Genomic DNA, 72,089 nt, shown 5'->3' with positions numbered 1-72,089 from the left:
GGGACACGAGTTCCATCCGGAGGTTTTGTTACACCAACTGCACCTTTTGAAGTCTTGCAAATGGACTATATTCAACTTGAGTGGTGTAATAATTTAAAATATGTCCTAGTGGTGGTTTGTGCCTTCAGTAAATGGATTGAGGCATACCCTACGAAAGATAATACGGCTATTACTACTGCTAAGATGCTACTGAAGGAGTTCTTCCCGAGGTTTGGTGTTTGCAGACTTTTATGGAATGATAACGGACCTTATTTTGTCGGGGAAGTTATCAAGTATGTCCTGAAGGGATTAGGAATTAAGCAGAAGTTCCATGCTGTGTTCCATCCACAATCTGCAGGATTGGTGGAAAGGTATAATGGTACTCACAAGCTCAAAATCGCGAAAATTCAAGCCTCCACGAAGTTGACGTGGACAGATGCGTTGCCATTGGCATTGTTGTCCATTAGATCGGTACCACATTCTAGGACGGGTCTTACCCCGTACGAGGTGGTATTTGGACGGCCAATGAATATTTGGGGAGTTCCGAAGCCAAGTTCTGTGTATGATGTACCTTGTGTTTTAATGAATGACTATTTGGCACAATTAACTGACAGCTTGGTTTCTATTCATCAACAGGTTCGAGAAGCGCTCCCGGATAAATCCCAAGGTGAAGGCCATGAACTCCGTCCTGGTGATCATGTCATGATAAAACAATTCGAGAGGTCAAGCAGCTTGGAACCGAGGTGGCGTGGACCAGAGCAAGTACTCCTCGCCACGAGAACGGCAGTCAGAGTTACCAACAAGAAGAACTGGGTTCATAGTACCCACTGTCGCAAGGTACTGCCGCCCTTGGTGGCACCTGCTGTTTTGACCGATCATCGGGGTATTTTGGCTACGGAGAAAGGCCCTGCTTTATCACCTGACGGATCTGCGGAGTTCTTCCCGGACCAGACGACTCCTGGAGTAGCACGCTACGATTTGAGATCAAAGAGAGTGCTTTGAGGTTTTTGGTTGCAAGACTGGATGAGCAACCTCTCTGGGTAGTGGAAAAGGAGAGCCGATATGACAAGGGAGGGGGATCAGCCCTGCGTAGTGTAGTGACACCTGTCTTGGTCTGTGGTGAAGAAACCAACGTCTGCCCAGAGTAAAGAGCTCATTGACTATTTTGTTTTTTCTATTTTTTAGTTTGAAGAAGACTTTGTGACTATGAATACTACTAAGAAAAAGATTTTAGGAGTATTAGGTGTTTTTGTTGTTCTAACAGTTATAGCAGTAATCACTTGGTCAGTCGAAATGGTGAGTCCTGCTTGAAAATTCCTTATGGTTCCTACTACTCTGATTCCAGAAGAGCATCAGCGTTTTACTCTTCCCTATCATGAGCATAAGCATCGAGAATCTTACCTGAATAATACTTTTGTTCAAATGCTCCACCACACTCACGATGCCACAAATACTACGAACTGCTGGATTTGTGGTATGCTTCCAGCTCATCAAAAGAAAGGTGGAACGCCGTTTATTCCACTTCCCTTTTCGCATAATGGTTCTTGTCGTGCCTGGTACACTCTTCTCTTTTCTAACAGAAAACCTGCAGTAGGTGGACTTCTCTTCCGTTTGAATAAAGAGTGTTATCAAGATGAAAATGGTTATCCTCAAGCGAATGGAACTATATGGGAGTGGGAAGAATATCGACCAGACAATGCTTCTACACCTTATGTTTTTACCCATACAAGAGACTCTATCACAAGCAATGAATCTGTAATTACTGTAACACAAACTAAAGCTAATCTTTGTGTACAAAGTACTGGACGAATTCCAGTGGGAGTTAGCGAATGTGTTGTTGTGTTAAATATAGATGGAATAAATGATGGTACTTTCCTGGCCTCACATAACACATATCTAGTATGTGGAAGTCATGGGTATCATAGATTACCTATAGGGTGGTCTGGTATTTGTTATGTGTCTTTCCTATTACCCCCTGTTTTCCTTGCACCTGCTTCTTATCACCGAGATTTTAAACTGTTTAAAAATATTTCCATGAACCGTTATAAACGAACAATTCGGATTGATGATATCGATCAGACAGACACTAGTCTGCAGCAGTATGTTGATTTTAATTTGGGCCTGTTTCCGTTTGTAGGTGCTGCTTTAAACAGCAGGAAAATACAACAACTTACTAGAGTTGTGGAAGCTGTCACTAATGAAACTGATGTTGCACTTGGTAACATTACTGAGGAACTGCAAATTGCTAGAATTGTAACTCTTCAGAACCAAATGGTTCTGGATGTTATGTTAGCAGATAGAGGAGGAGCATGTAAAGTCATCGGAAGTAGTTGTTGCGTGTTCATCCCTGATAATTCGCCCTCTGTATATGAAGCAATTCTTAAACTGCACAAGATAGCCTCTGATATTCATGAGAAAAATGGTACCTGGACATTTGCTGGATGGTTCTGGGCTTTAATTTCTGCTTGGGGTTGGAAACTACTGACTATTTTGTGTATTGCAGCTGCGCTAATTTTCACTTGTTGTATGTGTATACACTGTGACCCAATGCTATGTTCTATGTGCATAACTGCCTGCATACCGTCCAAACGAAATGCCGTAAAAGCGCAACAATCGTTGGATAAAGAAGTGACCAATATAATGTGCATAGATATACGAGATGAATGCACAGATTATCCAAAAAGAGCATATGTTTTTAGCTAACGCTAAAAGGGTCGTCTGTTGTATTATGACGGCGATTGAGTTGAGCGTTAGCAAAAGACATCTGAGTTTTTAGCCATTATCTTGACGTTTAGCGGCATCCATTTTGGATTCATGGCAGCCATTTTGTCTGCCATACGCTGCCACGTGTCGACCATGTGCGTTGTCCTATCTTTCTGCTCATGGCCTTTGAATCTGCCCGGCAACAGGCTAATAGTAGCATCTCTGTGTTTTGCCGCTGACCGTTGGGGTCTGCATCTGCTAATGGTTAGCACTAGATTGGTATGTGTTAGCCGAGACCCCAAGACTGTTAACTCCTCCCACTGATCGATTTTGCCTCTCGATATTACCTTGTATGGACATAAAATGTGCTCTTATGCTTTGTACCACCTTCTCTTGAGCCCCTGTGTGGGTATAAATAAACTATGTGTCCAGTAGCCCTTTGTGCTACTTCTCACAGTGCCGAAGGGTACTGTCCGAACTTTAGCACCACCTCATGAGGTGTAATAAACTATGTGTTTGTCATTTCCAATTTCCATGCCAACTTTTTCCTTTGGGTCGGAGAACTTCGTGCGCAGAAGGGCAAACCCCTTGCACTAGCGGGTCTGGCCGAGGCCTGCACGACAGATGGACTTTGTGCAGAAGTTGGTCAGACTCAAGGTATTTGGTGAGCTGCTTGTTCACCATGGCCTCAGTTAGTTTGGTGAACATCAGGAACAGAGAGACAGGCACATCCTTAGAGTTAGAACTGCTGTGACTACTGAAGCGGAAAACAATGGAAGTAATGTTAGCTAAAACTCTCTGATTGGCTGTATGCTGAGGTGTCACGGAGGGCAAGAATAAGAAGGTTGGGCTTGGATGTGTCCCAGAGTAATTACCAGTGGCAGAGATGAACTCAAACGTTCCACCCATCATTTTGCTTATTCATAAATACGCCAGGTGTGCCCATGTGTGGGTCCCGTGCTCACTGCACCACTGGAATGAAGTCTCACCCTGCAGTCAGTGCCCAGATATGGGTCCCGTGCTCGCTGCACCACTGATATGAACCCGCACCCTACAGTCAACGCCCAGATAGGCTGAAACCGGTCCTGGGCTGCTTCTGTTCCGATTCAGAAAGGATCTGGATTGGCTCTTCAGGCTGGACTGCCCTATTGGAAGAAGTCTAAAGCTGATTTGCATAAGTCTGCTTCCTGTTTGAGGTGGCATTGTGGGCCAACAACCAATTGATCTCCCTCTTCTGCTTGGCCTGGGGAGGACCGGGACGTAAGCCGGAGTCTAGTGAGGATGAGGATGTGATAAGTGCCTGTTGAGGACTAGGACGTGAGTCATGGGCTTGTGAGGACCAGGAAGTAAACTGTGGCCTTGTGAGGACCAGGACGTGAGCTGGGGCCTTGTGAGGACCAGGACGTGAGCTAGGGCCTTGTGAGGACCAGGAAGTAAACTGTGGCCTTGTGAGGACCAGGACGTGAGCTGGGGCCTTGTGAGGACCTGGACGTGAGCTGAGGCCTTGTGAGGACCAGGACGTGAGCCGGGGCCTTGTGAGGACCAGGAAGTGAGCTAGGGCCTGGTGTGGACCAGGACATGAGACGGTGCCTTGTGAGGACCAGGTCGTGAGCCGGGGCCTTGTGAGGACCAGGACATGAGTCGGGGCCTTGTGAGGACCAGGAAGTGAGCTAGGGCCTGGCGAGGACCAGACCGTGAGCCGGGGCCTTGTGTGGACCAGGACGTGAGCTGGTGCATTATGAGGACCAGGCCGTGAGCCGGGGCCTTGTGTGGACCAGGACATGAGACGGGGCCTTGTGAGGACCAGGTCGTGACCCAGGGCCTTGTGTGGACCAGGACATGTGCCGGGGCCTGGTGGAACAGGATGTGAGCTGGAACCTGGTGGACCAGGACGTGAGCTGGAACCTGGTGGACCAGGACGTGTGCCGGGCCTTGTGAGGACCAGGACATAAGCGTGGGCCTGGTAGACCCGGACGTGAGCCAGGGTATGGTGGACCAAGACATGACCCAGTGCCTTGTGGGGACTGGGGCGCGAGCCAGGGCCTTGTGAGGACCAGGACATGAGCTGGAGCCTTGTGAGGACCAGGATGGGAGACGGGACTTGGACCAGGATACTGAGCCTGCTCTCGCTCCCTTAGAGAGGCCAGACTAAACACCTGGTTTGTCCTCTCTTGCAGGACCAGGGAAGCGTCAGTCCAGAGATCCAAGGACACTAGAAACTCTGGCGCTGGACTTGCAGCCCCTGTTTTTGATTGTATTTCTCCCTGAAACAGATAAAACTGTGTGAAATCTCCTTGAGAGAGATTCATATTATCACAGATCTCACTGAACTCACAATCTGCAGAAAGAGCCTGAGAATGAACGTCCTTGCACATGAACTGTTCTACTCTTATCTGCCACGAAGCCCTGGGAAGTACCAAATATTTCCATAGAGTGATCCCCCGAATATTCATGCCTGTAATACTGGGGGTTGTAGTCTTGGTTACTTTACTAAAGACAGTGGTTTAAAAAATAAACTCCATGCTTGGAGGAGATGTGTGCCTTTGTCAGGAGCATTAATTGTGCTTCCAATTAGTAATTGGGTGCACCATTTTTTTAACCACACGCTTGTTGTTCACTCATAGAGCGTTCTTCACTTACTGTGCTGAATTACACACCTCGTTTAAATCACGTCTCACTTCACGTTTTATTGAGCATGGGGACACTGTTGCAGGCTGATACAATTGTTTATATACATTTTTTGTGATGTCTATGTAATCTAAAACTTAGCTATGTTACTTTTACTTTAGACACGCTCCCAGATGAAGGGCACAGCGCCCGAAATGCATTGGAACTAACAACTGAACTCGATATGATAATATAAAAGTTTTTCGGTTTATTGAGCATGAAAGAAATTAAAAGAAATGAATATAATTTCTGAACGATTGGAATAAACATTATTCTTTTGGAACAATTTTTGCAAAATTAATTTAATTTTGAACATTAATGGAATCCTATACTGGAACCATGTAAGTGTGCCCTATGGGATGCACCCAATTACTAATTGGAAGCACAATTAAAGCTTTTAGACATTCTGCGTCACCAGGACAGGATGCGTTACCAAAGGAGCCCCTAAACTAGCAGAATTCAACACATAAACATCTTAAAGCAAGGCAGGGCACTCACGAAAGAGAAATTAGCCAGTTTGCCTTTGTCAGGAGCCATCTGAGCCTCTAAGGTAACTCCAGATACTTTTCAAAAACTCGGATTATGAGCTCTTAAAATAAAATGATATGTCAGGAAAGGAGCATCTCTGGGCGGTGAGAGCAGCGGCTGAGGCGGTCCACATTCTTCATACCAAGAGAACAGGACAGGCCTCACCTCCTACCCCTACAGGGCAGGTTTCATCCCAGCAGACGACACACCTCCACTCCTCTGCATCCTCTGCATCCTCCTGGACAGGCCTCAACCACTCTGCACCCCTCCCGGATACGCCTCACCTCCTCTGCCCCCCCAGCCAGGAACAGGTACCACCTCCTCTGCACCCCTGGACAGGCCTCACCTGCGCTTAACCCCCTGGACAGGACATGCTTCACCTCCTCTACACCCCGGACAGTCCTCGCCTCCTCTGCTCCCCATGGACAGGCATCTCCTCTGCACCCCTGGACAGGCCTCTCCTCCTCTGCACCCCTGGACAGGCCTCTCCTCCTCTGCACCCCTGGACAGGCCTCTCCTCCTCTGCACCCCTGGACAGGCCTCTCGGTGCTTATCTCAGGAGCTTTCGGTGAAGGATTCTCATTAAGGTCAGAGGAGCCCAGACTTCATTCCACAACATACAGTGCCTTTCACTCCGCTCTGAGCCTCGAGGCGCTATGCCCAGTCCCCCGAAGAGAGACACTGCTCCCCTAGATAGGCCTCACCTACTCTGCACCACTGGACAGGCCTCACCTCCTCTGCACCCCAGACAGGCCTCTCCTCCTCTGCCCCCTGGACAGGCCTCTCCTCCTCTGCACCCCTGGACAGGCCTCTCCTCCTCTGCACTCCTGGACAGGCCTCGCCTCCTCTGCACCCCTGGACTGGCATCACATCCACTGCACCCCTGGACAGGCCTCACCTCCTCTGCACCCATGGACTGGCCTCGCCTCCTCTACACTCCTCTGGACAGGCCTCTCCTCCTCTGCACCCCTGGACAGGCCTCACCTCCTCTGCGCTCCCTGGACAGGCCTCACCTCCTCTGCATCCCTGGAGAGGCCTCACCTCCTCTACACCCCTGGACAGGCCTCTCCTCCTCTGCACCCCTGGACAGGCCTCTCCTCCTCTGCACCCCTGGACAGGCCTCACCTCCTTTGCTCCCCTGGACAGGCCTCTCCTCCTCTGCACCCCTGGACAGGCCTCAGCTCCACTGCACCTCTGGACAGGCCTCACCTCCTCTGCACCCCTGGACAGGCCTCACCTCCTCTGCACCCCCTGGACAGGCCTCTCCTCCTCTGCACCCCTGGACAGGCCTCTCCTCCTCTGCACCCAGGACAGGCCCCACCTCCTCTGCCCCTGGACTGGCCTCTCCTCCTCTGCCCCTCCTCTGTACAGACCTCTCCTCTTCTGCCCCTGGACAGGCCTCTCCTCCTCTGCACCCCTGGACAGGCCTCTCCTCCTCTGCACCCCTGGACAGGCCTCTCCTCCTCTGTACCCCTGGGCAGGCCTCCCCACTGCTTCACCCCTGGACAGGCCTCACTTCCTATGCACCCCTGGACAGACCTCACCCCTTCTGCACCACTGGACAGGCCTCACCTCCTCTGCTCCCCTGGACAGGCCTCACCTCTTCTGCACCCCTGGACAGGCCTCACCTCCTCCGCTCCCCTGGACAGGCCTCACCTCTTCTGCACCACTGGATAGGCCTCACCTACTCTGCCCCTCCTATGGACATGCCTATCCTCCTCTGCACCCCTGGACAGGCCTCTAATCCTCTGCACCCCTGGACAGGCCTCACCTCCTCTGCTCCCCGGGACAGGCCTCTCCTCTGCTGCACCCCGGGACAGGCCTCACCTCCTCTGCACCCTTGGACAGGCCTCACCTCCTCTGCACCCCTGGACAGGCCTCACCTCTTCTGCCCACTGGACAGGCCTCACTTCCTCTGCACCCCTGGACAGGCCTCACCTCCTCTGCCCCTCCTATGGACAGGCCTCTCCTCCTCTGCAACCCTGGACAGGCCTCACCTCCCCCGCACCTCTGAACAGGCCTCTCCTCCTCTGCACCCCATGACAGGCCTCACCTCTGCTGCACTCCTGGACAGGCCTCACCTCCTCTGCACCCGTGAACAGGCCTCACCTCCTCTGCACCCCTGGGCAGGCCTCACCTCTTCTGCACCACTGGACAGGCCTCACTTCCTCTGCACTCCTGGACAGGCCTCACTTCCTATGCACCCCTGGACAGGCCTCACCTCTTCTGCACCACTGGAAAGGCCTCACCTCCTCTGCTCCCCTGGACAGGCCTCACCTCTTCTGCACCCCTGGATAGGCCTCACCTCTTCTGCACCACTGGACAGGCCTCACCTCCTCTGCCCCTCCTATGGACAGGCCTCTCCTCCACTGCACCCCTGGACAGGCCTCTCCTCCTTTGCACCCCTGGACAGGCCTCACCTCCTCCGCTCCCCGGGACAGGCCTCCCCTCTGCTTCACCCCTGGACAGGCCTCACTTTCTATGCACCCCTGGACAGACCTCACCTCTTCTGCACCACTGTACAGGCCTCACCTCCTCTGCTCCCTTGGACAGGCCTCACCTCTTCTGCACCTCTGGACAGGCCTCACCTCCTCCCCTCCCCTGGACAGGCCTCACCTCTTCTGCACCACTGAATAGGCCTCACCTCCTCTGTACCTCCTATGGACAGGCCTCTCCTCCTCTGCACCCCTGGACAGGCCTCACCTCCTCCGCTCCCCGGGACAGGCCTCCCCTCTGCTGCACCCCTGGACAGGCCTCACCTCCTCTGCACCCCTGGATAGGCCTCACCTCCTCTGCACCCCTGGACAGGCCTCACCTCTTCTGCACCACTGGACAGGCCTCACTTCCTCTGCACTCCTGGACAGGCCTCACCTCCTCTGCCCCTCCTATGGACAGGCCTCCCCTCCTCTGCACCCCTGGACAGGCCTCCCTCCTCTGCACCCCTGGACAGGCCTCTCCTCCTCTGCACCCCTGGACAGGCCTCTCCTCATCTGCACCCCTGGACAGGCCTCACCTCCTCTGTACCCCTGGACAGGCCTCTCCTCCTCTGCACCCCTGGACAGGCCTCTCCTCATCTGCACCCCTGGACAGGCCTCACCTCCTCTGCATCCCTGGACAGGCCTCTCCTCCTCTGCACCCCTGGACAGGCCTCTCCTCCTCTGCACCCCTGGACAGGCCTCTCCTCATCTGCACCCCTGGACAGGCCTCCCTCCTCTGCACCCCTGGACAGGCCTCTCCTCCTCTGCACCCCTGGACAGGCCTCACCTCCTCTGAACCCCTGGACAGGCCTCTCCTCCTCTGCACCCCTGGACAGGCCTCTCCTCATCTGCACCCCTGGACAGGCCTCACCTCCTCTGCACCCCTGGACAGGCCTCTCCTCCTCTGCACCCCTGGACAGGCCTCTCCTCATCTGCACCCCTGGACAGGCCTCACCTCCTCTGCACTCCTGGACAGGCCTCTCCTCATCTGCACCCCTCTCTTCCTCTGCACCCCCATGGACAGGCCTTACCTCCTCTGTAACCCCTGGACAGGCCTCTCTTCCTCTACACCCCTGGACATGCCTCTCCTCCTCTGCACCCCTGGACAGGCCTCACCTCCTCTGCACCCCTGGACAGGCCTCTCCTCCTCTGCCCGATGGACAGGCCTCACCTCCTCTGACCCCTGGACAGGCCTCTCCTCCTCTGCACCCCTGGACAGGCCTCTCCTCCTCTGCACCCCTGGACAGGCCTCGCCTCCTCTGTACCCCTGGACAGGCCTCACCTCCTCTGCACCCCTGGACAGGCCTCTCCTCCTCTGCCCGATGGACAGGCCTCACCTCCTCTGACATCTGGACAGGCCTCTCCTCCTCTGCACCCCTGGACAGGCCTCTCCTCCTCTACACCCCTGGACAGGCCTATCCTCCTCTACACCCCTGGACAGGCCTCTCCTCCTCTGCACCCCCGGACAGGCCTCTCCTCCTCTACACCCCTGGACAGGCCTCTCCTCCTCTACACCCCTGGACAGGCCTCTACTCCTCTGCACCCCTGGACAGGCCTCTCCTCCTCTGCACCCCTGGACAGGCCTCGCCTCCTCTGCACCCCTGGGCAGGCCTCACCTCTTCTGCACCACTGGACAGGCCTCACTTCCTCTGCACTCCTGGACAGGCCTCACTTCCTATGCACCCCTGGACAGGCCTCACCTCTTCTGCACCACTGGAAAGGCCTCACCTCCTCTGCTCCCCCGGACAGGCCTCACCGCTTCTGCACCCCTGGACAGGCCTCACCTCTTCTGCACCACTGGACAGGCCTCACCTCCTCTGCCCCTCCTATGGACAGGCCTCTCCTCCACTGCACCCCTGGACAGGCCTCTCCTCCTTTGCACCCCTGCACAGGCCTCACCTCCTCCGCTCCCCGGGACAGGCCTCCCCTCTGCTTCACCCCTGGACAGGCCTCACTTTCTATGCACCCCTGGACAGACCTCACCTCTTCTGCACCACTGGACAGGCCTCACCTCCTCTGCTCCCTTGGACAGGCCTCACCTCTTCTGCACCTCTGGACAGGCCTCACCTCCTCCGCTCCCCTGGACAGGCCTCACCTCTTCTGCACCACTGGACAGGCCTCTCCTCCTCTACACCCCTGGACATGCCTCTCCTCCTCTGCACCCCTGGACAGGCCTCTCCTCCTCTGCACCCCTGGACAGGCCTCTCCTCCTCTGCCCGATTGACAGGCCTCAACTCCTCTGCACCCCTGGACAGGCCTGACCTCCTCTACACCCCTGGACAAGCCTCTCCTCCTCTGCCCCCCTGGACATCCCTCACCTCCTCTGCACCCCTGGACAGGCCTCTCCTCCTCTACACCCCTTGACAGGCTTCTCCTCCCCTGCACCCCTGGACAGGCCTGACCTCCTCTACACCCCTGGACAGGCCTCGCCTCCTCTGTACCCCTGGACAAGCCTCACTTCCTATGCACTCCTGGACAGGCCTCTCCTCCTCTGCACCACTGGACAGGCCTCACCTCCTCTGCACCCTGGACAGGCCTCTCCTCCTCTGCCCCTCCTATGGACAGGCCTCTCCTCCTCTGCACCCCTGGACAGGCCTCACCTCCTCTGCACCCTGGACAGGCCTCTCCTCCTCTGCACCCCTGGGCAGGCCTCATCTCCTCTGCACCCCTGGACAGGCCTCACCTCCTCTGCACCCCTGGACAGGCCTCACCTCCTCCGCTCCCCTGGACAGGCCTCACCTCCTCCGCTCCCCTGGACAGGCCTCTCCTCCTCTGACCCTGGACAGGCCTCTCCTCCTCTGACCCCTGGACAGGCCTCTCCTCCTCTGCACCCCTGGACAGGCCTCACCTCCTCTGCACCCCTGGACAGGCCTCTCCTCCTCTGCACCCCTGGACAGGCCTCTCCTCCTCTGCACCCCTGGACAGGCCTCACCTCCTCTGCACCCCTGGACAGGCCTCTCCTCCTCTGACCCTGGACAGGCCTCTCCTCCTCTGACCCCTGGACAGGCCTCTCCTCCTCTGCACCCCTGGACAGGCCTCACCTCCTCCGCTCCCCTGGACAGGCCTCTCCTCCTCTGCACCACTGGACAGGCCTCACCTCCTCTGCACCCTGGACAGGCCTCTCCTCCTCTGCCCCTCCTATGGACAGGCCTCTCCTCCTCTGCACCCCTGGACAGGCCTCACCTCCTCTGCACCCTGGACAGGCCTCTCCTCCTCTGCACCCCTGGGCAGGCCTCATCTCCTCTGCACCCCTGGACAGGCCTCACCTCCTCTGCACCCCTGGACAGGCCTCACCTCCTCCGCTCCCCTGGACAGGCCTCACCTCCTCCGCTCCCCTGGACAGGCCTCTCCTCCTCTGACCCTGGACAGGCCTCTCCTCCTCTGACCCCTGGACAGGCCTCTCCTCCTCTGCACCCCTGGACAGGCCTCACCTCCTCTGCACCCCTGGACAGGCCTCTCCTCCTCTGACCCTGGACAGGCCTCTCCTCCTCTGAGCCCTGGACAGGCCTCTCCTCCTCTGCACCCCTGGACAGGCCTCTCCTCCTCTACACCCCTTGACAGGCTTCTCCTCCCCTGCACCCCTGGACAGGCCTGACCTCCTCTACACCCCTGGACAGGCCTCGCCTCCTCTGTACCCCTGGACAAGCCTCACTTCCTATGCACTCCTGGACAGGCCTCACCTCCTCTGCACCCCTGGACAGGCCTCACCTCCTCCGCTCCCCTGGACAGGCCTCTCCTCCTCTGCACCACTGGACAGGCCTCACCTCCTCTGCACCCTGGACAGGCCTCTCCTCCTCTGCCCCTCCTATGGACAGGCCTCTCCTCCTCTGCACCCCTGGACAGGCCTCACCTCCTCTGCACCCTGGACAGGCCTCTCCTCCTCTGCACCCCTGGGCAGGCCTCATCTCCTCTGCACCCCTGGACAGGCCTCACCTCCTCTGCACCCCTGGACAGGCCTCACCTCCTCCGCTCCCCTGGACAGGCCTCACCTCCTCCGCTCCCCTGGACAGGCCTCTCCTCCTCTGACCCTGGACAGGCCTCACCTCCTCTGCACCCCTGGACAGGCCTCACCTCCTCTGCACCCCTGGACAGGCCTCTCCTCCTCTGCACCCCTGGACAGGCCTCACCTCCTCTGACCCCTGGACAGGCCTCTCCTCCTCTGCACCCCTGGACAGGCCTCACCTCTTCCGCTCCCACTCAGCCTCAGCAGCTCTCCTGATGTCACCGTCGGAGGGAATCTGATCCATGGATTAATAAATTGCAGCCAAGTGAGTTGGCAGCTCTCCTACCTGAGCAGAAACTTGTCCAGGGTCTCTCCTCCTCCTGGGGGGCAGATCTGGGGTCTGAGGGGAGGCAGGGGGGGGGGGGGTCTGTGAGGGTCTGAAGATGAAGGTCGCTGCATAGACAGACAGGGCTCCTTCCTCCTCGGTTGCTGGCTGCAAACACCAGGAGAGGCCGGAAGTGATGTCACCACCGCTGCTGATGCTGTCTCTGCCGCCGCTGACCCGGAAGAGGAAACCCTTATCCCCTTCATCCAATGTGCAGCTCAGTGAGTTTCATCTGCAGGCGAGGACCGCCCTCTGATGGCCGCAGACGGAACCGCCGCCTCCAGGCTCCAGCGGTGAATACATTTCACAGAAACAAGCCTTTATACCTGTAAAGACCTGGGATTTCAGATGTCACAGACGTGAATGTTTTTAAGGGTCAGACAGTTCAAGTACAGGGCCTCACACTTGGTTGCTGCTGTAAAAAAGCATTTATAGCTTCACTTCTGATGAGCATCTTCCAAACACTGACGTAAAGGATTAAAGAGTATTTACAGAAAGGTGACAACTGGAAGCGACAGTCTGTATTTCAATGACAATATCTGTATTTCAATTAATATATCTGTATTTCAATTAATATATCTGTATTTAAATGAATATATGAGTATATCGGTCAGTTTTGCAATTAAACTGCACAGCTTATTTATTTATTTAAATAATTTATCTGCAGATTTTTCAAATTCACAGCGTGGTACATAGGAAAGTAAACAGAGGAAAATACCACGGAGTTTTAAACACCAGATCAGTGACAATGCGGCACAGGTCATGTGTCAAAGCAACAATTAAAGGAACAGCTTATTTCTAATTTTCCTGTGTCTGTGGCATATTGCTGATATTTGATATGGTTTTATATCCTCGAACAAGACTGAAATGTAGGCCCCAATTAGGTTTTGAGTTTCTGGTTTAAGAGCACAACTGTCTCCTAAAATATTAAGATAGCGGCCTCTTCCAGGCTTTGTTGTCTTTAGAGTAACCACCTCCATCTTTCAACGGAGATTCACTCACAAAAAAATAAAGCAATATGTCTTTGAAACAATTAACTCCTAAGATCATAGAGCAATCAATAATGATCCAAAGATTTCTCACAGCGTGCGTTGAATCATAAAAATGTGTGGGTGTTTCTGGTCTGAAGAACAGGGGAGGAGCATTTCACTACTCGAAAATATTGTTCTCCTTCACATAGGCCCCTATATCATAGTACGCTCGTCATCAATACACCGTTTATTAGTGAGTGCATCAACTCTTTGCAGCATTGTCGTGCAAGCTGCCTTGGGTGACACAACAATGACATTAGTTCAGACGTGCATACATCAGAGCCCTCAAGCTTCACTCATCACGAGTGACACTCACACATTTAGAGGTTGTGCTGAAGTCTGACTCAAACCTGGCTCATTCTTCAAAACTATGGAGATGAACTAGAATTTCACACATGACATCTGCTGTGTGCTGAGTAGCATCGCCCTAACTTTCGGCACAGAGCAGACTCCCCGTCCACATTTTGGTGGCAAAACCTTTCTCATATTTCACCTTGAGCACTGCACATGTTACAGTTCAATAGAATGCTGATGTGAATGTCTATTTTAGTGAGACTTGGTTGTTACTTGTATCATTTTACACGTGTTCTCATCATATCTATAAATTCAGTAATGTCTTTTCCTTTTGCATAGTCAAAGTCAAATGTTAGGTGACATCCCTCCCCGTAAGGTCATCAGTATGCCAATTAGTTTTCAAAAACTTGAGTGGCCTTTTTTAAATATCTGAATTCTTAATTCATTTTCCATATACAATCAACAGGTATGAAAGATCATCTATGAAGCAGAGTCCAAGATACTGTGTAAATTGAAACTTGTGAGAATGCATTGAGAACAGAAAAAACAAATAGCATAACCCTTCGAGATAGAGGTGATACGGCCCAGAAGATCCCGCAGATGATTAGGGAAGGAGGACGAGGGGGAACACGAGGAGTAGGGACATGGGAACAGGAGTGAAAAGTCAGAGTGCCAGGCCACCTGGCAGCCCCTCAAGAAGCCACTCCCACCCCCAAAGTAATCAAGGGGCACGCACAGAAGACGGAACCAGGCCGATTGGTGTCAGCGTATACTGCTACCGATGTAGGAAGAATCCCCAAACTTTCTCAGTTGGTCTTTCAGCTTACACATAGGTCTTTTGTAAGTGGCCATGCTGTGCATGTCAAAGAGCCATGTACTATGAGACGGTAGTGTGGTGGATGACCAATGGCATGAAATTCCACCTTTGCCTCTACGAAGGCCGTAGCCAGCCAACTCTTACAATGGTGGGTTAAATCTGGGAATATTGACATTTTGTGAAGCAAGGTCAGACGGGTCGTTAATTGTGGTGTCACCCCTAGGTTGGTCATCAAGGTTTCCCAAACTGAGCCCCAGTAGCACAAAAGTACTATACAGTCCCACAGGAAATGCAAAATGTCACAGGCCAGTGAACCACACCTTCAGCACCTCCAGGACTTGGAATCCTCTGTCATATGTGCTTTATAGACCCACTCCGGCATCCAGTGCCAGTGGTGTAGGACCTTGAAATAACTGAATTTCAACCTTTTTGATTCAGTCCTTGGTGCAATTATATCGCACCAATCGGACTCTTAGATCTAACAATAAACAACTTCTTGCAGTCCCTAGGATTAAACAGTCACGGGCGGGAGGTCGACGGTTCCCCTACAACGCGGCCAAGTTTTGGAACCAGCTTCCGGACCATATTCATCTTGAACATAACTATCTTAAGTTCAGGAAGCAGTTGAAGACGTTTCTCTTTCCTTGAGCAGTGGTGAATGATAAGGTGTCACAAGAAGCGCTGGGATGCCCTTGGGTAGCCATGCGCAATACAAGTGCGTATTCATTCATTCATTCAACCTGGCCTCTTGGAGGGAACTGCCATGGTCTTTCCAAAGTTCATGGGAGTCCTCCTCAGAGAGTGAGAGGCACAGCCTCTGCTCCAACAAACACCATAAATTGTGGATGGTGACACTTGAAAAAAGGCTGTCTGCAGCGGTGTAGCAAAGTAGGATCTGCTTCTAAGGCTCCCTTCCCTTTTTGCCCGGTGTTATAATGTTTCTGATTAGTCTGGCTGGGATTCTGCTAACCAGTACCCTAGCCTCTGTTATTTCTTCCCTAAATTGGCTATGGCAAGTACCTTGGTACATTCCTGTTTGGCTACTGGTGCACCCTTGTAAGTCCCTAGTATATGGTACTGAAGTACCTGGGGCATAGGTGCGCCAGGGTTCCTCCCTGGGCTGAAGCATGTATTATGCCACCCATGAGGGTCCCTCCAAATCCTGCCTACAGGCCTGCCATTGCAGACTGTGTGAGTTGGTGCTTGCACCTCTCACCAGAGATATAAGCTCCTTATATCTCTCTCCACTGCACTTAGACCCTATAGGTCACCACTCTGGCAGGTCTTTTCATAGGCAGGGTGCTCGATTTTAAGTGTGAGGGTGCCCCTGCATGACCGGGACACCCCTACAAACCCTGGAGTCCATTCTCCAGGCTTTGTAAGTGGAACGGCCATCCTGAAATAAAGAGGCCAAGAGTCATCACACGATGACCATCTCGAAACTGACTGGAACAAACCTGGGCATGTTTGGTATCAAACCTGTTGGAATCATACCCCAACACCATATCCGGTGTTGAAGGTATGATTCCAATCACAGGAGAGCTCTTCCGGGGAACCCTCCCTGCTCCCGGGACCGACGTTACAGAGCCTAACAGCAACCTAGGTCTGCTGCCGATGCCAGACACAATTCTGCCCACCTGCTGCTGGGCCATGGCCGAGCAGGGGAAGGTAGTACAATAGGTTTCCTGTCACAGGGAGTTCGCTCCCCACACTGCAACAGCACCACCTGTCTGCCCGTGTCTCCCAGCTCGCTGCTGTTGCCTCGGACACGCGTTCAAGGCCCTCCTCCACCCGCAGGCTACCACCTGTGCCTCATCCCTGGTGGCCAGTGGTAGGTTGCTGTGTGTAATTGTATTCCTTGTTGAATTGTTTATTTTGTTTGCTTCATTCCCCCTGTTGTCTCTTGCGCTACTTCTGTGCCCGGAGCCCTTCTGCCTTCTCGCCGTTCCTCCTGTGGTTTCATCGCCGGTGCGACCCCTGCTGCCCTGCCCCCCACTCGCTACACATCGCCTTAGTGTATTTTGTATTGCATTTTGTTGGATTGTTAGTTGTTTTCCTTTCCATTCCTCCTTTTCCTCTTGTGCCATTTCTGTGCACTTTTTGCCTTCTGTACCCTTGCCGTTCCTAGTTTTTCCAGCGCTGTGCCCCCTGCGGCCCAAACCCTCCGCTCGCCCATTCATGCGTCCCCACCTCCCAGATGCTCCTCCCTCCCATCTTCCCTTCTTATGGTGGCTGCTGCACGGTGAGGAGAACGACCTTTGACCCTTGCACAGGCAGGTGGCTCCCCACGCCGCAACAGCACCACCTCTCTGCCCGTGTCTCCCAGCTCGCTGCCGCTGCCTTGGACGCGAGATCAGGTGCGAGATCGGGCCCTCCTCCACCTACAGGCTACCACCTGTGCCCCATCCCTTGTGACCAGTGGTAGTTTGCTTTGTGTAATTGTATTGCTTGTTGCATTGTTTATTTTGTTTGTTTCCTTACCACGGTTGCCTCTTGCGCTACTTCTGTGCCCAGTGCCCTTCTGCCTTCTTGCCGTTCCTCCCATGGTTTCTCCGCCGCTGCGTCCCCTCCGGCCCCGCCCCTCCACTTGCTACACTCCGCCTTAGTGTATTTTGTATTGCATTTTGTTGGATTGTTAGTTGTTTTCCTTCCCATTCCTCCTTTTCCTCTTGTGCAATTTCTGTGCCTTTTCTGCCTTCTGTACCCTTGCCGTTTCTCCCCCGTTTTCTGGCCGCTGCGACCCCGCCCTCTGCTCGCCCATTCGTCTGCTCCCACCACCCAGCTGCTCCTCCCTTCCACCTCCCCTTCTTATGGCGTCCGCGCCTGGACCGCGCCCAGAGTCAGAACACCTGGCCACCGCGAACGCCACGACGCCCGTCTCCGGTACTACTTCAGCTCCCTCCACGCACTCAACGCCGGACGATCATGCACCTGCTGCCTTGCTGCCCTTCAACGCACCCAAGGACCCTTCTCCTGCCGGAACTGCAGCTTCACCAGCATCCGGCCCACCAACCCTCCTACCAGGAAAGATCCCAACTACCTTAGATGTATTCATCTCAACACTCGCAACACTAGAAAGCATGTAAAGACTCACTTACCAGCCGGGATGAGATGAAAACTGTGGATCAATGTTTTGTCCACGGGGCAAAGTAACATAATTAGGAAAATTAGTTAAATTAGGATTCCTGTATAAGATACAGTGCCAAAGTTCATAATGCCATCTTTGATGTAATCTTTCCTATTTTATCAGTGCAGGGCAGTAGAAAAACGAATTTGCAGGAAGTTGCGCTGAGTGTGGCACTTCTTTACGATCCCAAAGGGATTCTATAAGGACATTATCCATTTGTCCTAGCTCAAATTTACATTTTGTTACAATCAGTCAGGGAACTTAGAGTCAAAGAACTTAAAGTATAAGTAAAAGATTCATATATTCATTTGAAATGTAAATGCTCCACGTTCGATTTCTGAAGAACGAATACATTATTGTGGCTTCTCTCCGCGCTTCTGGTTAATGAAACACGGCAGAGAAGACCTACAACATAAACGGGATGCAGCTGGCAGCCGCAGCGTGTGCATGCAGTGTTCAAAGGCCTCATGTAAGATGGCCGATCAGTTGAGTGGCGGTTTAGCTGCCGCTTGCTGTATGGTACAAGTGGGATTATACGAAGTATGCATCTGAGACTACCCAAGGTTACAGTCCTGTTTTTCTATTACAAACTTACTTCAAATGTTTTGTTTGATTTAAGTTATTCCTGTAACTGTTCAAAACGAAGAGATTGATCTTGAGAACACAATTTGTCACAAGGGTAGGCTGAGAATTAAGAAAAACAACAAATCTCCTGGTTTTATAGATGCCATCTTGTTTTTTAGTGGATGTCACTGTCTGTGATGGTGAGACCGGGACTGTTCTTATCATGGAAATGCCACTGAGTGCAAGCTGCCCAGACCTTGAATAGAGAGTTCTCAACCACAATACTTTGGCAAAGAGGTGAAGCCACAAATAAATGAGTGAGGTTTGCAGCTGCCCAAATCAGTGAACACCTTGTTGGGGGGGGGGGATTCACAAGAATTTTTTTAAAGCACTCGCTACTTTAACAGAGCCAGTTTCCAAGCACTCAAAGTGTTGACCGATAAGAGACTAAGGGCCAGATGTAGGTAGCTAAATACCAGTCGGTAACAGCCAAAAATCTGTAAATTTTCCATTACAGCCTGGTATTTAGCCCTTTCCAAGGTAGGAGGCTGTAAATAAGGATTCAGTAATTTACCGATTCGTTATTTTAAGGAATCGGTAAAATACCGATTCGTTATTTTAAGGAATCAGTAAATTGCCAAATCCTTAAAACATGTGTAGGTAGCACTTAAGTTGTAGTGTAGTTCCTATATTCCCAATAGGCTCTGCGCATTGGAATAATATATCCTGCAGTTTAGACATAGGACTGAGGTCTACTAGGTCTCTACCGGCTATATTAGACTTAATTGTGAGTGCCAGCTAGTTCAGAGGTCACTAGAAACTTTCTCGAATAAACAAGAAGGGATTAGTTTCTGACAACCGCATAAAACATGACAACTTTGTTTCCCAAGAATAAGAAATCAAATCTCTAGAGTCGCGGAAACAATAGATAACTATTTCACTCAGTCAATCGTGCATGCTTAGTTTCACCAGAGGTGCAAGAGAAATAGAGAGACAGGCGTTTTCAATAAAAAGGGATTTATTGAACAGTCTTCTTTCTCAAGCATTGAAAATGAACTGCTACAATAGCAAAGCTTACTATGAAGTACAATGCATATATTACGAACAGTATTATAAAGTAGTACTGTAAAAGCATGATATGGTTTCTAAGCCATAAAGTGAATAACATGTATAAAATACATAAAAAACATACATTGATAAAAGGAGGACTAAAATACTCAACTGGTGCTTCTAGAATACGCCTACCCCGGTGTACCTAACCTAAGTCTGGTAAGAGGGAGGGAGTATTAGAGGAGGAGTTTAAGTCTAGGAGTTCTCTGCCAGGAATCTGATTCCAATAATTCTCTAGGAGGTCTAATCAGCTCTGTACCTTTGTTCTAGAATGAAGGAGGTCTTGTTTCTCATTCTCGGGACTCGATTTCCCAGATACCCGCAAGGGTAGCCCGGAAACACTGGAGCTGGATTTCTCGGCAAGAGAAATGACAGCGTCTCGCAGTGCGTCTGCTTAAGGGTCGGCTTCCTTCGGCACTTGCTGATGCAGGGTGTCGGGCAAGTAGATAGTCGATCTGCTCCAAACCACCGTGTGTTTGTTTAGGCAATCAAGGCATATTTATACTTTGAAGGTGCCGAGTTTGACGCATGTTTGGACTTAATAACGTCACTCAAAGGCTCATTTCTTGGAAAACGCCAGGAGTTCTAGGAGAACTTAATATTCAAGCAGGGGGAAGTCCCGGGCTGCTGAAGGCGGGTTTTTCCAAGAAAACTTTGTTAATTCTTGGAGCTTAGTGGAAGTATCCATGCCGTATTTAGGCTGTTTGGGCCAAATATGGTAATTATTTCTATGCCTATATAAGGGAATGATAAAGTATACCTATATAAGGGCATGAATCGGGAAATTTATACTAGGGTCCGAGATTCAACATCCACTCCACGGATATTAAGTTAAAAAAAGCTAGTATAGCAAGCACTGAACATATCTGAAGCTAGTTGAAACACAATCCTATGCACACACAAAAGTTCAATATACAGATACATAGATGATTAAAACATGCAACAATATCAAAAAACTCGGTCCCAATCTTCTTGTTTGTGAAGTTTTTTCTTTTTAATACTCGAGTTACACCGCGCCAGGAACACGCATTCCTCTCCGCAAAGCAGGCATCGTAGAACAGGTAAGATGCAATCTTGCCAGATTGGTCTGAATGATAGAAGCCATGTCGTATTCAGATCTCTTAAACGAGCCAAGCCGAGAATCTGTGTTATCCTCTCACAATACCTCTGGACACGGACCGTCTGTTCCATGAGGTTCTGGGTATCGCCGGTTACTGGACTTGCTATATCGGAGCAGAAGAAATAAAAATAGTATTCCTGCTACGAGTCCCAAGATGAGAGGCAGGCCGCCGAACACAGAGTGCATGAAATTTGGGAAAATGCAGAGGACTGCTTCAAATGGTGCTAACAGTCCCGAAAAAATCATTTTAAATACATGTGCGATGCCACTGGTATCAGACATGTTTAAGATTTGACTTAACATTTCTGCGAAATGTACAGGGCAGTTTGTTGATAATAATGCATGTATCTCTGCAGATGTCCTTGCAACTTGCAGATCATACCTTTTTTTTATGATGTCAGTGGCACAGATTTTTGCAAAAGAATGGACTTTAGTCTGCTTAAAGTATCAATTCGTATAGAAGAGATATTCCATGAAGGCCATATTGCCGTCTGACGGTCTGACTTGAGAGTTGGATACAATACTTGCATACAACAAGTGACCATGGATGACGCACTAACCAGATAAGCTTTTCCTGGCACCATTCCACAGCAGCTGTGATCATTTAACATAACGTAACTGCCATTGGATAGCTGCCTGAAAACGGGTTCTATCAGAGTGGAGGGAGTACCGTGCAGGTGGCATGAAAGGTCATTCGCAGAACCATCGCAGGCTCCGTGTAAATTAATACCCTGGCACAGAAGTGTACCACTTAGTGAATTTTTACAATTTTTCCCACTAAGGAATACTTCTTTCCCCTTATTCCAACAGCTGAGTGTATACGGTAAAGTCCATTTTGACTTAATGTATTCTTTACCCAACCTTTCATACAGACCTTCTGGTATATGCTGTAGATAATACTGAAACTGGAAAATCGTCACTGGAATCATGATGGTGCCATGAATTATCCATTCTATTACAGGTTTCTCAGAAACTGTCAATGGTAATCTTTCCAGTTTTTCAATGCTCAGCACCGTATAGTCTGCTCCTCTTTGTGCCAAAGAGATTTGTTTATCTGTAAGGTTAAACCAAGTAAACAATGATGTTGTGTTGATAAGCCTCCATGGCACGTAGCCTGAACGCAGATTTTGTAATGTCCAGCCTAGCTGCATTATAGAACGTAATTGAGACTGGCCATGTTGTAACATTAGCAAGTCTTGTTCCATTAATCCAATCAATCAATCAGGGCACTTGTAAAGCGTACTACATACCCGTGAGGGTCTCAGGGCGCTGGGGAGGGGAGGGGGTGTGCCGCTACTGCTCGAAGAGCCAGGTCTTGAGGAGTCTTCTGAAGGCGAGTAGGTCTTGGGTCTGGCGTAGGTGGCTTGGGAGGGTGTTCCAGGTTTTGGCAGCGAGGTAAGAGGAGGATCTGCCGGTGGCGGTCATACGTTGGATGCGGGGGACATCTGCGAGGGCGAGGCTGGCGGAGCGGAGCTGGCGGGTGGGGATGTAGAAGCTGAGTCTGCTGTTCAGGTAGGCTGGTCCGGCGTTGTGGAGTGCTTTGTGTGCGTGGGTGAGGAGCTTGAAGGTGATCCTCTTGTTGATGGGGATGCAGTGCAGGTCTTTCAGGAGGGGGGTGATGTGGCTGTGGCGGGGGACGTTGACGATCAGTCGGGCGGAGGCGTTTTGGATGCGTTGTAGTCACCGTTGGTGTTTGGCTGAGATTCCTGCGTAGAGTGCGTTGTCGTAGTCCAGTCTGCTGCTGACGAGGGCCTGTGTCACTGTTCTTCTTGTTTCGGTCGGGATCCATTTGTAGATCCGGCGGAGCAAGCGTAGGGTGTTGTAGCAGGAGGAGGAGATGTCGTTGACTTGTTTGGACATGGAGAGGGAGGAGTCGAGGATGAATCCTAGGTTGCGTACGTCGTTGGTGTCGGTGCTGTCCCTAGAGTGGTCGACCACCAGGAGTCATCCCAGGCTGAGGGGGTGGGTCCGAGGATGAGGACCTCCATTTTGGCTGAGTTCAGTTTCAGACGGCTGCTCCTCATCCAGTCGGCGATGGCCTTCATGCCCTCGTGAATGTTGGTTTTCGCAGTGTGGTGGTCCTTGGTGATGGAGAGGATGAGCTTGGTGTCGTTGGCGTAGGAGATGATGTTGAGGTTGTGGTGGTGGGCCACTTGTGCGAGGGGGGCTATGTATATGTTGAACAGTGTCGGGCTGAGGGATGAGCCCTGGGGGATGCCGCAGATGATGTTGGTGGCTTCTGACCAGAAAGGTGGGAGGCGGACGCTCTGGGTTCTGCCGGAGAGGAAGGACGTGGTCCAGTCAAGGGCCTTCTCTTGGATTCCGGCTTCTTGAAGGCGTGTCTTTAGGGTGCGGTGGCAGACCGTGTCGAATGCGGCTGACAGGTCCAAGAGGATGAGGGCTGATGTTTCGCCATTGTCCATTTGGCGTCTGATGTCGTCTGTTGCGGCGATGAGGGCTGTCTCGGTGCTGTGGTTTCGTCTGAATCCGGATTGGGACGGATCCTGGATATTGTTGTTTGTGCGTGGAGGTAGTCGGCGTCGTATCTGAATCTGGCGTCGTGGCGATTGTGGGGTCCAGGGGTACTGGTGCTGGGCACGGTCAAGGTGCGGACGGGCGCAGCGGCCTCCATTAAGAAGGGTGTGAGGGAGGGAGGAGCAGCTGGGAGGGGGAGAGGGTGGCAATTAAGGCGCGGGGCCGCAGTGGAGGCAGCGGCGGGAGCGGGAAAGCTCAGGTTATGTCAATTGCAGAGGATACAATGCTGTCCAATGAATATATTCTGGAGGACAGAGTAGTTAACCCATTGTCCACTACAGAGAGATCTTTCTCCAAGTTAATACGATCAATTTCTCGTATTCTTTCTGCAGTTTCTAATTGTGTCACTTTCCAAGCTTCGTTGTACGCAGCATATATACCGTTGTATATGAAACGTTTTTGCCGTGGTTTGCGAGGTCCCAATAAGAAATCTCGCAAATCATTGCTTTCTTTAAGTAAAGTCAAGTGTTGTTTAATTTCGGGAAGTGTAGACGTTTTCAGCCATTCAAGTCATAGTTTACCTACACTATATGTTGTTACTATCCCTGGATGTTGTCTCTGGGAGTATCTTGGATCTGGCCTGTTAAGAATTAAACCCTGTGTTTTGTTCAGGAATCTATCTTGACAGTTATTGGTGTCTGTGGGCCAGATTAACCATTTTTTCCAATTAGGACTTGTTCTGTTTAATTTGAAAACATATTGTACGTCTATCTCCACTTCTGTAGTTTTGTTATTTTCAGGTATGGGCTTTGGTATAGACGGTTTATTTAAATCTTTTATTTTTGCTATACCAAGACAAGAGGTTTGTTGCACAGTGTCATTTAAAAACATTATTTGTTCAGGTATAATGCAGGCTCTGAATAAAGCTTCCAGACCTTGCACCTGCCATTCTTTGTGCCCCAGACAGTTTTGTCTCGATGTTGTCTTTCCAGAAGTCGTAACCCAATGTGGACAACTTAGCATAAAAGTTTGCAGAATAAATTTGTTTGGTATTGGTCAACATTGTTTTCAATCCTGTTTTATTTACATTTTTGAAATAAAACGTTTCTGGATCTGTAACATTAAACCCTGAGAAGTAAGGAAACATTTCATAAAATGTTTTAGAACTGCCTTTTTGTGGTGTTGCACAATGTTCCCATTGATTATACCTAAAAACAATTTCTCGGGCTTGCTGATTTGTGCAAATAGTGATGACCAAAATGGATAAAACAATACATTTGTTCATAGTCTGATGACCCTTCTAAATAGTCATGTTCAGTATATTTCGCAGACATTTCTAAATCTGACATCATATTATTAATTTTCTCAAAGTCCCAATCATCAGAGAATCTGCTGGGTGTTACAAAGTCATTCACAGAAACCTTGAACTGATGTGGAATCGTCAGCATCTCTACTGGGCCATGGATATCATAATCAGTTCTATCCCATACTATACCTCCTGGTATAGGGATGGCTGTGATGTTTACTGATGACATTTCTCTTTTTTCAACATGTGATGATTTGTGCGGTTTTAGGACCAAGTTGATTTTCTGACTTGCTGTGTCCATTGTACTGTATTTTCCATCTATCATTTGCCCCAGGTTTAAAACCAATATTAGTCAGAGCAGGAGGAAAAATGCACCTAAACCAATCCAAAATGCAGTCCATGGTGAAACCAGATATATTTTTTCAAGTTCATGAAAAAGTTCTGTCGTTTTTTCTTTGAGAGATTTGTTTGTTGTTGTATCTGCAGGTTCACTTGGATCCTCAGAAAAGTTATCAAAGTTGATGAAATATCCAATGCAGTTCTGTCAATTGTTTGAATGGCATTGGGGTTTGTTGAAATAGCTGGAACTGACTTCTCCTTTGTCATGTTAGTGTATTCAGGTGCTACATCATTGTAGACTGGTGTTACTGGTCGAACAGATATTTGGGTCTCAAGAGGCACGAGTTTCATTGCTTTGTTGCATAGTCCTTCTTTTCTTACTGCAGGTTTATCAAAGGTGATACGTCTTTCAGTTTGAACCTCTTGGATTGTAGCAAGATTTGGCCGTCTGCTACATCTTGGGAGTCCACTTGGCCTACTGCTTATTATTGGCCACGTGTTGTGGTTTTACCAGGTCGATGGACACTACTCTGTTCTCCTTTTTACCAGCAAATGGCGGTAGTACTACTGATCTCGTTCCTTGGATTGCTAAGACAGGTACTGCTTTTCTGTAAGAAGGCCCAAATTCCTTCTTCACTCTATATTTTCCCTGACTAGATCCCCAATCTTTGGAATCCAGAGAGGTCTTGCTGGGACAGGTGGTTTATCTTCAGTGGCTGTTGGCTTTTGTGTTGTGTTACTCAGACTTCTTCTTGTTTCATTTAAGTCCTGTAAGACAGCCAAATAATCTTTGACATCAAAGGGTTTCTGTTTTACCACTGAAGTCTGACAATTGAGATCCTTGATTATCATTCTAGTACCAAATAGTAGCTCATAAGGAAAGATTCCCCCCGGAGAATTTCTTGGCAGATTGTTAAGACTACGTTGGACACTTATTAAATGTTTGACCCACCCGTCACCAGAACCTAATACCTTTGCTGTTATGGATCGCTTTATGTCACGTTTTTTTCTTTCCACTACCGCATTACCCTCAGGATGGAAGAGACTAGAATACCGTAATGCAACGCCCAAACTAACCATGGCCTCTTTGTAAGCTCGAGAGCTAAACGCAGGACCCTGATCAGAATGTAGCGTGTCTATTGCGTATGTGCCGATAAAGACTCGCAAATCCTTTATAACAGTTCTGGCGTCAGCCGAGCGATGGGGCCATAACCAAATATATCTCCTGCTAGTAGTTGTGGGACCTCATTTGTCTGTAGGGATGCCTGCGGGTAGATAGCCTAATGCTGTCTAACAGAGGTATCTGTATCTGGCTGGCTACTCTGTAGTCAGGTGTCTGGGGCGGTTCATTACTGCGATCGCTGTTGCAGTCTGGGCAATTAATTGCAAATTCGTAAACTTGCACGCTCATTCCTGGCCACCAGTACAGCTCTTGTAATTCTATTAAAGATTTCAAGATCCCTTGATGTCTTAGACTCTCTCCCATATGTGCTTCTTGAATCAAGAAAACTCTCCGCTTCCTGTTTAGAATTACTCTGTCCCCCACTCCAGGGATTTGAGCAAAAGGAACGGAGTTTGCATCAATTACGTATGTATTTTCGAGTGGATAGTTTAGAGGTAACGCTGCTTGATTGCCGTCCATTGAGGCTTTTACTGCTAATAGCATTTCACCATCTATCAATCTTTTTGAGCGTTTAATTGTAGCTACGGGAGCCGCTTGCACAGCTGACTTTGAGGCTTCATCAGCCAATGAATTCCCTGCAACGTGAACGCCATCACGCTGATGACTCAGTGTATGTATAACGTGAGTCTTTTGTAGTTCTTTCTGCAAAAGAACTACTTGTTCCCAAAGCAACTTATGCTTGATTGTGCCACCTTTAGCGTCTTTGAATCAGTTTTGAACCCAGTTATGCAGATACTCATTGTAAGATTGAACGCAGTAATACGAATCGCACACTATAAGTGTGGGGAATTCGCGATCGGTATTTTCAAGCGCCATCTTGAAAGCCTGTATTTCAGCTTGCTGAGCTGTACAGTCTCCGAGTGATTGAGTTTTTGTGACCATAGGTCTAAATTTGCCTTCGTGCCAGCGACCTTTAACAATCGCGCACGCAGCACTATAGGCTTGTTTACCCCCAATTGCGGGCTGTGCTGATCCATCTGTATATATTATACAGCCATAATGTTCAAGAGGAAGAATTTCGGTCGGCAGAGGACATTCATGTTCAAATTCTTGTGTCTTTAGACTAGGGTCAAAAAAGTATTGAACGTCTGTTGCAGCAAGAGAGTTAACCCATTGTATCCATCTCGGATGTAGAGCTTTTGAATTAGGAATGCTTGCTGTTGTCACTGCCTCTAAGGCAGGTACAGGTGTAACGATCGTTATGCGTTTACCCTGCGCGAGAGCTCTCTCTTTTGCTACAGCAGTGTGAACCGCGGTCAGAATTTTCTCTGTAGAAGTGAACTTCATTTCTGCTTGTGCGTACAAGTGTGATTTGTAAACTATTGGTACCGTTTCTCCTTCATTAAAGGTTAGGTACGTAAATCCACATCTTCCTGGGATGATTCGGATTACAAGGTTACGCACGTTTTCGCATGTGTCTAGTTTAGTTTTTGCTAACATGTCTGTTTGGACTGAACGCAAAATTTCTGTGTGTGTTTGAGTCCAATGTGTTGGTTTAAAATCGGGTTTGATTAATTCGCAGAGAGGTTTAACCCTTTCTGCGTAATTCAGAACGTAAGTTCTTCCAAAATTCAGGGAACCTAGAATTGATTGTAAATTATTCAGCGTTTTTGGGGGTTGGAGCAGCGCACATTTCTCTAGAAAGTTTGCTGCTAGGCTTTTGCCTTCACTTGACAATTCATATCCCAAGAATATGACATTGAGGTGGGCAATTCTTGATTTTTTAAAATTGAATTTATACCCCTCAGAAGCGAACCCAAGAATTATGGTGTTCACTCTTCTCAAGTGCTTGTCCAAGTGGTCATCCGTAAGATAGATGTCATCGACATAAGATAATGCCTCATCATCGTACGTTTGGATCTTGCTGAAAATAAGCCTGGGCTATTCTTGAATCCTTGGGGGAGACGACAAAATTGTCGCTGTGTCCCCGATATTGAGAAAGCGGTCAAATGCCTGCTTTCTGGTACAATATTTTGACAGAAAAATCCATTTGAAATATCTAATGTCGTTTTATATTTTTTGCGCACGATGTTATTCATCAGTGCTGCACTGTGTGAGTTTTGCACTGCAAATGTTTTGCAACAAGAGTTTAAGTGTCTGTAATCCAATACTAGACGATATGACTTGTCTGGTTTGGATACAGGAGACAAAGGATTGTTCATAGATGAGGTGCATGTTTCAATCACCCCTTGGTATTCAAGTTGATTTAAAATCTCCCTGACCTGTTTTTTAGCTTCTTGCTTAACTGGGTACTGCCTTTGTGCAGTGGGCTGGGTTTTTTAACTGGATTTTATGGTGAGGAGAAACCTTATCCCATACTGCGTGATTTTTATGTAATGCTGAAGCTTGGGCTACTGCCCATTTTCTGGCATATGTATATTTTTTATGAATTGGAATATGATTAGAGAAGGCTGGCATAATTATCTCTTCGCCATGTGGGCACTCCCTGACAAATTCAGGTGGCCAGTCTTGTTCAGCTAGAAGGATGTCATAGCCCTTAGAGAGCTTCTCCCAAAAGAGTGCTCTTATTTTTCTAGTTATGTCCCCCTCCATCCGGAGTGTTACTTAATATAACTTATGGGGTATACTAACCCTGGTGTCTGCAGTTTCAACCTGAATGCATTCATTCAAGTCCACTGTCTCCAGATGATCCTTCAGGATCTTGCGAACTATGGTTACTTCTGCTGCGCTGTCTAGCATTGTCTGAGCCCATTCCCCGTTCTTGAGTTGTGTCCTCAAGATCCTCGGCATGTCTGACTTTTATGCTTGCTACCTTCTTTTTGGAAAACTGAGCTTTTTTACTTTGGTGAGCGGGTTCCTTGTCTTTGGACTTGACGCGTTCTTCCTTGTGTTCTGATCGTCCTCTTCTTTCCGGTTTCAGCGAGGAAGTCTGAAAAGATCGAGAGGGGCGTGTATCATTATCTTGATATCGATCAGGTTTTTTCAAATTATCCCTATTCCTAAGATTATATCTTTTTTCAGAGGGCTCCCTTCGGGGAGACTTGTCTCTCTGTTAGGGAGATCTTCCTCTGGGTTGAGAATATTTTTCTCTATAAAGAGTTTGTTTATTACTCTCCCACTTCTTTTTTGGAGTAATGAGATTATTCTTAATAAATGTTTTTTCAGGATTTTCAGTTAGTTGGGGCTTCAATGGTTTTCCACCCAAACTATCGCTACCTAATTCTTCATATGATTTTTCAATAATTCTGGCAAGCTCATAAAGTTGGTCTGCTATATCTGTTTCTTTTAACTTCTGTAAACAGGTTGGACTGTCAATTGTTAATTGAACTAATTGTCTATATGCTTTTATAAATTGTTTTAGCTGAGCTAAAAAGTTCTCTGTCTGACATTTCTTCAATGTCAGGATGTGGTGTATAGCTGGCTAGAACCGGCCATGTAGCTCCCGGTCTACCTAGTGGACCGAGCCTGGTAATGTGATTTTGATGTTTTAGGGTGCCTTTAAACCAGAGCTGATGCTCCTGGTAAGTTAGTGGAATTTCAATGTCCTCAAAAGGAACATATTCCTCTGGAGGTTCCTCTGCTTTGTAGTAGTGGAACTCTTTTGTTACTGGATTTGCTTGTGGAAAAGTAATACAAGAGTAGAATACATCTGTCTGCAGATATGTGTGTGCCTCTATCACAAATATGACTTTACCACCTCTCGATGATACCCCATGTTCTATAAGTTTTATAGTTATGGTTTTTCTTACATTTGCCGGGATGCCCCTAGCATCCGGGTCTGTTTCTGGGAAGGTTGTGTTGTCTAACACTCCTTGAGTGTCTATTCTAGCTCTCTCCCTTTCGTCGTCACTCATTTTTATTTATTTTGAGTTCAAGGAGACAAAGATTAGGTGCACAATAATTTTGGAACACTGTATCCTTCAACGTTGAATAAACCAAAAACTAATACATAGGATTCTCGTCCTACTAAGTTTTGGCGGATATTATGCCCTTTTACCCACTCCAGACGTCTATTGGAGTTTTTACGGGAAAGAGGGGTCTGTGTGAAAAGCACAACTGAGTTACTCTAGTATCTAGCGTTAAATTATCGCCTTACCAAATGTTGGGCGCCATGTAGTGTAGTTCCTATATTCCCAATAGGCTCTGCGCATTGGAATAATATATCCTGTAGTTTAGACGTAGGACTGAGGTCTACTAGGTCTCTACCGGCTATATTAGACTTAATTGTGAGTGCCACCTAGCTCAGAGGTCACTAGAAACTTTCTCGAATATACAAGAAGGGATTAGTTTCTGACAACTGCATAAAACATGACAACTTTGTTTCCCAAGAATAAGAAATCAAATCTCTAGAGTCGCGGAAACAATAGATAACTATTTCACTCAGTCAATCGTGCATGCTTAGTTTCACCAGAGGTGCAAGAGAAATAGAGAGACGGGCGTTTTCAACAAAAAGGTATTTATTGAACAGTCTTCTTTCTCAAGCATTGAAAATGAACTGCTACAATAGCAAAGCTTACTATGAAGTACAATGCATATAATACGAATAGTATTATAAAGTAGTACTGTAAAAGCATGATATGGTTTCTAAGCCATAAAGTGAATAAAATGTATAAAATACATAAAATACATACAGTGATAAAAGGATGACTAAAATACTCAACTGGTGCTTCTAGAATACGCCTACCCCGTTGTACCTAACCTAAGTCTGGTAAGAGGGAGGGAGTATTAGAGGAGGAGTTTAAGTCTAGGAATTCTCTGCCAGGAATCTGATTCCAATAATTCTCTAGTAGGTCTAATCAGCTTCGTACCTTTGTTCTAGAATGAAGGAGGTCTTCTATCTCATTCTCGGGACTCGATTTCCCAGATACCCGCAAGGGTAGCCCGGAATCACTGGAGCTGGATTTCTCGGCAAGACAAATGACAGAGTCTCGCAGTGTGTCTGCTGGAGGGTCGGCTTCCTTCGGCACTTGCTGCTGCAGGGCGTCGGGCAAGTAGATAGTCGATCTGCTCCAAACCACTGTGTGTTTGTTTAGGCAAATCAAGGCATATTTATACTTTGAAGGTGCCGAGTTTGACGCATGTTTGGACTTAATAACGTCACTCAAAGGCTCATTTCTTGGAAAACGCCAGGAGTTCTAGAAGAACTTAATATTCAAGCAGGGGGAAGTCCCGGACTGCTGAAGGCGGGTTTTTCCAAGAAAACATTGTTAATTCTTGGAGCTTAGTGGAAGTATCCATGCCGTATTTGGGCTGTATGGTTTGGGCCAAATATGGTAATGATTTCTATGCCTATATAAATGAATGATAAAGTATACCTATATAAGGGCATGAATCGGGAAATTTATACTAGGGTCCGAGATTCATTTACAACAAATTGAGTGCATTTTTGCTTTAAGGACTCTCTATTTACCACCAACTACAAGTTGGTGGTAAATACCAAATACCTTTAAAAAAGCAAATATTTGCTTTTTTCAAAGTGCCATGTGGCAGACATACATGCCCTTAGGGCATGTATGTGCGCCACATGTGCACACATGCACGATTCAGGGGTGTAACATGGTGTCAATGTGACACCCTGTCACCCTTGAATATGCTCCTGCTATTATCGATTCAGTATTTACTGAATCGGTAATAGTGAATGGCTTCCTATTTATTCCAGGCCCATAGGAATGAATGGGAAGGTATTCCTCATTACCGAATCGGTATTACCGATTCGGTAATAAGGAATAGAAATCTGGACCCTGCTATGACATGGTACCGAGGCCCAACACTCGTGTCACAAAATATCATCATACCATGACGAATTTGGTATCGGCAGACCGGTAATTACGAGGATATTGTACCTGTGCATTTGCGTCGTGATCGAGCAATGCGGTCACCCTAAAACAATAGTTTCTTCCTTGAACCCTCGAGGTTCCATGTTGTGAACGGCATCCATCTTGAGATTGCCCTTACATAGTCAATTGACTAAGGCCGAATTCGAGCTGAAAGGACACGTCCACCTTTGCTGACTCCTCTGTGACCTAAGCAAGCTGCCTTCACTGCCTCCAGCCAAACCTGTTCGGGCAACCCCCGTCCCACTGGCCGAGCGAGATTAGCATCAAGGCACAACATATCATAAACCGTTTACCGCATACAAACCACGTTTTATCATACACACACCTGTCCCTGTTTCTTCTTTATGGCTAGTTTTACAAGGAGGAGGTGCCCGATTTTATTGGGGTTTCATCGATATCTGATGGGAGTTCTGGGCCTGGCTGGGTAATCTATCACAAACTGGACACACGAGAATGTGGCTGGCCATCATGACTTTGCTTTTCTATTGTTGTGAAAATATGTATATGACCATACTGTAAACTAAAGAATTCTTGCCCGAAGGTAATATTTTTGTATAAAAGGAGAAGGCTGGTTCTGTAAAAATGAACAGTCTCCTGAGAATCTACACACCGTGCTGTTGTACTTCTAGGACACTTGTTACTTGGTTGCAGCCAATAAACTCGATCTTTGACATCACCTAGAAGACTCCGTGTTTCTGTGGTCCAGAACAGGAAGAACCAAGAGGTCTCTGGGTGTTGCCCCCCTGGCACCGCCGGGTTCCTAAAAACCCGGTACCTCAGTTGGCGCCCAGCTCGGGGCGGTATCAAGCGGTGTCGGTCCAAGCCAGATGTTCGTGAGGAGCTTAGTGTGAAAATTCCAGAGGACAGCCAGCCACTTCAGCGACCCCTGTATGTCGACATGGTTCCGAAGGTCTTTGCCGCGAGGTTCCCTGCGTCCCGACGGCTACGAAGGACTGCTGCCCTGACTATCGCCCTGTTTTGGACCCATCGATACTTGGTAGAGCGAAACGATAGACGAGTCTTCTAGTGACGTCATCGATCATCAATACTTCAGTTAAGTATAAGTGGAGCGTCTCCCAGTCCTTAGTTTTGTTCTTAGTTTTTGGTATCCTTGAGATACGCTTTGATTTGGTACTTGCAAGCCCCAAAGCCGAAGGACTCGTGTATTCACGAGAAATATCGTAATCGATAATCCTTTGAAGTTTGAAGCTAGACTAGTGAGCGAAGATGCCTGGTTTTAGCAGACTTGGAAACTTGTTTTGTCTTGGTTGTAATAAAGGGGACTCCCGATTGGAGGACTCGTGTCCGGTTCCTCCGATTGGAACTCCAACGTATGAATTATATGTAAAGCACGGAGTAGGTCCCATCACATATAATGAAGTGTGGATAAAATACACCAGAAAAGATGGTGTTTTAAAATGGCCCCAATATGGTAGCTTTGACACAGAAATCCTAGATAACCTCGAGGTCAAATTGTTCAAGAGGAAAGCCCGGCCGGCGATGTTTGACTCTTTTCGCCTCTGGCGAAAGGAAGCCAAACAGAAAGAAATGAAATTAGCAAAGAAAAATAAAAGAGGTATGTCAATGGTACAAGCTGCCGTTGCATATAGGGATAATGAGGAAGAACAGGAGAGCGAACAAATGCTTAGAATAAAGAAGTTAGCGGTAGATAAATGCTACCCAGTGCTACCCCGTAAAGGACAAGAGTCCAATGAGAAATCTTATCAAGATCCTTTAATGTCCCATTTACTGAGTTTACCACCTCCCTATGCACAAAATGCTACTACACCCCCACAACGCTTTGTTATACCGCGCCCTGGCACACGAACTCCAGTTCTTACACAAGCACCAGCTCCTCTTCAGCTGGTTTCTACTTCTCCGGCGCAGCCTTCTCAAGGGCTGCCGCCTTTGCTATATACTCCGTCTGCCTCTTCTACAACTTTGCCTACTGCTCCAATCGCTTACCCTGATACTGTTTCTGCTACTGCCTCGACTTCTACTTTACATCAGCCTGTCGTTTCTGGCATTTCTGCCCTTCCACCAGTTTCTCCTTCTGTTCGACAGAGAGTGACGAACACTGTCACTGGTCTTTTATCACCTTTCTTTGGGTCGCCTAAAACGCCCCCTAATACAGAACGTAGACAGTTGCGAAGTCGACTGCCTGACTATCAGGAAAGAGAAGTGCTGAATGAGTTAGCACGTAAATGGGTAACCGATACTGCAAAGTATGATGTTCAGTCCGTTATGGAAGTTTTTAGTCAGTGGGAAGCCTCTACACAGAGATATGTATTTGAGCAAATGTGCCTATATCTCCGGGAAGATGTGAGGGGAAATGATCCAGAACGTGACATGACTAAATTACTTCGTATACGATTCAATTTAGCAGAAGGCATGATTGTAGGTGCCGATGTCGAACAAGCAATAGAAATATTGTTGTCCTATAGGAGTACAGGAAGTAATTCTAGATCACTGTATGAGCAGGACATGCCAAGTAGGAAGAAAGCGCGACAGTATCCCATGAGAGAAGTTCCTCCAGTTTGGAGGGAAGGCGATGCGAATGCGAATCCAGTAATTCCGCCGCATTTCCCGTGTGTATGGGTACATGTTCCCTGGAAAAGATCCAAAGTTCTAGCGCTCAAGCAGACATTACCTGATCCTCGCAAAAATCCTGCAGGGTATTATAAAGAGTTATCACAGACTGCCAGTTCATGTATAATGAATTTAGCCGATGTAGACATGCTGTTTGGAAATGTTGTTCCACAACCTTTATGGGGAAAGATTTGTCATGCAGATCATGACCAAGAGCTAGGTGACACATGGGCAAATACTGCCGCTACTGATGCTAGACAAGTTGGCGGCGCTAAACCTGAGCCTTTAGTAGCAGAACTCCCTGGTAGAATTATCACGTATATGAAGACTTTAATGCCTGAATTGCGTGTGAATTGGGACAAGTTGTCTGCATGCAAGCAGAAGAAAGATGAGAATGTGTCTGACTTTTTCACGAGGTTTGAAGAGACTTTCGTCGATCATAGTGGTCAGGATATGGCTACTGAGGGTGGCCAAAGATTGTTTGTTGACAAGTTTGTACATAATCTGCTTCCTGAACTATGTAATAAATTGAAAGATTCAGAGAGTGCTTGGGCCGTTTCTACGTCAGCGCAGATTTTAGCTACAGCCCAGTACTACGAAAATAGGCGCAAGGACGAGCTAGAGAAGGCAGACAAAAAGACTAAAGATTTGAAAACTAAAGTCCTTCTCCAGCAAGCTTATCCACCTCGTAATAATAATCAGCAAGATTGTCAGCAACCTCAGCAGTATTTGAGGAACTCACAAAGAAATGAGTCTTCTCAACAGCGTTTACCGTATGGTCCGAATCAGTGTGCATATTGCAAGGAAGAGGGTCATTTCAAGAATAATTGTCCGGCTCTATTGCAACGCTTGAATGGTGTTTCTGGGGCAAGAGGTAGAGGTGCTCAACAGGCTCCTAGAGGTAGGGGCCGTGGAAATATCCCCCAGAATGCTCCTTCTTTTCCGCCTCAGAAATCTATGAACAGCTTTGATCAACAGAGTAATGCGTCCTCTAGGACAGCTCAGTACTATGCTGATGACTACTATGCAGAAAACGAGAATGAGGGTAATGATTGCTAGGACAGCCATGGACAAAGAGAGGGAGTTGTTTCAGTTCCAGTAGATCAGAATGGACCTTATGTTGAGGTGATTACATCAAGTGTGTCAGAACCTTTTCTGCTGGATACTGGTGCTACAAAGAGTTCTATAATGCACTCAAAACTTCCTGGCGCACCTTTGTCTGGCGAAATGAATGTTTCCGTAGGTTTTTCTGGCGCCCCGGTTAGGAACCCGATTTCTAGTCCTATGCCCCTTTCTGTTGGGCCATGTGAATTGGAAGCACCCCTCATTCTTACAACAGGTTGTGGTGAAAACTTGTTGGGATTGGATCTGTTAAAGAGATTATATGCGACTTTGTACTGTTCACCTTCGGAAGTACAACTTACCCTGGGTAAGAAAGTGGTTTCTCCAATATATTTGTCAAGGGAGAATATTCCAACAGAATTGTCATCTCTTCCGGATACACTCTGGGCTACTGGTTCTAATGATGTGGGTCTTTTGGAGATAGCGCCATATATCATAACATTGAAAGCCAATGTTAGGTTGCCACGTATTCCCCAATACAAGATCTCTAGCGAAGGTGAAAAGGCGTTGTTGGCGATCATTCATGATCTGATTGAGAAAGATGTCATTGAAGAGACAACAGGTAACGTTTGTAACAGTCCTGTTCTGCCAGTTTTAAAGCGTACTGATCCGTCTCAGCCACCTGTGTACAGATTTGTAATTGATCTTAGAGAAGTGAATAAGGTTGTTGTGCCACAGTTTCCAGTTGTTCCTGACATCACTGCCTTATTGACTATGGTTCCAGCTTCAGCCACTTGGTTCTCGGTGATTGACTTGAAGAATGCTTTCTTCAGCATCCCGATTGCCAAGGAGAGCAGAGATATTTTTGGCTTCCATTTAGGAGGACGAAGCTTCCGCTTCAAATGCGCTACTCAGGGCTACTGTGAAAGTCCATCTATATTCAGTCAAGCTCTGAAATCACAGCTTGACACAATTGTTCTACCTGATGGTGCGACACTTATTCAGTATGTAGACGATTTGCTTCTCGCTGCAGATAACGAGATTTGCAAGCAAGCAACTTTATCATTGTTGCGCCATTTATGTGACATGAAGCACAAAGTCTCTCTTTCGAAATTGCAATTTTGTCGACAAGAAGTGACCTACTTAGGTCACATCTTATCGAAGGAGGGAAGGAAGCTGACCCCAGAGAGAATACAGGCAATTGCAAAATTGGGTGTCCCAAGGACACAGAGAGAAGTGCGTGCTTTCTTGGGCATTACATCATATTGCAGGCAATGGACACCACATTTCTCATTATTGGCCAAACCTTTGGTGGCATTAACTTGCAAGGATACACCGAAACCCATTCCATGGTCTGAAGATTGTCAGAAAAGTTTTCACGAATTACGTGATGCATTGTGTTCGGCTCCTGTGTTGGGTAATCCCGACTACAGTAAGCCTTTTACGTTATATGTGCATGAAAAGGAAGGTTGCGCATTATCAGTCCTAACACAATGTTTTGGGGACAAACAGCGCCCATGCGCGTATTTTTCAGCAACTCTAGATCCCGTAGCTAAGGCATTGCCAAGTTGCTTGAGGGCCACTGCTGCAGCGGCTGTCTGTATTCGACAGTCTGCTGGGTTAATAATGAACAACACACTGATAGTTATGGTCCCACATGCCGTAGACATTTTACTAAACAGAACAAAGACACAGCACTTAACTAGTGCTCGTCTGTCAAGCTATGAGCTGACACTGTTAGCAAGTCATATACACATAAAGAGGTGTGATACACTCAACCCAGTGACGTTATTGCCCATTCCAGTAGAAACAGATGAGGTCGAGCAACACGACTGCTGTTTCAGGACAGAAGAAGAGACTAAAGGGAGAGTAGACTTGCAGGATACTCCCCTTCCTGAATGTAATGATGCCTTATGGGTTGATGGTTCATGCTTCAAGTTGCCGAATGGTGATACGACAGCAGCATATGCTGTGACAACGTTGCATACGATTGTAGAAACCGCACGTATCACACACAATTCTGCGCAAGCAGCAGAATTAATTGCACTTACCAGAGCGTGTGTGTTGGCAAAAGGAAAACGAGTGAATGTGTACACAGACAGCCAATACGCCTTTGGCGTGGCTCATAGTTTTGGACGATTGTGGCGTGAGCGTGGGTTCTTGACATCGCACGGTGCAAAGATTCAACACGGTCAGCTAGTGAACGAGCTTCTCGAATCACTGACATTGCCTTTACAAGTTGCGATTGTAAAATGTAGCGCTCACAAGAGGGTGACTGATGATGTTGGTCGTGGTAATGCATTTGCTGATGAAATCGCGAAAGAAACAGCCAGGAATATGATGAGCCGAATGTATGTTGCAAAGTCTGCAAGATGGGTAGGTGATGTTGGAATGTGTGAGGACACTATAGAGAGTGTGAAGTCCATACAATCCGAGGCCACTGAGAAAGAGGTGAGTGAATGGAGAGAAAGCAAGGGTAGATTGGATGCGAATGGTTGTTGGATTGATTTGTCAGAGCATCAGAAATGGCTGCTACCCGACGCGTACGTGCTTGCAGTGGTGACAATGGCTCTTGGAATGGCTCACCTCAGTGTGAAAGGGATCTATAAGTTGTTGGCTCCAGTATGGCAAAATAGTGGAATACCCAAATGTGCAGAGAACGTGGTCAAGAACTGTATGGTGTGTTTGAAGTACAATCCTGGTAGGGGAACCCCAACTCCAGCTGGTCATTTTGCGCCTCCAACGTATCCGTTCGAGGTTTTGCAGCTAGATTTCATCCACATGGAAAGGTGCAACAATCTTAAGTATGTACTCGTTGTTGTTTGTGCCTTTTCCAGGTGGGTAGAAGCGTATCCCCTTAAGGACAACACTGCCTTGTCCACAGCGAAAGCCCTTGTCAAAGAATTTTTCCCTAGATTCGGAATGCCTAGAATGATCTGGAGTGATAATGGGAGTGAATTCGTGGGACGAGTGATGAAGAGAGTGTGTGAGAGTCTAGGTATACGCCAGAAGTTCCACGCTGCAAATCACCCCCAATCAGCTGGATTAGTAGAATGCTATAACGGCACTCTGAAATTGAAGCTTGCCAAGATCCAAGCAAGCACAGGCCTTACATGGCCTGACGCTCTACCCTTAGCACTCCTATCCATCAGAATGACTGTGCACTCTAGAGTGAAACTTAGCCCCTACGAAATAGTGTTCGGTCGTCCTGCCAACATATGGGGAGTGCCCAGACCCAAAAAGCTTAGTGCTCCAGTCAGACCGCCTTATGACTCTTCAAAACAGGGTTGCCCTAGACGTCATACTTGCAGACCGTGGTGGGGTATGTAGAGTGATCCAATCCAGTTGCTGCATTTTCATCCCATACAATGCTCCGACAGTATACCAGGCCATCTCCAAACTGCACGAGATTTCTGATTCCATCCACGTGGATAAAGGGGACTGGTCCTTACTGGGGTGGTTCTGGGAGCTGATGTCTTCCTGGGGATGGAAAATTCTGATGTTCATTGGAATGATCTTAGCCATTCTGTTCTCGTTCTGCCTGTGCGTGCAGTGCGCTCCTGCAATATGTGGCCTCTGTGCTACATCATGTACAAGGAAGCCTGTGTCTAGAGACGAACTGAGCAGCAGGATGATGCTACAGCAGCATCTCCATGACTTCATGAATACAGATTTGGACTCAGATTAGCATGAGTTATTGCCTATATAAGGCAAAAGGAGGGTCTGTGGTTCTGAGAAATCTGGACCCTGCTATGACATGGTACCGAGGCCCAACACTCGTGTCACAAAATATCATCATACCATGATGAATTTGGTATCGGCAGACCGGTAATTACGAGGACATTGTACCTGTGCATTTGCGTCGTGATCGAGCAATGCGGTCACCCTAAAACAATAGTTTCTTCCTTGAACCCTCGAGGTTCCATGTTGTGAACGGCATCCATCTTGAGATTGCCCTTACATAGTCAATTGACTAAGGCCGAATTCGAGCTGAAAGGACACGTCCACCTTTGCTGACTCCTCTGTGACCTGAGCAAGCTGCCTTCACTGCCTCCAGCCAAACCTGTTCGGGCAGCCCCCGTCCCACTGGCCGAGCGAGATTAGCATCAAGGCACAACATATCATAAACCGTTTACCGCATACAAACCACGCTTTATCATACACACACCTGTCCCTGTTTCTTCTTTATGGCTAGTTTTACAAGGAGGAGGTGCCCGATTTTATTGGGGTTTCATCGATATCTGATGGGAGTTCTGGGCCTGGCTGGGTAATCTATCACAAAATGGACACACGAGAATGTGGCTGGCCATCATGAATTTGCTTTTCTATTGTTGTGAAAATATGTATATGACCATACTGTAAACTAAAGAATTCTTGCCCGAAGGTAATATTTTTGTATAAAAGGAGAAGGCTGGTTCTGTAAAAACGAACAGTCTCCTGAGAATCTACACACCGTGCTGTTGTACTTCTAGGACACTTGTTACTTGGTTGCAGCCAATAAACTCGATCTTTGACATCACCTAGAAGACTCCGTGTTTCTGTGGTCCAGAACAGGAAGAACCAAGAGGTCTCTGGGTGTTGCCCCCTGGCACCGCCGGGTTCCTAAAAACCCGGTACCTCAACAAATGTTGGGCCCCATGTAGTGTAGTTCCTATATTCCCAATAGGCTCTGTGCATTGGAATAATATATCCTGTAGTTTAGACGTAGGACTGAGGTCTACTAGGTCTCTACCGGCTATATTAGACTTAATTGTGAGTGCCAGCTAGCTCAGAGGTCACTAGAAACTTTCTCGAATATACAAGAAGGGATTAGTTTCTGACAACCGCATAAAACATGACAACTTTGTTTCCCAAGAATAAGAAATCAAATCTCTAGAGTCGCAGAAACAATAGATAACTATTTCACTCAGTCAATCGTGCATGCTTAGTTTCACCAGAGGTGCAAGAGAAATAGAGAGACGGGCGTTTTCAATAAAAGGTATTTATTGAACAGTCTTCTTTCTCAAGCATTGAAAATGAACTGCTACAATAGCAAAGCTTACTATGAAGTACAAGGCATATAATACGAACAGTATTATAAAGTAGTACTGTAAAAGCATGATATGGTTTCTAAGCCATAAAGTGAATAAAATGTATAAAATACATAAAATACATACAGTGATAAAAGGATGACTAAAATACTCAACTGGTGCTTCTAGAATACGCCTACTCCGGTGTACCTAACCTAAGTCTGGTAAGAGGGAGGGAGTATTAGAGGAGGAGTTTAAGTCTAGGAATTCTCTGCCAGGAATCTGATTCCAATAATTCTCTAGGAGGTCTAATCAGCTTCGTACCTTTGTTCTAGAATGAAGGAGGTCTTCTATCTCGTTCTCGGGACTCGATTTCCCAGATACCCGCAAGGGTAGCCCGGAAACTCTGGAGCTGGATTTCTCGGCAAGACAAATGACAGAGTCTCGCAGTGTGTCTGCTGGAGGGTCGGCTTCCTTCGGCACTTGCTGCTGCAGGGCGTCGGGCAAGTAGATAGTCGATCTGCTCCAAACCACTGTGTGTTTGTTTAGGCAAATCAAGGCATATTTATACTTTGAAGGTGCCGAGTTTGACGCATGTTTGGACTTAATAACGTCTCTCAAAGGCTCATTTCTTGGAAAACGCCAGGAGTTCTAGAAGAACTTAATATTCAAGTAGGGGGAAGTCCCGGACTGCTGAAGGAAAACATTGTTAATTCTTGGAGCTTAGTGGAAGTATCCATGCCGTATTTGGGCTGTATGGTTTGGGCCAAATATGGTAATGATTTCTATGCCTATATAAATGAATGATAAAGTATACCTATATAAGGGCATGAATCGGGAAATTTATACTAGGGTCCGAGATTCATTTACAACAAATTGAGTGCATTTTTGCTTTAAGGACTCTCTATTTACCACCAACTACAAGTTGGTGGTAAATACCAAATACCTTTAAAAAAGCAAATATTTGCTTTTTTCAAAGTGCCATGTGGCAGACATACATGCCCTTAGGGCATGTATGTGCCCATTTCGCAGCCCATTTCGCAGCTGCCTTTCTAAGCAAGATCCTAGAAAAGCACGTTCTCAGCACTCTAGCCGGCCATCTGGAAGAACACCATCTCCTTCATACCAGGCAGGCTGGGTTCCGGCCCCAACATAGCACAGAATTAGTCATGGCCTCGGTCGCCGATGAGTTGAGAGTCAGGGCAGATAACAAACAGCCTTGTGCCTTGATTCTATTAGACTTATCGGTGGCTTTCGACACGGTCAGCCACACCATCTTGCTGGACCGTGTCGCAAAATTGGGGATCACAGGCCAGGTGCTAAAGTGGCTAGAATCCTTCCTGTCAGGTCAAACCCAGAGAGTGCAGCTAGGAGACCAACTGTCTGAGATCCGCGACGTGACCTGGGGGGTGCCCCAGGGGTCGGCGTTATCCCCCCTGCTTTTTAATATCTATCTACAACCACTGGTGGAGGAGCTTATGCGTATGAACTGCGAAATCTTTAATTACGCAGATGATACTCAGCTCTTAGTCCGGCTGGACAACACCAAAGAGGCCCAGGATTCAGTGAGGAATCTGCTCTCATTCACAGTCAACTGGATGACTAACAATCTGTTGAAAGTGAATGCTGATAAGACGGAGGTGCTAGTGATTAGCAACAAAGAGGATCCCAGGAGTGACCTGTACTGGCCCCCCGAGCTAGGAACCACTCCGTCTCCTGGCTCTGTGGTAAAAAGCTTGGGGTTAAGGATCGATGCAGACCTCTCAATGGCCCCGCAAGTTTCTGCTGTGGCAGGATCTTGCATAGGTGTGTTGAGGCAATTGCGAAAGCTAGTCCCCATCTTATCTGCCTCCACCCTGCAATCGATCGTATCCGCCACAGTCATTTCGAGACTTGATTATGGGAATGCCTTATACCTAGGCCTACCACAGAAGCTGTTGAGGAAGCTGCAGGTAATACAAAACGATGCGGCCAGGCTGATCCATTCTTTGCCTAGAAACGCGCATGTAACCCCACTGCTTCAGAAGCTGCACTGGCTCCCAGTGAAATTCCGAGTGCAGTTCAAATGTCTCTGTATGGCCCATAAGGCACTCTTTGGGAAAGCCCCAGAGTACATTAAGCAACGTCTAAAGAGGTACACTCCGGGGAGGCTACTGCGCTCAGGAACAACCTCCAACCTGTTTCAACCTAGGTTCAAATTAAAGACCAAAGGAGGCAGGGCCCTGTCCGTGCTCCTTCCACAACTGTGGAACGAGCTTCCACCTACCTTGAAAGCGGAATCGCAACTTCTACCTTTCAGAAAGAAACTAAAAACTTATCTTTTCAGAAAGGCTTTCATGACATCATAGGAGGTGAAACAACTGAGGTTCTAGGGTCATCAGTGTGTTATGTTCTTTCTGGTTAAGCGCTTAGAGACCGGCGGTGATAGGCGCTATACAAGCAATCCCTAACATAACATAACACGATTCAGGGGTGTAACATGGTATCAATGTGACACCCTGTCACCCTTGAATATGCTCCTGCTATTATCGATTCAGTATTTACTGAATCGGTAATAGTGAATGGCTTCCTATTTATTCCAGGCCCATAGGAATGAATGGAAAGGTATTCCTCATTACCGAATCGGTATTACCGATTCGGTAATAAGGAATATTACCGAATCGGTAAATTTTACCTATTTTTTACCTACATCATATTTACCGATTCTTAAATACCGAATCGGTAAAATTCGGTATTTAGGAATTGGAAAATTGAGATTACCTACATCGGGCCCTAAAGGTTTAATAAGGTGATAGCGATGCCTAAGATTTCATTTCGTACCAATCAAGTTACTTCCTGTGTAGACTTTGTTCACCAAATGCAGCAATAGCAGGCAGAAAAGGGTTACTTTAAGGTCCAGTACTGTCTAATCTATGTTTCTTTTAAACACTAGGGGATTCAACAAACTTTATTCGGTTTTATAAATGGAAAAAACCATAAAAGTCATAGATATAATGCTTTTTTGCAGCATGCTGCTGGGGTTCCGGACAAGGAGATTGAACTGGCTATTAGACAATTATGTCGCTCACCTTCCCACCCTTCCCTAGGGGTTTCTTCTGTTGCTCCATATGCTGGTTCCCATACTCAGTCTCCTCAAGTAGGCTTGGTGGACATACCTCAAGATATGCCTCAAGACCAAGCCGGGGGTATCGTCCCCCTTACACCAGTTGTTGTCACACGGGTCGGTGCCCAGTCTCCAATTTTTAGGTCAGCCCCTGACATGACCCCTGGCAAAGGGTGGGGCCCAGGAGGCTCTAAGAGGAAGCGCCCCTCAGTTGGGGGCCCTTGTAAACGCAAAAAGAACATTGGATCACAGTCATCTTCAGCAGTCCACCTAGAAGTGTTGTTGTTGTATATACTTTATTCAATAAAAATGTTATCATAAAAGTATGCACATCCTCCAATCATAAAAAGAATCCATTTATACATACAACCAATATACAGGACAATAAAATGCAATAAAAAGAATATGTACAATAAAAACCTAATGTGCCGCTACAGTACACTCGAGGAACAGCAATCGGAGTGGACCCGCTATCTCCTAACTCATGTTTTTCTTTAACAACATTTTGTACAGGTATGCCAAGTACTACCCAGGTACTTTGCTACCCCACAGACAATGACCAAGGACGTAGTATCAGATGCGACGTTGAGCCATCCTGTGGTGCCTAAAGCACAGCTCTTTGCAGATTGGTTTCAGCCATATTCTTCTCGCCACCCTATATGCTTTACATGCAAAAAGAAAATGGGATAGTGACTCCGTGGGAGCTGTACACCCTGGGCAGGGAACAGATGGAGAATTACACTTGTTCCAGCCTGCTGTGATTTCATTAATCGGGAGGGTTCCAAACCACAGCTTTAAATAGAGTGTCCTGTCTCTGGGATTTTGAATGAAGTCGAGAAATGGTTCGAGATTCCTAACAGGTTTGTGCTCCAGAAACTGCTCGGTAAGGGGCCCCCATTTGGAACTATGTAACTCCTCCGCCTGCACCCATTCTCAATATACTTTCTTAATTGTTTGTTTGGGTGGCGGGCACTGGCTGGCCCACGTTTCGCTCAACCCTATATTTGAGACAAGCTGCCTAAGTTTGCTTATCCACTTGATCTTATTACAGGTGTTCAATTTAATGAGTTCCTCGAAGGCTGCTGCATAATTTGCCAGTTCAGGCGTCCTTCTTAAACGTACCCAAAATAATAGAGGGCGAAGAGGTACTATGCCTTTAATCGAGCGTTTACCCATGTCCTGACAGAGGGGCTTTAAAGGGGTGGAGGCTGGAAGAGAAACCAGACCTCTAAGGAACTTATTCTCAGATCTAACCAGGTCAATGGTGTTCTCAAACCCCCATAATTCAGACCTGTATACTGCTGAAGACAATGCTTTCCCTTCGTACACCATAAGGGTCGGAGCTATTGGTTTACTAGTAGATGCTCACTGCTCTCTTAGAATTGCTCCTGACACTCGCTTGTGGTTGAGAAGCATTTTGGCCATGAGGGAGTTCCAATTCATCCTGTTATTAACCCGAACTCCCAAATAGTCAAACGACTCAACCACCTCTAGTGGAATACCATTAAGGGAGATGTTATTCCTAAATCTTTTGAAGGTGACAGGGTCATTAGCTTGGTCTTGGTGGTCTTGATGGTTAGGCCCCTTTCCACACAAAACGAGCTAAACCTATCCAGCAGTTTTTGAAGGCCTGCTGGGCTTTTAGAAATCAGGAGGGTGTCATCGGCAAAGAGCAGGGTAGGTATTTTCTCCTCCGCCAGGACTGGGGCATCGGCTGGGTCCTCTCTCAAATGGTCTACCACGCCATTAACGAAGAGAGAGAACAAAGTCGGGGCCAACACACAGCCCTGGCGTACCCCCCTGTTCACTGCCACCCTCTCTGTCAACTGCCCCGGATCCCCCATCTGATTTTGGCATAGTTCCCCCGTGAAGTTTCTTAATAAAATCAAGAAGAGAAATAGTGAGGCCCAGGTCTTGCAGCACCAAGTCGAAGGCGGTCTTTAGGTCTATAAAGGCCAGGTATAGACTGCCTTTCCCAATGGTCACGATTTTCCAGTAAACCATAAAATATCTGAATACCTGGTTATCGTGCCCACCTTCTGTCTGAAACCTGCCTGGAAATGTGTGAGAATGTTCCCTTCTTCCATCCAAGACCCTATCCTGGAGACAATGACCCTGCCAACTACCTTCTGGATTTACATCGATTAAGCTAATCGGCCTGTAGTTGGCAGGGTCCTCTAGCACCTTTTTTAGGTTTCGGCTACCGTCGCACTGCGTAAGCAGTGGGCGGAGCCGAAATCTTATGTGTGTAGTATGGGGGTCTGAACACGCCCCTCTTCTCCATTGGCTGGCCTCGTAAATGCTGGCCAGCCATTGGAGGAGAGGAGCGTCACTCCATTCAGGGCCCGCCTTGACGCGATTCGGGGGCGTTTCTGGGTCTTTTTTTAAGTCCCGCCCTCTCCTCTTCCCATTGGCTGGAATTTTACCTTCCAGCCAATAGGAAGGGGAGAGGGCGAAAAACACGCCCCCGAATCCCTACAGGGCGCGCTGTGCTTTCAGTGGACAACGACACAACTCGTTTTATTTCTGTTGTGCCACGGACTTAGCCCAGGCACGCAGCTTTCCTCCCACAATTTTTAGGAGACTCGCAACGATAACCGCCCGAAGCAGTACGGTGCGTACGCCTGAAGCGTGCCCTTCCGCACCGCAAGTTGAGCCGCCTGGAGACGTACTGCCTTACTTGGCGTCCGTACGTCTCGTACTGCCTGGAATTGTGTTGCCTAGTGTCTGCCCCGTACGGCCCATACTACGGACCCAATTGCCAGGCGGCTGCCCCAAGCTGCACAGGTACGAGTCGTACGCCAGGAGCGTACTGAAGCACACCGCGCCGTGGCTCCCGCTCCGAGGCCGCGCCGCACCAGAGCCGTCCTGTACGTGTGATACAGCCCGCCCAGTATTTCGTGAGAGCTTCCTTCCTAGTTATTTAAAAAACGCGGGGCATACGAAGAGTTAAAAGCCTTCGCACTTTCCGTGTCTGAGGACCTTGTTTCCTCTCCCCTGATCACCCTCAAATAGAGCCCACACAGAGTATGCAAATGCGGCTCCGCGAGGAGCCCGGCGCTGCGCTCTCATTGTCAGCCACTGCATCACGCCACCCCGAGCAGCCCCTCCACTCGGAGGACGCTGCTGGCGTTGGACGCTGGGCCGCGGAGTCCAGCCAGGATGGCATAGATCTCAGGCACAAAGAGGCTTCACGGGGAAACAAAACATCCCTTCAGGGGAGGGGGCTCTAGAGTTCAACCTGAGAGGGTACTGCAACTCAGCACGCTCGGCCTGCACTCAACATCAAAGCGCAATTCTTTCACAAGCACATTTTACAGTTTACTTTCTTCTTAGGGTGCAGCCATCTTATGAAGCGTATAAACAAGGGTGTTCTTTTTTTTTTTTACTGAATAAAAATGTTTGCATTGTTTTTACTGGTTCGGAAAATTAAAGTGAGCCAGGGCCCAACAGTACGCAACGTTGCATCATTTATTTGACTGTCTACTCAGGGACATCCAGGGATCACAAAATGCGTAACCTCAGGGCTTTAAGTGGGCCGGGTCTGAGCACCGGCAGTTTTTTATAGGGCGCCACGAAACGGGTCTCTATCGGCCTCTGTTTTGTGCCCTGGCACAGGCGGTCCGCATTTTTCCCGTAGTGCAGTAACAGCAAGCACATCAATGTAGAGGAAGGGAAATCGTTTTAAGAGTCATTTTCTCTTCGGATTTCCCTTCTCTTTTTGAAACTCAGGAGCAGCAACTTTGCCGTGGTGTCACCAGGGCTTTAAGTGGAAGTGTTTTCAATATTATATACAAGCCATAGTTGCTGCTTATTTATCTTCTGCAACTACCAACCATCGACAAAGCCAATACTCCTGACTTGTAGGTATGATGTGACTTGTATCATATATCTGGACCGTGGACGCAATGACAGGAACAGCAAAATACAAATCCGGCGGCACACTGTGCTAAACACAGATTTTTAGTTTACGTGTTTTAAGCCACACCCTTAATTACATTGACCACACCCCTTTGAGGGACCCCCTAGTTTTTTCATCCCACTTAAAGCCCTGCGTAACCTCAAATGCGTCATGACATTTTATCCTAGTTTATCTGTAATAATAAGTGTAATTCTGCCGTCTAGTCCGGGTGTTATGGTCATCTCATCTGCAGATCTGTGTGATTGTTCGTGTGAGCGGTAGGAGAGTTCAGCCTGTTTTTGTGGGCTCGAGCTGAAGCTAGCAATGCATCTTGGTGAGGAATGATGTGGAACACGTTCTTGAATTACGAGACTGTGCTTGTATCTTCCCGATGTGTGATCCCACGTAAAATGAGAGTGTAGTGAATACGAGTGTATGACTGGAGCACTCAAATCTATATAGTTACGTGACAGCTGATCTCTGTAATGTAGAGAAGTGCTTGTGGGGTGCTTATTGCCTGTAGGGCAGACCTGCGGAGCTTCTGTCTTGTCAGGTCCAGCATAGGTGTGCAGGGCATTATAATTCCTGACTCATTGGATTCTGGCAGACTAGGGAAGAGCTCTAAGCTTTTCTATAATGAGTGCAGCTCCTACTCAAGGAAAATCTTCATGGGCTCATTGCTATCACTGTGAAATAATGACCATATTGGTAAACAGTATACTAGTAACCACCCAAAGGCTTCTGTTTGAGTTACAAGCAGAAGCAGAAGGAAATACGTTATCAATGTGCAATGCCTCTACATGATTAATGGAAAAAAAAGACCTGAGGCAGCACACGCCCAGCAGTAAATCTCCCCAACTCAGTTTAAATATGCTCTGGAAATGCAGACCATTTTGTCTTTATCAGCACGTCCGTTTCTGAAAATAAAAAATAACTATCAAATAACTTTGCCATTTTGGAATAATAAACTACATTTTCAAAATGTATATTCCGAAAGAAACATAATTTCTGCTTTTAAAATAAATACCAGTTTTATCTTGTTTAGTGAATACCTTGTCAGTTGTCACTATGTATCGCGCGTGTACAAATACGTCACATTGTCCGAATTTGCTTCAAATATCCAGGCTTTAAATACACATGCCGTGGATACTCACTATAATGCCAAGGATGGCAATAATACGCCAAAACTGCTCACCATTATATCAGAGGCAAACACTGTGCCAAGGCTTACATCGTACCGGGCAGGGTGCTCACAGTATGCCTGCCCATTATTATGATGGTGCAGCCACCATTATGTCAGGGGTGCCCAAAATTAAGTCAGGCATGCTCGCAATATGTGAGGAATGACTCAAAGTACACACAACAAGACCAAGGAGGATCACAATATGTTAAGGATGATAATTATTATGTATGGGACACTATGATGCCAGGAATGGACATAATGTTGACAGAGATGAACCCCCGTAGGATGAGAAGCAACACATTATTTTGGTAGCTCTTTACAACAGGCATAGCTACCACGGAGTGGCACTCTAGATCAAGGAGAAACACAATGCCAAGTATGCATGCAAACAGACACACACATAAGTGTGCGCACATGCATGCACACATGTATGCACAGACAAACATTCATGCACAGCGAGGCTTGGAAGTGGATCTCTGCTCTGCATACAGCCCTTGCTCGCATCAGCTCATACACTGATCATGGACCCAACTCACACACTTTGTCTCTCGCTCCTGCCAGCCCACACTTAGGTGGCTCCAGCCCTGGCTACTGCTGGGCCCCATCTTTCCTAGTCACACAGTAAGACTGATAGAGTGTGGCCTACAACATTTTCAATCTCCTTGTGACTTTACTAGTTTTACAGTGGTTAAATACGGTCATACTGAAGGCCCTGCGTCCAACACAGTGTGTGCTTGTGTCTTAGTATGAGTCTTCCCTCGGTTTGGCTGGCTACCACTCTAACGTTCTTTAGATGAACAGTGCTATCTTCTTTATAGTGCATAAACACCCTGATTGATGTTCTGGGCTGAGCTTCACTCTGGAGAGCTTAAAAATGTGTTGGCAAGCTACCAGAAGCTCCTGAGATAACAGCTGGAGACCAGCTTGACAAGAAAGACTGGATATGAAAGTGGGCCATTTTCATTTTTCACTTTCAGCCTAGACGTTTTTTTTGTCAGTGAAATTTGGAGGGGGGGGTCATATTCATTGGAAGACTCGCTCCTCTGTCATTTCCATGGCCTCTGGGCCGGGGCGCTCACCTAGACTTTGATCTGCGGCGCAGCCGCCCGCAGACTCCCAAATCCTTCTCTCAGATGTAATCGGGGCTCTGTGTGTTGTGTGTGTGGGGGGCTCTGTGTGTATGTGGGGGCGGCTCTGTGTGTGTGTGTGTGTGTGTGGGGCTGTGTGTGTGGGCCTGTGTGTTGTGTGTGGGGCTGTGTGTTGTGTGTTGTGTGTGGGGCTGTGTGCTGTGTGTGTGGCTGTGTGTTGTGTGTGTGGCTGTGTGTTGTGTGTGTGGCTGTGTGTGTGTGTGGCTGTGTGTGTGTGGGGCTGTGTGTGTGTGGGGCTGTGTGTCTGTGTGGGGGGCTATGTGTGTGTGTGCGTGTGGATGTGTGTGTGTGTGTGTGTGTGTGGGTGCAAATGCAATAGGTCTGGCATTTGCGAGAGATTAAGCTATTGACATTGTAAATGACAATGCCATTTATCTGTTTTCAAAACCAACACATAAATAAAGAATTTGTCATTTACAATGCCAATAGCTCTAACTTTGGCAAAGGCGAAACTGTTGGATTGTAAATGCTTGTTATATATTGTTACCACCTCAGCTCCCTTCCACGAATTGGGGATGGCGTGGCCCCTTGCAATAAGAGTCATTAGGAGGGAAATAAAGTTGGCCCAAAGCACAGGATCATATAAGAGTAGATCTCCAGGAAGACCTGCAGCCTTTCCCCGGGCTATACTCTTAATGACCAAATGTACCTCTTTGATTGAAAAGGGTTCTGCTGGTACAGAGTTCTCTGATCCAGATGTGGAAAAGTAAATTTTGCCATGTTGTATGTGCCTACGTGTTCCCCATGTTATGTCATATGTGCATGACCGATATGCATGTATTCCTTTCTGATCGATTAAAGACGTAATTACAGTTGTGTCCATCTCTAGTATGTCAGTTTCCAGTCTTCGTGAAAGCAACGAATATTAGACCTATGTAAACCTACGTTGCCACGTTTTACAGTGTGCACGTTAATTCATTGAATTGTCCCCGTTTCTAGGCCTCAAAAGGGCCCGGACTCAGATTCAGCTCCTGTTTCCTGAACCCTCTCCAAGGAGCGATACAGCCCCCACCTGTATCCCTGACCCTTAGCTTACTTTCATGTCTCGCAGTGCCCGGCCCGGCCTGGCTCTGCCTCCCAGTCTGCCAAGAGTATGTCATGTTTCTAGTTATCAGTTCAGCCCTCCTTCTCTGCATTCCTAAGCTACTGAATCGCATCAATAGTTTCCGTCATGGTCTAGCCTTTATGTCTCCATGTAAGAGAAATACTGTATTAATATTCATAGAAAATTCCTCGCACACGCACTACATGTAGAGTAATGCATGCACCAGTCTTAGTGTCTGTTAGCCTTTACCCTGATAACTTTTGGATTCTATCAACATGTACTCTAAACACCAGATACTAGATATGCCTGGGTACATGTCGCTCCGACACTCCAGACTTTAGTCTCCTCTTCTAGCGCAGAAGTCATAGCCCCCAGTTCTTCCTAGTAACACGTCATTGTCAGTTTGCGCGCACCACTAGGTTAGAGGTTCCAGCTGCTCAGGTAGCCCCATCCATGTTTCCGCCCCGTTTATGACATATTCTGTTACGTTTACATCACATGTCTATGTATACGCCCTGTACACGCCTTCTTGTTACATCATTTTGCCTTATCTTTCGCGACTGTTACGAACCACGCCTACTGTTACGCCTACTGTATTGAATGTAATGTATTTTGTTTAACTATATATATTGTGCACGGTTATTAAAAGTTATGCGCATCATTTCCCAGATCCTGCCCCCGGCAGCTGCCATCCTATTCCCGTACAGGCTGTCCTGTTCCTGTCCTTTATGCCTGATTAAAGCCTGTAAAACTTCAGCTACCTCGAATCTTGACTCTTATTTATTGAGCTACCTGTTTATTGATTAATTCCGAAAAATAGATCCGGTAATAATTTATTTATTTACCACATAATGGCGCCCGAATAGGGACTTGCCCTTTCCCCACGCGCCGGAGAAGCCACGCAGGCCCCCTGATCCTCTGCAGCCGTGACGGAACCATACCGTGCACGTGCAGATATTTCTGCTCCAAGTATCCCTCAGGCCCACGGAGGAGACGGAGGTTGCGGTCCAGCGTCCAGACGAGGCGGTGAGGAACGCGGCGAGTCCCGACCAGAGCCCAAGCCGAGAGTCCAAGGTCCGAGGTATCCGGAGGCCCACCTGTAACTGAAGTCCGAAGTTCGTCCGTCCGTCGTCGTAGCAGTCCAGTCCAGTCCGAGGCCTTCCGTTCTTGCTGCCCGGTGAGTACCGTTGCTGGGGTAGTATCTAGACAGGGTCAATTAATTTGTCTCTGGTCCGTGGGTTTGGGTACGCAAATCCAACACGAAGTGTTCACTTAGGTGGACGCGGGTCCTGACGTGTCTCTTTATGGGACCGGTAAGTTTTATGCTGTTTTAGCAGTGCATCTAGTCATTCTAGTAAGTTCTGTTCTCGAGAAATTCATGTGTTCTGTTTTCAGTATTTCAGGTAATATTCTGTCCGAACTGTTATTTTAAATGTTATTCCATGTGTTTTCAATGTCGTGGTATGAGTGATTTGTTTTCTTAAGTTATTATTGTGTTTATCGTGTATTGTATTGTGTCCAGACTCCAGCCTAAGTTATGCCTCTGTTCTCAAAGTTACGTCAGTTAAAAACTAGAAAAGGTCTGCTCGAGGAAGCAGTTCCTGTCCCGCCTAGGGACAGTCCAGGTCATTTTATGTATCATAAGCATGGCATAAGTGCCATATTGTATCTAGATTTATGGGTGGAGTACACCAAAGAATTAGAAGAAAAGTATAGATGGCCCGTATCAGGTACGTGGGATGCCGAGTGCATCATGCGAGTAGAAGAAGCATTATGGAAAAAGAAAGCCAGACAGTCCCAGAGAGATGCCATCGAGTTATGGCGCAAAGAATCTCATAAAAGAACCGAAAAAGAAATCAGAAAGTCAGAATTAAGTAGAGAATCCTCAGAAAGAGCCCAAGAAAGGGAATTAATCGAAGTAGGTGAACGAGTTAAAGCTGAACAGTCAGACAGACAGAGAAATGCCCTCATTAAGGGTATGTATCCTCTTCTTGCCGAGGGCTTGCCAAAAGCAACCCCGGAAGCACCATGTAATTTTCCGCCGCCATTAGTTCCGAATAAGCTACGTCACAAACCGACCGCAGCTGATATTTTTCTCTCGTCCTACTTGGACGACACAGTCCCAGAATATGCAAATCCTGCTCCGCCAGCTCCTGTAAATAATGTAATTCTTGTTCCTCCAGCCACCGGGGCACCTGTTACAGCGTACGCCTAAATCTCAGTCCGTTGCAGATATCAGACGAGCGCTTACCGAATGCCGTTATGATTCAATCCCAGGCAAAGATGATATGGTCATATATTCATTGCGTGTAAGACGGGTGACCGAATATTTGGACACCCTACCGAATATGAAAGAAGATCTAGACAGAATATATCGCTTCATCCGTACAGGAGAGGATCCAGAAAGTATTGGCGAAGTCATGTCTCAAAGGAAAGCTGAGATTCAGCTCATGCTGTTAAAGTTTCTAATTAATTGTTTAATAAGGGAACAAGATTATCCGACTAAAGATCCGATCGAAATGAGAGTTCTGACAAAGTGGAGTGATCATATAGCCGAGGGAAGACACAATGTAGGTAGACTTCCCGACCGACATTCACGTCTAGAACACAAGAACGTTTTTCATCTTCCAGCACCAGAACAAGGTTCCCTTGAGCAAGTATTTCAAGCTACCGATCACATTCTGAAATCACGAATCGGTTATAGTGAACTTAGTACTATGTATGAACAAGAACTAGTCCGATCAGCAGTTCGATGGATTACTGATTCTACCACTTTTCCAGACGAAATAGTGGCACAAATGTTTCTGAAACTGCCCCCAGCCGAGCAGCGACTGGTGGGTATGTATATGATCCAGCACCTCATTACATTGTATGAGGGACAACATTCTGATCCAGGTCCCTTACATGATGTTTTGAACGAGTTACTCCAGTATAAATGGAGAGGTTTAGGTACCGATTTAATTAGTGTTATTCTAGAACAGCGCCACAAATATAGAACGTTTCTGAATCCGCATTTTGTTCATGTCTCACCTCCAGAAAGTAAACGGTTTTACATAGATAGACAGCATCCGTTACGAGAAGTACACCCAGTTAGGACAGCGGGTGGTGAAATGCAACGAGTATTTGTTTACACCCCTATCACAAAGATGGAACTCTTAGAGATGAAGAAATTAATTCCCTGTCACGACAAAGATCCAGCAGGGTTCCATCGAGAATTAAAAGACATGCTCCGTATGGTAGAATACACGTATCCAGATATAATTAAAATGCTAAAGGTCCTGTTGCCCGCAGGGGTATATGAAAAACTCAAGGAAAAAGAATGGGAGGTGGGAGAGAAAAAGATTGATTGGACAGCTCTAGAAGCTGAAGATAAAATACGAGTACCAGGTACCGGTCTTGGGGACAAATGTAAAGAATTGCCCGAGTTATTGATACAAGTTTTGCCAAGGTTATTATCCACGAAAAAGGAAGATTGGGATGCAATCTCAGCATGCAAACAGAAACAGGATGAAGACACTAGTGATTTTTATTCTAGATTTGAAAAATGTTTTATTATTAACAGTGGTCTGAAGACAAGTAGTGAGTCGTACCCTCATCTTTTTGTTACTAAACTAGTCGAGAATTCAAGTCCACAAGTTAAAAATCGAGTTTTGAAAGTCGAAAGTACCTGGCAAGCTAGTACCCCGTCACAAATGCTCCAAATGCTCCAGTATCACCAGAATAGAATCAGGGAAGAGCAAGAACATGAAAGGAGACGTATGAAAGACACGAAAATAAAAGTGTTAGTTGCACAATCTGTTCCACAAGACAGTCAGAAGAGGGGTCCGAATCAAGCCAGTCATCCTGCAGCTCCCGTTAAAGGGACATGCAATTATTGTAAACAGCCAGGTCATTTTATAAACAAGTGTGCAGTTCTGAAACACAACATAGCAACTGGTAAGACTAAAGAAAGACCACGTCCGCCTAGACAAGAACAAGTTTCACAGACTTCTCAGTCACCACAGAATGCACAACAGACAGTTCCAGCACCGCAGCCTATCGCTGCAACACAGCATGTTACACAACAGATGTACCAGTATGCCCAGTCAGAGTATCCAGAGTATCAACAGTATTCATGAAACAGCCTAGAGAGGGAGGTAGGCTTGCCTCTCATCGAGATACCTGTAGATCAAGAGGGTCCCTATGTACACAGTCAAGTATTAGGGAAAGATAGAAAGTTTTTGATTGATACAGGGGCAAGTAGGACTACTATCAGTCATGACGAGGTTCCAGGGGCTCCGCTCTCAGGCTCTAGAAATGTTTCCCTTGGATTTTCAGGAAAGCCTATTGTGAACGAGATTTCAAAACCAGTTACTCTAGAAGTTGGTCCATTGTCCCGAACTACTGATTTGTTACTTACGAAATCATGTCCAGAAAATTTGTTAGGCATTAAAACACTGAAAGAATTAGGTGCAGTTATTTGCTGTTCCCCAGAAGGAATCCGATTGTTTTTGCGTGACTTTAAAGGTCACTATGTATTACGTGATTTTGATCCAAGACTATCAAATGTACCGCAGCATTTATGGGCGCAAGGTCCAACTGATGTAGGTTTTATGCAAATCACACCCCATCGTGTGACTCTCAAACAAGGTATAGTTTTGCCACGAATCAGACAGTACAGATTGCCACCTGAGGCTGTAGCAGCCTTATCCAAGATTATTGACGAGCTCATTGCTCAAGGAGTGGTTGTAGAAACTGACTCCAATATATGTAATTCTCCTATCATTCCAGTCATGAAACGTACTGATCCAAATGCACCTCCAGTATATCGATTAGTGATCGACCTTCGAGAACTTAATAAATGTATCATACCCCAGTATCCAGTAGTCCCAGATATTTCATCCCTATTGACAGCTATTGATTCTGAAGCTACATTTTTCACTGTTATCGACCTCAAGAACGCATTTTTCAGTGTCCCGATTCATCCGGACAGCCAGTACCTTTTCGGTTTTTATTTAAATGGAAGGAGCTATAAATTCACACGAGCTCCTCAAGGTTTCACAGAAAGTCCTAGCATTTACAGTCAAGCACTTAAGAGACAACTAGACAATATTCACATGCCAACTGATACTGCCCTGCTCCAGTATGTCGATGATCTACTGATCACAGCCCGTTCTGAACGTGACTGCGAGCGTGCGTCACTCACGGTTCTGTATTTCCTAGCCGAGATGGGGCACAAGGTGTCCCCTTCGAAGCTTCAATTCTGTGTCCAGCAAGTGATCTACTTAGGCCACTTACTGTCCAAGTGGGGTAGGCAGTTGACACCAGACCGTATCCAGTTGATAGCGAGTCTTCCACAGCCCAAGACACAGAAGGAGGTACGAGCTTTTATTGGCCTCACTTCTTACTGCATCAATTGATTCCTCAGTATGCATTTCTAGCAAAACCACTGATACAGTTAACGACACAGGAGGCAGCCGTATCGACTGTCCTCCCTTGGACATCTGAACATACACTTAGTTTTAATGAATTAAAGAAAGCCTTATGCCAAGCACCTGTTCTAGCAACACCGAACTACAGTAAGCCTTTTACACTTTTTGTCACAGAACGTGATGGTACTGCATTATCTGTTCTCACACAAGATCAAGCAGGACAGTACAAGCCTTGTGCTTATTTTTCTAGCACATTAGATCCAGTAGCCCAGGCTTTGCCTGCATGCCTCAAGTCAGTTGCAGCCACAGCTCTAGCTATCAGACAAAGTGATTCCATAGTATTAGGACACTCCCTGACAGTACAAGTTCCACACTCTGTGGAAGTTCTTTTAAACCGAACACAGACTCAGCACTTGACAATTGCACGTTTAACAGGTTATGAACTGACATTATTCCAGCCACACATAGAAATCAGACGCTGCAACGTTCTAAATCCTGCTACACTGTTACCGTCAGTTACTTTAAATCCTGCCACACATGACTGTGTGGAAGTCATTAACACTATGACCAAACCAAGGCAAGACCTGACAGACATTGCATTATCTAATCCCGACCTGACACTTTACGTGGACGGTTCATGTATGAGAACTAGTACAGGAGAACTAGTAGCCGCGTATGCAGTGACTACTGAAACCGAAGTTATTGAAACACGCCGTATTGACACCTTGTCTGCTCAAGCAGCAGAGCTAGTTGCTCTGACTCAAGCCTGCATACGTGCCGAGAACCTGAAAGTAAACATATATACAGATTCACGTTACGCATTCGGAGTTGTACACGACTTCGGAGTGCTCTGGCACGAGAGAGGTTTCATGACTTCTCATGGAACCAAGATTCAGCATGGTCTCCTCATTCAAGCTCTGTTAGATGCAATACATTTACCGACAGCTATCGCTATCATGAAGTGCAAGGCACATACGAAAGTTACTGATATCATTTCCCAAGGTAACGATCTAGCAGATCGAACAGCCAAGCTTACAGCTCAGACACCAGACATTCCAGTTAACAAGACACAGACATCCACTCCAGAACAGACTACTTGTATGACAGTTAAGGACCCTACACAAGATGTCATAGACATACAGTTACATGCTACTCCCGAAGAAATCAAGAAATGGTCCGAACAAGGAGGGGTCCAGACAGATCAGGGATGGGTGACGAAGGGAAAAGCCACATGGTTTCTCCCCGACTCTATGGTTCAAGTCATTATCAATACCGCACATAGTCCAGCACATCTAGGAGAAAAAGCCATGTTAGACAGTATACAGAACCTTTGGTTCAACAAGCACTTACGAGCTGCAGCCAAGCAGAAAGTCCGTACTTGTATGATATGTTGTCAATTCAATCCAGGTAAAAGTGTCCCGGTGGAACAAGGTGGATTCCAACCTCCTGACCACCCTTTTGAAGTCCTCCAGATGGATTATATTCAGATGGAGCGATGTCGAGGTTTCAAGTATGTCCTCGTAGTTGTATGCGCTTTGTCCAGGTGGACAGAAGCATATCCAGTTCCAGATTACACAGCCGCGACCACTGCCAGGCAGTTGGTTCGTGAATTCTTTCCCCGCTATGGTCTCCCTAGGGTCGTGTATTCTGATAACGGCCAGCCATTCTCATCTGAGTTAATGAAACATGTTTCCCTTTTGTTAGGGTACCAGTGGAAGTTCCATTGTGTGCGCCATCCTGAAGCAGCCGGTCTCGTAGAGAGACATAATCAAACTCTGAAAATCCGTATTGCCAAGACATGTAAAGAGAAAGGTGTAGACTGGCTAGTTGCCCTGCCAGTTGCTTTATTTTTCATGAGGATGGTTGCACATTCCAGATCAGGTCTGTCCCCTTATGAGGTCGTATTCGGCCGCCCCCCAAACATGTGGGGTACACCTAGACCCCGCAGTATTACAGATGTTTCCAGTAATATGTTGACAGATTACCTAGCTTCCTTGATGTCTGCCCTACACTCTTGTCGTTCACAGGTTGCCGCTGCATTTCCAGACAATACTGAAGTGAAACCGCATGAGGTCATTCCAGGTGATCTAGTACTGGTCAGGAACTTTGATCGTTCAAGTCCACTGGAGCCCCGTTGGAAGGAGCCACGACTTGTCCTCCTGACCACCCGCACGGCCGTGAAGTTGGAAGGCCGCAAAGGATGGGTCCATCTGTCCCATGTAAAGAAGTTCCATGGAGTTCGTGAAAAAACATTTGCAAAGGACATTTCTAAAGACTGCCTGAAACCAGACTCTGAACTTAAATCTGAACTTAAAGTTCCTCTGTTAGAGAAAACTCCGCAACAGGAGTATAAGTTGAAGCTTCGGTCTAGTAAAATAAGTCAGCCAGTTTAATTGTCTAAGTCCCTCTCGGGTGAAACGGTTAGACAGGTCCCTGACATGTATGAGATAGACCCCCATAGTGAGAGAGTTAGTCAAAACTCTATACGATGTATCGTATTTCTAAGTTTCTTATTGTTTCTAAGTTTAATGATTACCTGCACAAGTTATGCATTACATTTATGTTTTCCAATTTCTCATGTAAATAAGTTTTCTAATGCTACAGTAGAGCACACATTTAGTGATCTGCCTCCTCACGAGCTATCCTATCGTCTTGCTATGCGAAACAATACATTTATAAGAATGTTACATTATTCACACTAGACCAGCAATGCCACAAATTGTTGGGTGTGTGGTCGACTCCCCCCTTTCCAGACACCGAAGGGAGTTCTGCCACACTTTCCTTATCCGTTTTCACATAATGGTTCGTGTGGAGCATGGTCCACGTTAACGTCATCCTCAAATGATATGTCCCTTCTGAATAGAACATGTTTTCCAGACAAGCAAGGTCTCCCCCATAGAACAGGGTTAGATCTAGAAAATGAAGTTTATAATTTAGGTAATTATTCTTCGAATTTTATGGTCCTGAATGTTCAGTCTGATACTACTCCAGATTTACCTGCTATTTCAGTACTACCAGTCAAAGGCGAATTATGTGTCAGAAAGAATGGTTCCGCACATGTAGGACATAGTGATTGTACTACTACTGTCGAGTATAGTGACAGTGGGAAATCTATTTTCAAAGCCTCACGTCATTCTTATTTTGTTTGTGGTCAGACCGCATATGTTCGTCTGCCCCCCGATTGGGATGGAACATGTTACATTGCCTTCCTACTGCCACCAGTTTTTCTAGCCCCATCTGATTATCACAGAAACACACATCTAGTACACGTCAGACCTAGAAGGGAGATCGAGTCCCCTATTGTCGATCAAACTGAAACTACTCTAGAACAGTATCAAGACTTTAATAAAGGTTTCTTCTTCTTTATAGGCCCTGTCCAGAATAGTAAGTTGATTCGTAGATTAACCAGAACCCTTGAAGCAGTAGTGAATGAGACTACTTCTGCTCTAGGTAACTTAACTGAAGAGCAATCTGCTATGAGATTTGTCGTGCTCCAAAATCGTCTCGTTCTTGACGTCATACTGGCCGATAGATGAGGAGCATGTAGAGTCATCGGATCTAGTTGCTGCATTTTCATTCCTAATAACGCGCCGTCTGTTTATTCAGCTATAACCAGACTTCATAAAATTGCCCATCAGTTACACCAGAATCCAGGCACCTGGACATGGTCCGGTTGGCTCTGGAGTATCATATCTGCTTGGGGATGGAAAGTATTGTCATTCCTAGGTATTGCAGTAATGATCATATTCAGTTGCTGCCTCTGTATACAATGTGGCCCTGCGATTTGCGGCATGTGCGCTACCTCTTGTATTCCTAGTCCTAAGTCCCGTTCCAAGACAATTCGAGACGAGCAAATGATGCTATATGAAATGATAGATGGTATCATGAATATTGATGTTTCCTGATGGAAACGTAGGGCACAAGGAGGGAATGTGGAAAAGTAAATGTTGCCATGTTGTATGTGCCTACGTGTTCCCCATGTTATGTCATATGTGCATGACCGATATGCATGTATTCCTTTCTGATCGATTAAAGACGCAATTACAGTTGTGTCCATCTCTAGTATGTCAGTTTCCAGTCTTCGTGAAAGCAACGAATATTAGGCCTATGTAAACCTACGTTGCCACGTTTTACAGTGTGCACGTTAATTCATTGAATTGTCCCCGTTTCTAGGCCTCAAAAGGGCCCGGACTCAGATTCAGCTCCTGTTTCCTGAACCCTCTCCAAGGAGCGATACAGCCCCCACCTGTATCCCTGACCCTTAGCTTACTTTCATGTCTCGCAGTGCCCGGCCCGGCCTGGCTCTGCCTCCCAGTCTGCCAAGAGTATGTTATGTTTCTAGTTATCAGTTCAGCCCTCCTTCTCTGCATTCCTAAGCTACTGAATCGCATCAATAGTTTCCGTCATGGTCTAGCCTTTATGTCTCCATGTAAGAGAAATACTGTATTAATATTCATAGAATATTCCTCGCACACGCACTACATGTAGAGTAATGCATGCACCAGTCTTAGTGTCTGTTAGCCTTTACCCTGATAACTTTTGGATTCTATCAACATGTACTCTAAACACCAGATACTAGATATGCCTGGGTACATGTCGCTCCGACACTCCAGACTTTAGTCTCCTCTTCTAGCGCAGAAGTCATAGCCCCCAGTTCTTCCTAGTAACACGTCATTGTCAGTTTGCGCGCACCACTAGGTTAGAGGTCCCAGCTGCTCAGGTAGCCCCCTCCATGTTTCCGCCCCGTTTATGACATATTCTGTTACGTTTACATCACATGTCTGTGTATACGCCCTGTACACGCCTTCTTATTACATCATTTTGCCTTATCTTTCGCGACTGTTACGAACCACGCCTACTGTTACGCCTACTGTATTGAATGTAATGTATTTTGTTTAACTATATATATTGTGCACGTTTTTTAGGTCGAGCGACCTATCTCAATGCGCATGCGCATTGAGAGCGGGAGCTCGATCTATTGCGGCTTAAACAGAGCTTACCAAGATCAGGCGATTCCCAGGCGATTTCTTCCAGTGCACGTGAAAGCGCATGCACAATGCCACCAGCCGCTTGCCTCGCATTACCACATCAAAGGCAAGGCGGCCTCGTCTCAGGCCCCTGCTGCTTCACACCCACATGCCGCTCTCCCCGCTGCGCCCCCTCCCCTGCCCGCCGTGTCGCATTTCTCCTCCGCCGGCCGTACTTTCACTTTGACGGCCGCAGGCCGTCTCTCGTGTTTCTCCTTGTTTAATGTCTTACTCTCCTCTGTCCTGCCAAACCTATTTCCTTTTTTCCCCTAAACAAACTCACTCTCTTGCTACACCTCGCTTTTTCCTGCATTCTGCCCATGTTTTCCTCTCATCCTCTTCAGTCCCCTTCTGCCCTCTATCAAGCCGACTCCCGCATTCACTCCTCTCCGTTGACCCATGCTCCTCCTCTCTCGCCCTCAACTTACCCAGTATTCTCACCCCCTCCACTCCATGCTCCCCTCGGCCCACCTCACGCCTCTTCCTGGTGACTGCTCTCTGCTGCTTGCCCTCAGCTTCCAGAATCTCCCTCCTCTCTCGTGGTTCCTGGAAACGCTTCATAGACTGGACTGGCATCCCGGCAAATCCCGACAGCCAGATTCACCACGTGCCGGAGTCGAGCAGATTAAAAAATCACTGCACTGTGCCTGGATATCTTTTAAAGGGTCTTAAAGCGCTGTCGGGCACGCTCAATGCTGCAGACAACCAGTTTGTTCATCTTTACAGATTTCATTTGTGTGGTATTAATATTAACATTCGTGTGGTCTTTCTCTATGCGCCTGAAGACTAATATTTATCAGACACTAAACCTTTCATCTGATTTCAAATGGATACCACGCTTTTTAATGTATATCCTTAATTTCCATTAGCCTTTTTTATTTTTTTCCCTTCATTTCTCCCTCCGTTATACAGTCTTGCAGATTTTTTTTAATGAGATCTGACATCCGGCAGTGACAGGCGTGTGGGTGGATGTGTTGGGCTCGACATTAAATGTACAGTCACTGACTCCGTTATCAGGCTTTTAGGACTAGCTTCAAATAGCCGCATAGAGATGTAAGGTACATCCATCAACATTTCACAAGAATTCCCCCAGTGTTATGTGGCTGAAGCCTATAATGAAATCAAAGGGCTGCTTTGAACGGTAGGCAGTCGGCAGTCCATCCCTTTGTATGGCTAATACATTGTCAGGTATTTTCGAGGCGGTACACGCTACAGCTTGGATAAAGCTGTATTCGTCAAATTGGTCACGCATATTCATGAATCTCTGTCTAACACCAGGCGGCTACATTTTTTTTGTTTGATCAGCAGTCTGTATTCATTCTGCCGTCAGACGCACACCTCCCCTGCTTTTCCTGTCTTTGTGACAGTAAAAGCCAAAAGCAGAGAAGGCAACACTCTCCCTCAATGCTTGCTTGCAACATAGTGATAAGAGGTTGATGTGTATGTATGTTGCTTACCCAGAAGTTACAATATGAATTTCCCATGCCCCGAAAATATCTAAAACGGTTTCTTGCTTGTTAGAATCGGTCAGATCATCTGCATGCCAGATTGGTGAACGAAACAGTTCTGTTTTTTTAATGTTTACATAAAAGTCAGCCAGCTGTTCTGCAATGAGATGAAATCCGTGCATAAAACAGATTAATGGAAAATACACTTCTTGCTGCAACCTAAATGTTGCTACTAAAAAAAAAAAAAAAAAAAAAAATATAAAACATTGTATAATTGCTATTCTTAAATTATACATGCATCTGACACTGCTGGGTACTTCGTCATTTCTTATTATTTTAACAAGAATGCTAAAATACTAAAACAGTACTTTAGACATGCTTTTACAGGTGGTGTGCTCTCAATCTTGTTTGAATGCGTGTTGCATGCATATTCCATTGCTCAGCAGGCACTTAAGAGCAGCTGTCAAGCGTCAGTTTTAAATCTGAAATGTGCTGCGTTCTGGCTGTGACCCCATCGTGTTTTGATTCTGCAAAGCCCCGGCATGACTGCACGTTTCCACTGGTGGAAACGTTCTGGAAGGTCATACCCCAGACTACCATTGTAAACTAAAGGTACATTGTGCGCTAACCTAGCGCTGTTTAACAATATAATCTATTTCTCATTCCATTACGTGTAAAATGTGCTCATGTGGGGCAAGGGGCGAAGGCGGGGCAAGAGGAGGTAACATTCGTGTGTTCTCCAGCTTGCATTTGGGTACTATGATGATCTTGTAATCTCTAGTGACCCACACACCCTGTTGACAAGGCAAAATACAGCACTTGGGTGGCGTGGGGGAGTTGCCAGAAGGACAAATCACGGCCCCCTCCACTCCTTCCCAACTCTGGTTGCAACGCTGAGAGATGGTCTTTATAGGTCGGACCTCAACAATGGTGCTTTGGGATTTGAGCTTTATTCCATCTGTTTAATAAGTAGTTAAAAAATGATAAATGCCACTAAACATCAGTTTGACTGTGTGCAAAGTAACTTTTAAAATAAACTTTTACCCAGTCTGTAGGGTGGTCACATCTGTCATTTGTTTCTAAAGTGGCTTAACATTCTTCTTGCATTCACCTTTTAACACACAAATGAATTTGTCAGAACATCCGTCAATGGGATTGCAGTTTAACATCTCTAATGCCTGCAGTATGTATGTGTGTGTGTGTGTGTGTGCGCTTTGCTATAGGTGTCACATTTGCGAAAGTTATAACTATTGGCATTGTAAATTGTAATGGCAAAGCTATTAATTAAGCTATTTTCAAAACCAACACATGAATAAAAAAAAAATTCATTTACAAGACCAATAGCTCAAACTTTCCTAATGCGAGACCTATTGGCAACGCCAGTACTTGTTAAAAGTTATGCGCATCATTTCCCAGATGCTGCCCCCGGCAGCTGCCATCCTATTCCCGTACAGGCTGTCCTGTTCCTGTCCTTTATGCCTGATTAAAGCCTGTAAAACTTCAGCTACCTCGAATCTTGACTCTTATTTATTGAGCTACCTGTTTATTGATTAATTCCGAAAAATAGATCCGGTAATAATTTATTTATTTACCACACAGATCTTACAGGAGCGCTTTGTGGGGACTGAGATTCTCCTACGCCACAGTACAGGTTGAGAAAATGGGTGTACCATTGTTGCTCTGTAATGTGGTTTGGGATAGGATCAGCTCCCCTTCTATTGGCTTTATTAATTAACTCCCAAAATAAGGTTGGGTCTTTCATCTGGGAGGCAGATTTAAGCTCCTGCCAGTGCTGTTCCTCCCAGTCACGCTTCGCTAAAACTGTGGCTCTTGAATACTCCTTTCTGCCTCCTCTTACTAATGTCAAGTCTTTCTTGCGCAGGGCTACAGTTAAAGCCTTTCTCTTTCCTCTGCACGTGGCCGTATACCAGAGGTTACTCGATTTTACAAGGTTCCGTTTCAGCGTTCTAGGCTCCTTGATAATAAAAAACGAGCCCAGCCTCTTTATTGTGTTACTATAAAATGTAGTAAGGGGGAAGACCTGAGTTTTTTCATGGGCTACGTTAAACAATTCCAGCTCTACAATCTTCTGCTCTATGTGCTTCCTAATACTGGATAATTTGTCCTCCTGACATGCAACCTGAAGTGCCTAACCTGGATGCAATTTCGTTAGACACGCTCAAAGCAGCCTTGCTGTCAGCATTTGGAACTAAATAGGACCCCATCCTACTCCGACTTTCTGCACTGGAAAGCAACCTGGCTGCACTGATAGCTACTTGCAAAGGGACCGTGCCCTTCTCTCCACAAGTATCCCTCTTACAAGGCCTACGATCTCGACCACCATTTCCAGTCCCAGTAGTAGTGGCACAGAAGCAGTAGACAGAGCAGTGTCTATCACAAAGCAACCTAGTCACATGGTAGGAGATACAATTGCACCTATTGCCCATGACTGACCCCCAGCACCATCCAGCCAACCAGAGGGGGGCGGGGGGCACCCAGAACCCTGTATCTTTTCAGTCTCTGCAATCTCAGGGTTTCAAAGTGGGCGGATTGTACAGTTCCGATGATAGGTGGGAAGGGCTGGAAGCCATTCCCCATGGGACTAGAATAACTATTATCCTAGTTTGGGCTCTATTCATCTCCTACCAGAGTCCACGACGCTTGTTGTGGTGATAGCTAGAGTACCATGCCTCAACCCCGGGACCAAGGAATACTTTTACCAGCTGAACAATAAGGTGGTGCACTGGCTCAATTAAAATATTGCCCATGGGCTTAGGGTGGAAAACCAAATTCTCATGGTGCGCCAGACACAGTGGGTTGGTAGCGCCAAGAAATCCTGGCTGGGGGACTGCATTATCATCAATTTTAACAATCCAGTCATGGTAAACCGTATCTTAAGCACGGTTGCCCAGTCTAACTACAGGTGTTGGAACTCAGCAATCTTGACACTCCCGCTGGGATACTTCTACAGACCCAATTATTACCAACTACAGTCCCAGCGCGAGCAGCTCCAAGAGGTGGGCCATAGGAGTCGTGCAGAGGGAATTATAGTGGTATGCACAGCAAATAGGTTTATTCCTATGAGCTCACAGGAAGATTGCGATTGGCGATGTGTGGGTCCCTCGGACCCTGTGGCACCCGCATCCCAGGGAAATGTATCGCCCCCGGAACAGGTATCGAGTGTGAATGGAGGGTATAAATTTCTTTCTCGGAATATCGCGGGGCTGAAGAGTAAGATTGGGAACACCAAATGGTTGGCCCTTGTTAAGAGTTTTGATGTGATATGCCTCCAGGAAACTTTGGCTGGAGACAATAATTAGCACCTGGATGGCTATAAAACCCTCTTTGTTCCAGCTACCCCATCCAGGTCAGGGAGAGCCAAGAGGGGGCTTATCACCTTTGTTTCTCTAGCTGTCCTTGGCATCTCCGCTCCCTGTAGGAAGGAAAATGCTACTTACCAGTGTGCATTTGTTCTTGGCATGTAGAGCTGCAGAGATTCACACTCTGTGCATAGATCGCCATCTGGTGTGGGGCTCGGATGCTTGCACCTTGTTGTTGTCTTGAAAGAAGTCTTTTGTAGTCACAAGATAGGTGACTTCTCCTTTGGACGATAGTGCGCATGGGCATCAACTCCATCCTCAGATTGTTTTTCGCCATGAAGGGAAATGATGGAGTTTGTAAGAAACAGAGATGTCCATGAGAATGTATCTAAGATAACACTGGAACAGATACAGGTTCCGAGGAGGTGGGGGGCGTGTGAATCTCTGCAGCAATACATGCCAAGAACAGATGCATACTGATAAGTAGCATTTTCCGTTCGAGCCATATGAGTCGCAGAATTCACACTCTGTGCATAGACTGTACAGCCGTGTCTCCCCTAGCGGGGGTTGCCTGTATCTGTTGCAGTGGTTTGAAAAAGTGTTTGACTGCACATCTACACAATAGTGTTTGGTGAAGGTGTGTGTAGTAGAACATGTGGCTGCCTTACAAATGTCTTCTAGGGGAATGTTCCCTAAGAATGCCATGGAAGCCCCTAGTTGGCGTGTTGAGTGCGCTCTAGGGGGAATTGTTAACATGCATTTTGCTTTCTGATAGCATATTTGAATGCATTTTACTATCCACCTGGCAATTCCAGCATTGAAAATTGGGTTGCCTTTATGAGGTGGTGAGAAAGCCACAAACAGTTGTTTTATTTTCCTAAAGGGTTTAGTCCTGTCTATGTTATAAAGTAAAGCTCTTTTGACATCAAGCGTGTGAAGACCTCTTTCCGCTACAGAATCAAGGTTTTGGAAAAATACTGGTAACTCTACTGATTGATTAAGATGGAATTGAGAAATCACCTTTGGAAGAAATGTTCTAAGAACCACTTTGTTGCGATGTATTTGTAAAAATGGTTCTTGTACGGTTAAAGCCGGAATCTCACTTACTCTCCTGAGAGAGGTGATTGCGACAAGGAAAGCTACTTTCCATGTAAGGAATTGTAATTCGCATTTGTGTAAAGGCTCAAACGGGGGATCCATGAGCCTGGTAAGAACAATGTTTAGGTTCCACACTGGAGATGGTGGCAGTCTGGTTGGAATTATTCTTTTAAGGCCTTCCATGAAGGCTTTGATAGCAGGTACCCTAAACAATGACAAATGTTGCCTGTTTTGTAAGTAGGCTGCAAGAGCAGCCAGATGTAATCTGATTGATGAGTATGCAAGATTTCATCTTTGTAGATATAGTAAATAGCAAATAATGTTCTGAATTGAAGCATCTAATGGGTCAATTTTGTTGTTATTGTAGTAAATGACAAATCTTTTCCATTTAGCTGCATAGCAAGCTCTAGTAGTGGGGCGTTTGGCTTCTTTAATAATATTCATACAGTCCGTGGGAGGTTCAGGTAACCGAACTCTAAGATTTCAGGAGCCAGATTGCTAGATTCAGTTGTGCTGGATCTGGGTGCCTTATCTCTCCATGGTTCTGCGTCAGCAGTTTTGGGGACAGATGTAGTTTTTGGTGTGGAACTATTGAGAGTTCGAGGAGTGTTGTGAACCATGGTTGCGTTACCATGTGGGAGCAACCAGGATCATCTTGAGAGACGGCTGTTTGAGCTTGCGTACTACTTGTGGGATGAGTGGGAGTGGCGGAAAAACATACGCAAATCTCCCTGGCCAGTTCATCCATATTGCATTGCCTTGGACAATGGGTTTGGGAACCTGGCAGCGAAGGTGTGGCATTTTGCGTTTGAATGTGTGGCGAACAGATCTATGTCTGGTTGGCCCCACATTTGGAAGAAAGGTTGAAGGACTTGTGGATGAAGTTCCCATTCGTGTATTTGTTGAATATGACGACTTAACAGATCCGCTATTTGATTGTTTACTCCTGAAAGATGTTCTGCCAGGAGATATGTGTTTTGTGTAAAGGCCCACCTCCAAATACTTTGCGCTAGGTGCGACAGCTGCAAAGAATGTGTTCCTCCTTGCTTTTGTATGTAGTACATTGCTGTCATATTGTCCATCCGGACTAAGGCAGCCTTGTTGAGAAGATGTACTTGGAACTAGAAATATTGCCAGTGGTTCTAGGTGATTGATGTGGAGCGCTTTTTGTTGAGTGGTCCACTTGCCCTGAATTGTGTGATTTAGGAGATGGGCTCCCCAGCCGGTGAGTGATGCGTCTGTTGTTAGCACTATTTGTGAAACTGTCTCTAGGAACGGCCGTCCTTTGGAAAGGTTTTGTGTGTTCCACCACTGCAGAGAACGATGTGTTTGGCTGTCTACCAACATCAGATCTGTAAGTTGTCCCTGAGCCTGATTCCACTGACATGCCAAACATGCTTGTAAAGGGCGCATCTGAAGTCTTGCGTGAGGTACGATGAAAATGCAAGAGGCCATCATCCCTATTAGCTGCATAAACACTTGTGCTTAGAGAGAGTGTTGAGGTTGAAACTTGGTGATGAGGGTTTGCATGCTGGCTATCCTGGCTGGATTGGGGTATGCTAGAGCTTTGCAAGTGTCTATTGTAGCTCCTAGATACTGATGTACGTAGGAGGGTTGAAGGTGTGACTTGGTGTAGTTTAGTGTGATCCCTAAGTCGTGTAATAGCTGGGTATTTGATAAGTGTGATGAACACACTGACGTATGACTTGGCTTTTAAGAGCCAGTCATCCAGGTATGGAAATGCGTGGATTTGCTGCCTTCTTAAGTGCGCTGCTACTACTGCAAGGCACTTTGTGAACACCCTGAGTGCTGTGGTCACCCCAAATGGATGGACCTTGAACTGATAATGCTGGCCATCCACTGTGAATCTTAGGAATTTCCTGTGAGCAGGGTGAATGGGAATTTGGAAGTAGGAGTCCTTGAGATCTAGTGTGGCAAGGAAGTCGCCTGTTTGAAGCAGTGGAAGGATCTGCTGAAGAGTGATCATGTGAAAATGATCTGATTGAACGTAGAAATTGAGAGGTCTGAGGTCCAGTATTGGTCTTAGAGTCCCGTCTTTTTGGGGATTAGGAAATACAGGGAGTAAACCCCTGTTCCTTGATGTTGTATGGGAACTGGTTCTATTGCGTGCTTTTGAAGCAGTGAAAGAACTTCTTGTTTGAGGAGTGTTAGATTTCCCCGGACATTGGAGCCTGTTTGGGTGGTAAGTTGAGGGGAGTAGTAGAAAGTTCCAGGCAGTAACCATACTGGATAATATGTCTTACCCACTTGTCCATAGTGATGGAATTCCAGACAGGTAGGAACTGTGATAGTCTCCCTCCGACCGGAGTGGAATGGGCTGGAGGGAAGTCACTGCTTACTAGCGGGGGAGGTGTGAGTGCTGTTGTTACCTCGACCTCTCCCTTTGTTGTTACTTAACCTGTATCCACCTCTAAAATATCCCCTACTGGGAGATGTTTGTGTGGTGTTTTTGTATTAAGAGGAAGTAGTGTCTGTACCAATGTTCTTGGATTATCCTCTGTAGAAGGAGCGGCGAAAGGAACCACGTGTGGATGGAGACTGTAATGCTCCCATGGATTTAGCAGGCTCCGTGTCCTTTTTAATTTTTTGGTGTCTACAGCCGGTCCAAAAAGTTGTTGCTGATTGAACACCTGGTTGAGGATAGTTGTTTGTACCTCCTGTTTGAAATGTGCAACCAAGCATGTTGTCTGAGTAACATGCTAGTGTTAAAGGCCCTAGAGGCGGTCTCTGCTGCATCAAGGGCACACTTGATTGATGCATTGGTTATTAATTTACCCTCTTGGATGATATCATTGGCCTTGGTCTTGTATTGATTTGGTAAATGTTGCAATAGGGTTTCTAGTTGGTCATAGTAAGCCCTATCATACCTAGCAAGTAATGCTTGTGTGTTGGCTATCCGCCAGTGATTAGCTGCTTGAGCAGCAACTCATTTGCCGGAAGCATCTAATAATTTATACTTCTTGTCCGGAGGCGGTGCCTCACCAGAGGTCTGAGAATTAGCCCATTTTCTAGCGTTAGCTACCACCAGGAAATCGAAAGGGCGTTGACTTTTGATGTCGGCGGGATCATTGAGAGGAGGTTTATATTTTTTGTCAATTCTCAGATTGAGAATTCTAGCCCTAACAGGATCTTTAAATATGTTAGGGGCATGTTTAATGACACCTTTTAACATTGGCAGGGTTTGTACAGTCTTTAGTGACTGCTCAAAAGTGTCTGAATGCATTGAAACACCATGGTATGTAGCTGCCCTATTTACCAACTTACTAAAACCAATATTGTCATCTGGGGGAGATGGCTTTGTTGGGTATACCTGGGGATCAGGGAGGTCTGGAGGGTCGAACGGGTAATCAGAATCGTCCCAGTCGTCCTGTGGTACGTCTGTTGGTATCAGGGTCTGTAAAAGGGTCATTGTTGCCTCCCCCATCCCCTAAATCATCATCGACCTGTGGTAATGGTGAGTTTGGTGGAAGTATAGGAGAGTGTGGAGGAGAGATAGGATTGGTAGGAAGAACAGGAGAAGAGGGTTGTATAGGTTTAGTAGCACCGTTTTTTTTCTTAACAGGCACTGCAGGAAAGCCTGGTGTATCCAGTTTCCTCTTCTTGTGTGGAACAGTAGACACATGTCCGGTTTCGGGTCTATGTGGAGTGTTTTTTTATTTGGATCGATAGGATCCAGTCGAAAAAGTTCTTCTTCTTCGGTAGACGCTTTCGGTGCCGATCTTTTTGGGTCCAAGCATGGTTTGGAATTCTGCTCCGGAGCCTTGGAAGGTATTTTTGGATCCTTTGGCTTCGATGTGGAGGCGGAAATCTTTTTCCGTTCCGAATGTCTTGATTTCGGATCAGATGCCTTTTCCTTCGGCGTCGGGGTGGTCGATGCGGATATCTTTCTGGGAGTAGGCTGTGCTCCCGACTTCGGTGCCGATGGAGCCTGTGGGACACTAACATGCAGCTTGCTCGGTCACGAGCTGCCTGAAGGCTTGTCCTTTGTCTTTGGAGCCGATCCCGGGGGCGTGCTTCTGAATATTGTTTTCGGTCGACAGGCGAAGTCATGACCAGGGCCTTCTTTTTTGCAGGTGGGGTTGGGGTTGCGGCAGTGGTACTCACTCGTTGATCTGGAGGGATGGGGTGGTCTGAGTTGGAGTCGTCTGCTTCGGTCACGATTTCCAGTTCCTCCAAATCTTCCTCCGGGACATCGGACCTTCATCAAAGATGTCCACTGGTACCATAGCTGCTTGCTGCGCCATGATGTGTCATCGGGCCCTGAAGAACCGGACCTTATGGGCCTGGCGGCGCAGGGCATACCTTATATCTCCGAGTTCACGTGCCTTGTCGGACAGAGACACGAGACACTCTATTAGGCGTAGAAAACCAGGTTTATTAGCTGCAGCTAAGCACAGTTGTCCCAGAAGTACAAAGTAGGTTCTTAGGAGACTGACACTTCTATTCCGTGGCGCACAATCTTTTATAGCACACATATTTACAACGTATACTCCCAATACATACAAAGCTAGTCAATAGGAAAGGTTGGAAAACAAGCTATCGAATGTCCAAATACGCCCTTCTTTCAGACCCCGTGGAATCGGCCAGTCCCTGAGATCGGTATTGTAAGCTAGGGCAGGAGGTTACTTTTTAACAGAAAGACACGTAGCAGCTGGAAACGGCAAAAACACTCCGTTCGCCGTGCTGCCCGCGTGAAGGCAATACAAAATGGCGACGGGGCACAAAATGGAGGCTGAATACGGAACGAAGTAGAAAATCAAAGAACCTCAGACCCTCGTTTTGCCATTACTCAGGCAAAACACAAATGACCCAAGTTAGTCTGAACCGATATCAATGGCCATGAGGTCGTCGAGCTGTTGCTGCACCATCATTTTAATG

This window comes from Lissotriton helveticus, chromosome 1_2, assembly GCF_964261635.1.
Source record: "Lissotriton helveticus chromosome 1_2, aLisHel1.1, whole genome shotgun sequence".
Classification (NCBI taxonomy): domain Eukaryota; kingdom Metazoa; phylum Chordata; class Amphibia; order Caudata; family Salamandridae; genus Lissotriton; species Lissotriton helveticus.
Note: the sequence above shows the minus strand (reverse complement) of the source record.